The following is a 72,089-nucleotide window of genomic DNA, read 5'->3' on the forward strand; positions in this document are numbered from 1 at the left end:
TTCTTTTTTTCCCTTTCCCTGAGAGATAGTGCATGTGCAGTGCAGTGTGTAATTGCTAATCTGTCTGCCTGACAGACAAACTCTGCGTGGAGGACACACCAGTACTATCCATCCTATCGCTGTGTGTGCCTGGCCACGCTAGATGTCTGTACTCGCAGCGACAATCTACCCCAAATCGAGTTTAAGGAAACGGAAATTACATAGAGAGCCGCAGTTAAGAAAACTAGAAGGAAAAAAAAACAGTACTGTATCACTCCCAATGCACCGTCCCATGAGACACCTGCCAGCCTCCGACCATGTTCCTCGTCCTCATTAGATAACTAGACCCTAGACGCGGGGACTGTTTGGTTCAAATTTTGACACACTTGTCTAAGTTACCTAAAGTTAAACATTTAAATTCTACGCCACAAAAAAATAAATCAGTGACAAAGACAAAAAATATTAATTAATCAACCATCGTGGGGCTCGAACCCATGACCACAAGGTTAAAAGTCTTGCGCTGTACCAACTGAGCTAGACGTGCTTTGTGGTTTTAGAACAGAGCTCGGCGTCATAGATCTTGGCGCCGAGCTCGGTGCCACGTCGGCGCCACGACGTCCGGGTTGTGCCAGCGCAGCACGTACCTCGGCGCCATAGCCTATGGCGCCGAGCTGTGTTACCTCGGCGCCATAGGCTATGTCGCCGAGAAAAGGGTCTAAAAATGACATTAAAATTTTCTAGGGTCTAAACGTGAATTTTTTTTCCGAGGAAGGGTCAAAATGCAAAAAATTCGGCCGCCTGCGCCATAAACGAAGGCAAAGCGCTCCATAATTCTAGCAAGCACACGGGAAACGTCAAAAAAGTCACTCGCGACTCGCGAGTTGGAACTCTGGCGTCCGCCATCGGCCCATCGCCACTCGTCGTCTTCCTCGCTCGCACACCCGTCCCATCCAGTTTTTAAATGGCGACGGCGATGATGACTATGCGACGCGCGGCGGCGCTCGGCGCCCGACACATCCCGCCCGCCGCCGCCTTCTCCCGCCACGTACGCCCCCCTCACCTCATTAACCCACCCTTCTCTTCGCCGCTTCATACTACACCCCTCTGCCCTCGCACTCCGGCGCGTCACTGTGCGGTGCCTTCGTCCGCTTTGTTGGGTGCGGTTTTGATATAATTTGGGTCTGCAGATGAGTGCGGACGCGAGCGCCGCGATGGAGAAGATCCGCGCCGCGGGTCTGCTCAAGACGCAGGGGCTCATCGCCGGACAGTGGGTCGACGCATACGATGGCAAGACCATCGAGGTACCCGTCACTTTCCCGGATTAATCTCGCTTCGCGGGCATGTGCTCTTCCCGTTTCGTTGGAAATCACCTGGAATGCGGTGGGTTGGTTGGCTCCTCTCCTGTGGCGGATTGATGGTTGACTCTGCGATGATTGTGGATCGGTGCTGAGATTTTTAATTCGCATGCAGTTGTTGTTTATGTCGCTTTGCGCGTTGGCTATTGTAACATTGTGTTTAGGAGCTGGGTTTCGGGTGGAGTGTCGAGTTCATCTTCATGAATTCATGACTTGTATGGCCCTAGGTTGTCAACGCAGTGTTTCGATTGTGCCATTGTTGCTATTACTTGTTGATAGCTTAAACATCATTGATTTCCCGTAGGTGCAAAATCCAGCAACTGGTGAGGTCCTTGCAAACGTGTCCTTTATGGGCAGCAGAGAAACATCTGATGCTATTGCTTCTGCTCACAGTACATTCTATTGTAAGTCAAATGTTTCAGTGCATTCGATTTTTATGCCTTAGTACCAGGATTATATTATGTTCCAGAGCAGAACTCTTGCTGTAGTGTTATAAAATTCTAACAGGACAGTTACTTAAACAATGTAAATTAATATGTGGCTATTTCTGGAGATAATGTCCTGGCTTTGTGCTGAACGACATGAATAGTATTATCCTGTCTTTTATTTCAGTTATTGTTTCTACTGTAACTCAGATAAATCTGGTCTTGTAGGAAAATAAAGTGTTTTTGGTGTCGTATGTGGCCCAAGTCTCCATTCTCAACAATGTCCATATCTTGTTTATATCTCGGAAATTCTTAGATGTTCTGTTTCTTTAAAATACCTTAACTAATGGCAGCTTCATACGTCGAACTAGCATATAAACAAACTGCAACTGAATATCTATTGTAAAGTCTTCTTTTGATTCAAACACTTGTTTTATTTTAGAAAAACCACTAAAAACTGGAAGATGGGGACAGGGATGCCCTATATATATATCCCGATTTAAAAAATGCAACTTAAACAAATAGGAAAACTAAAAAGTCCATGCCACAAGTAAAATCTAGTTAAAGTAAGGTTAAAGCTGGGAAACTTTCTCTGTCCTTATCCGGATCACATTTGGTTAGTTTTTATGTACCTTTTAGGAATCATAACCACATTTTCCTATGAAATAATAGGTCTGCATGAGGTCAGTTTTTTGCAATTTTCGTTTCCCTCTATGGATACTCTTATACCAAAGCAAGAGTAATTAAAATGTAAACTTCAGTTCTTTGCAATTGCTATTTCCCTTTGGTTACTCTTATACCAAAGCAAGAGTAATTCATCTCTATATTTGTTTTTTTAATGTAGTTGGTTCTTATTTGTAACTCTCCACTTTGTATGTTCTAATCCTTTCCTTCTCGTAGCTTGGAGTAAACTCACTGCAAGTGAGAGAGGCAAGGCACTAAGAAAATGGTAGTTTCTATGGAAACAAGTGCTATGCGAAGTTCGTTTTTTTATGATTGAGTAAATTGCATCGTGGGTAATAAAATTGGTGTTGTGGGTGCAATCTAGTTACAAAACTTCAAAATGACACAAATTTATCAACGATATCATTTTAATGTGCAACTAGCCAGTTGCCCATGCTTTGCTACGGTTGTTATAAATAGGTATTGAGATATTTATTCAAATATAATTATTGTTTATTTCTAAACACTAAGGTACGTGTGGTCTTGTCAAGGGCCTTAGTAGGGTAGGTGGCCCTCGGCTACAGAGATCATAGCCGCGGTCCGTCGTCTTCTCCGGCGAGGTTATACCCCTCTGCCGTCGGCTTAGTTGAGAGAGAGAGATTAGGATAATGATCTTTTTTAATTCCAACTCAGGTCTGGTTACAGGAATATATATAGGCCCCTAGGCCTAACCGCATGGAGCTAACTGCTCCCTAATTCTAGGCATGCAAACAACCCTTAATTCTAGGCATGCAAACAAACTTATCTAGTTTCTATCCTTAATTCTAGGCATGCAAACAAACTTATCTAGTTTCTATCCTATCCACTAGAGCCGGCGATTGTTGCCTCCTAGGCGCGCTCACACGCACGTCGCACGTCGCATATCCCGGGCGCGCCGTTGCCTGACGTAGGGCCGACCATACATGACATCTCTCCCCTCCTCGAAGGCCAGCTCGTCCTCGAGCTCGAATGCTGGGTGTCGGGGGCGAAAGTCGTCGAAGTCCTCCCAGGTCGCCGACTCGGCCTGCTCGAGGCAGCCTTGGTGTCTCAACAAACTAACTGATAACCTTCCTAGATAATCTCAACTATTCTTGTAAATAATCTCAACTAATCTTCTAATCTTATCTCTAACTATCCTTATCTAATCCCCCTTGGAGGGCCCATGGTTGCTGCTGCCGCAACCCCTACGTGGGCCTCCTTAGGCCCTGACACTACACCCCTCCTGGACAAGCAGCTCGTCCTCGAGCTGCATCATGACGGGTGCTCAAAGATCGAGTCTACTTGACCCAAAACCAGACATCTAAAAGACAATCCTTTTACATCTCGGCTTATCTTATTATTCCGAATTTGAATTTTTTTTGTCCCCATAAGATAAGGCGGACACCCTTCGCGCATTGGACTTGCACGTGTGCAGCCACCTGGATCCCATGGACGTCATCTGGACGAAAGAGGAGCACATGGACGGGCACCTGGAATAGGTCGCAACAATAACCAGCGGATGCGCCCTCGTGGCGGCCGGTAGCGGAATGTGGTGGCGCTAAATAGTGCACCCTTGCCGATGACAAGGGGAGTGCCTTCCCTACCACCGTTGCCGTAGAGTTGAAGTTCGTCGCCCGCGAGACACGTACCATGCTCGCACTTGGAGATAGCGGCCCAGTGCTGCTGCTGATGGCCTTCCGACAGGGCGAGGTCGTGCCCCCGTGTGCCGAGGTCAACCGTCACCAAGGCTGCCTTGAGCATCTGTCGGCGCATCCCCCGCACTCTCCGTCGTGCAAGGAAGCCATGAGAAGCAGCTTGTATGGCCACAACCGCCGACGTCTGGAGCCGTGCGGACAATGCCTGCTGTTGCTGCTCATGTTGGTTGAGCGGCGGTAGGAGGCCGTCCGTGAAGAGCTGGACGCGCTGCACCTTCTCCAATGGACCGGTGCGGGTCAGCAGCGCCTGGAAGCGGTTTTGGTACTCCTCAATAGACCCCGTGCGCCGACATTCGGCGAGCTCGAAGAGTGGCGTGGAGCGGATAGGCGGCTCGAAACGCAGGTGGAGGAGATCTTTGAATCGGCTCCATCGAGGAGTGCACTCGTCCTCCTACAGCTGGATATACCAGAGCTGTGCCACGTCTTCAAGATGGTATGATGCCATCCAGACCTTCTCCTCCTCCATGACACGCTGCTGATGGAAGTAGGATTCGTAGCGATTGACGAAGATCAAGGGATCAGCCTTGCCATCGAAGCGGGGAAAGTCGATCTTCTGAAATTTGGGTGGCCGATCGTGGTGGTGCTGGCCGTCAGGAACGCCGCCCCCGACCGCTGATGATGACTTCTCCTTGTCGCGTTTTAGCACGATGACCTCGGACTGCAGCGTGGCGACGAAACCGGTGAGTTGCTCGTTCATCTTAGCGAGGTCGGCATTGGATGGTTCGGCCATGGGTGAACTAGAGGATGTGGCTGAGGGTGGGGAAGGTGGTGGGCTTTGTGGTGGCGCGGTTGGGTTGAGCGGAGCGGCGGCGGCGGACTCGGCGTCGGCGGAGGTGGATGAGTAGAATTGGCGTGACCGTGATACCAGGTTGTCAAGGGCCTTAGTGTCTAGGGTAGGTGGCCCTCGGCTACAGAGATCATAGCGGCCGTCCGTCGTCTTCTCCGGCGAGGTTATGCCCCTCTGCCGTCGACTTAGTTGAGTGAGAGAGGTTAGGATAATGATCTTTCTTAATTCCAACTCAGGTCTGGTTACAGGAATATATATAGGCCCCTAGGCCTAACCGCATGGAGCTAACTGCTCCCTAATTTTAGGCATGCAAACAACCTTAATTCTAGGCATGCAAACAACCCTTAATTCTAGGCATGCAAACAAACTTATCTAGTTTCTATCCTTAATTCTAGGTATGCAAACAAACTTATCTAGTTTCTATCCTATCCACTAGAGCTGGCGGTTGTTGCCTCCTGGGCGCACTCACGCGCACGCCGCACATCCCGGGCGCGCCGTTGCCTGACGTAGGGCTGACCGTACATGACAGGTCTGGTGGTTAGCCACAAATTTTTGGAGCAGGGGGTGTGGGATCGAGTGCACGTTCTGCACTATTTTTGCGTGGTGTGGTGGGCGGGCCCAGAGTGTCAGCGTGGAGGGTGAAGCCGTGGTAGCACCAGCTGGCCACATTAGGTTCTTAATAGAGTAGTATAGATTAGGTCATTAGATGCCATATAGGACATTGTAATCCATATGACATTCACAGGGCTAAAAGTATGTCAATAGATGGCCTAGGGTTCATTTACCCAACTGTGGTCTGCACATTTTAAGGAAAAGGGCAAATAAAATGTGCACCAATTAATTTTCAAAAAAGTGCACCAATTACACCACCTAAACTATTGATCTTGGTGTTGTATTTTTGCTTGTCTGATGGTATGTCTAGACGAGGACAAGTAGGTGGGGATGCATGCACATGTCTAGGAATGGCTGCATGGCTTGGTCCATGCCAGTAGGGTGGCACCTCAGCATTTGCTGTCTGATGGCAATGAAGCGGTGCAGCAATACAAGCCTGTGGATGATCAATGGCCACCTTAAACGCTTTCGAGTTAGCTGTGCATGTGTTTCCACACCATGTTGGTGTTCAGATATGTATATGGCCTTACTTGCCACAGGTTATGCAATCGTAAGCCAATTGAACCTTTAAAACAAGATTGCTGACTAGATTTTTTAATTTTCAAATCCTATGACTAGATTACACCCACCACACAAGTTTTGGTACCTATAACGTGCCTTAGTCTTTATGATTTGTATCAATTATTTCTGTATTATTGCTTGAATGTTTATTCTCACTAAGTATATTCATCAAGGTACGATCTAATTATTTCACACAAGGAAGAGCTTGCACTTCTCATGACACTGGAGCAGGGGAAACCTATGAAAGAAGCCCTTGGTGAGGTACTTGATTTATATCATCCACTGATGTTAGTTGATGGTTGTGATTTTGAGGTTCTTTTGGGGCCTGATTGGTTTGTACTTCTCTGTTCAGGTCAATTATGGTGCAAGTTTCATAGAATATTTTGCAGAGGAAGCAAAGCGCATATATGGTGATATAATTCCTCCAACTTTATCTGATCGTAGATTGTTGGTTCTGAAGCAGGCAATATGCTGATACCTTTTCCTTACTTTGTTGCTGATGACTCACTCTATTTCCGTTCATTTTATTAGCTTGATGTATATTTTGTTTATGATATTTCATCATCAGTTTATATTGAATTCTGGTTTGATGTACAGTTTAACTTGTGTACTCTACTAGTTTGGCTAGCTGATACATTGGTTTGACAGAGTGATCATCATAATCAGCACAAGAATAGAATAACATATTAATAAAAAATAATATTGATGGAATACAGTAGTTCTTTTTTATTGTACTCTGCTCTCCTGTATCAATTTATTGAATGTGCTCCTGCCAGTTCTTTTTATCTTTTTTTTTTAAATATAAAAAAGGATTTGCCACGGAGCCACATACTCGGTCTGGAGTTTGTGATGTCATATTCTAGAAGATAATATGCCCTTTTATGAAGGATATGTAGACATATCATCTCTTCCCAACTGGACTCGAAATGTTCTTTTGGTTAACTGCTTGCAACAGGGAAAAATAGTTTCACTTCAATACGATGTATTGGTAACTATGGATGTTGTTGAAAAATACATGGCTTTAGGATTTGCCCTTCTTAGTTTAGTAGGTCCATATGTGGAAAGAGTTAATTGTGAATGCAATTGCCACTTCCAAAGTAATATAGTTTGATTATTGTAGACATCTTTAGTGAACTGTGACTCCAAATTAGCAGTTCATTTTCTTGACCTTGTGTGCGGATTTCTGTACATTTGTTCTTTTTTATCTTTATTTTGAGTATTTATCACCATGTGCCATGTGAAGATTTATACATCGTGTAGCTCAATGTTTCTCTCTTTTTTTTTCGCACTGCAGCCTGTTGGGGTAGTTGGAGCTATTACACCATGGAATTTTCCATTAGCAATGATAACCCGAAAGGTCTCAATGCAGTACACTTCTCCATTGGTAAAGTTAAAAGAATTAAGTTGATAACTAAGGCAGTACATTTCGCATATATTTGGTTTTGGCCAGGTTGGACCAGCTTTGGCCTGTGGCTGCACTGTTGTTGTCAAGCCATCAGAGTTCACACCTCTGACATCATTAGCTGCAGCAGATCTTGCTCTTCAAGCTGGAATACCAGCGGTAATCATCTCGAGTTCTCTATCATTCCTGTCTAATTTTAGTATTTATTTTGTCAAAAGTTACTAATTATGAAGTACCCCTTATAATTTGGAATAGCAGAGACCAAATAAATTGGTGACATATCATGTAAAGTATGTAATTACACTGTGGGAAACCCTAACCCTAACTCAGGGTTGGGTGTTTGTATTAATAGACCAAGTTAGATGGGCCTGACCCATTACACAGGGGTGATACTGTAATTACAAGGGGTTAACCCCAGAACCCTAACGGGTACTCTAACACCCCCGCAGTCTCAACTCTATCCTATACATATGTTGAGACTGTGTCGAAAATCGGTGAATAACTCGACGGTAGCCCATTGGTGAAATGTCGGCGAACTGTAGCGTGGTGGGGACGCTAAGAACCCAAACGTCACTGGCAGCGACACGCTCGCGGACGAAGTGCAGGTTGATCTTCACGTGCTTCGTGCGCTGATGCTGCACGAGATTAGTAGAGAGGTATACCGCCCTGACGTTGTCGCACTAGACGGGGGTCGCGCGCTGAAGGGGGCTATGGAGCTCCTGGAGTAGCTAGCAAAGCCAGGATGCCTCTGCCATGCCGTTGGCTACAGCGTGGTACTCGACCTCTGTGCTGGAGCGGGAGACGACGGGCTGCCGCTTGGCGGCCCAGGAGATGAGGTTGGCGCCCAGGAACACGACATAACCGCAAGTGGGTCGGCACGTGTCGGGACAGCCAGCCTAGTCAGCGGCGGTGTAGATTACGAGCTCCGACGTCGGGGAGGGTCGGAGTAGAAGGCCATAGTCGAGGGAGCCGTAGAGATAACGCAGGATCCAATTGAGAGTGGTGAGATAGGGCTCCCGTGGGGTGTGCATATGCATGCACACCTGTTGGACGGTGTAGGCCATGACGGGTCTGGAGAAGGTCAGGTACGGGAGCGTGTCGATTAGGCTTCGGTAGGACTGGTGGTCCGTCGTTCTCAGAGAGCTTCGCCTGATTGTCGACAGGCGTGGAGCAGGGCTTGCAGTCGGACATGCCAGCCCGCTCCAGGATGTCGATGGCGTACTGGCGCATGTGGAGGAAGAGACCCTGAGGCCGACGCTCAGCAATGATGCCGAGTAAGTGGTGAAGAGGTCCTTCATCGCAGACTCCCGCTGAAGGGTGGCTATCGTGCGTTGTAGGTCAGCGGTGGATGTCGTGAGCACAATGTCGTTGACGTAGAGCAGGAGGTAGACGGTGTCGTCGCCGCGTCGGTAGATGAACAGGGACATGCCCGACTTGGCCTCGACGAAGTTGATGGAGGCCAAGTAGGAGGCGAAGCGACTGTACCATGCCCGCGGCGCCTGCTTGAGACCGTACATGGAGCGATTCAGCCGGTAGACCAGGTCTGGACGAGCGGCGTCGACGAAGCCGGTGGGTTGGCTGCAGTAGACAGTCTCTGTTAGACTGCCATGGAGGAAGGCATTCTTGACATTAATTTGATGGATCGCCCAGTCCCGGGAGAGGTCGAGGGAGAGGACGGCTCAAACGGTGGCGAACTTGATGACGCGGATGAAGGTCTCGTCATAGTCCACTTCGGGGCATTGGGTGAGAGGGCTCCGGAGAGAGGTTCGAGGCCGGCGATGAAGGGGGGGTATCCTCGGCGAGCGTGTCAGTGCGCCGGGGCGCTGTGCTCGCACCGGGGGTGAGCCAGAGAGCGTTGGAGGATTGGAGACCGAGCAGGGCGGCTTGGGAGGTGGCGCCGGCGACCTGGCGGCCTGCCTGCGTGGGGGCTAGCCAGGGGGCCGCTAGGCTCGCGTTGGGGGTGGTGGCGGCGGCAAGCTGGCCAGAGAGGGAGAGCTCGACCATGGAAGGGCCGGGGCAGGAGGAGCGCCGGGGCTGGGGACGAACCGACGGCTGGGGGGCGCCGCTGCTGGGGGCTGGGGAAGATCCGACGACTGGGAGCTGGCGGCTGTGGGGAAGGGAAGGGGAAAAGAAAAAAGAAACCTAACTCTATACCATGTGGAAAACCCTAACCTTAACTCAGGTTAGGTGTTTGTATTAATAGACCAAGTTAGATGGGTCTGTCCCATTACACAGAGTGAGACTGTAATTACAAGGGGCTAACGGGTACTCTAACATACATATTGAATCTAAATGCGCTACCATTGTTTTGAGGAGAAACTTATCACACCAAGTCGCCAAACTTGATGCAATTAATTATAGTTGCAATCTTATAAAATGTAGGGGGCAGGAATCGTATTTTGCAATGTGTTGATACTTGATACAAATCTTTACTTGAAAATGCAAAAATTGTTGTCCTCTATTAATTATCTGAAAGATTTTGTTCTGTGGGTGTTTCTTTGTCATCAATTTAACCTGTCTTGAACTTATTATATAATTCAGGGTGCACTAAATGTTGTGATGGGCAATGCTCCTGAGATAGGTGATGCATTACTGCAGAGTACACAGGTCTGTTTCCTCCCATCTTGTCTTGCATCTGTACTTTTCTTTGTCTTTATAATATGTCAAGTAGGAATACTAGTGGTTGACACTATAATATAACTTTTGATTAGGTCAGAAAGATTACGTTCACTGGATCAACAGCTGTTGGCAAAAAACTGATGGCTGAATCTGCAAATACTGTGAAAAAGGTGTAGTGAAGAGTTCCTTAACGAAAGTTTCTTATGCAATGTTTATAGCTCTCTTCCTGTAAAAAACATGATTATCACACATTGTGTAACTTTTATTCATGAAATCATACTATGACTATCCTTGTGTTTAATTAACCTGTAAGAAATCTGTGCAGAGAGTTTATACAAACAGTGATAATCATCCAATTACCACCAGGTTTTTTTCCAGACTAGCCCTGGTTACCCTTTCTTTTTTTGGGGTTGTTTTAGGTCCTGTATCCCGTTGAGTGTCTGCTTACTGTTTAATGTACTTGTACCAATCATCAAATCTTGAAAAAAGGGATAAATCCACTTTTAATCATAAGTCAACCGAGAAACACCAGCTTTCCCGAAGCCTTTTGGTGCCTGGTGGTGGTTTTGGGCCAGCTGGTGCTCAAATCATTCTTTCAGTTAACATACTAGATTCCTAATACTAATAGTGTTATGAAACAGAGTTCTAATTTCTTAATAAGAAAATTGCTATTTGACAGCTATTGCTATTGTTGCATACCAATAATGTGTTACTCTGATGTATTCTTCTTTTTGCACTATAGTTCATAACATATTAGGGCCTGTTTGGACAGGGAGGATCGCTCCAGGGCATGGTTTTTGAGGCGTCGCCTAGCCATCGTCTAGGCATTGAGACGTACCCCTGGAACCGCAGGACGCGACAGGTTTTAGTTATGCCATATCGCCTAGGTATCACCTAGAAAAGTCACACATCCAGGCTTAGCCCCAGGTCCACAGGACGCCGCAGGGCTGCAACGCCTCAAAAATCATGTTCTAGGAAACTATAATTTTTATTTTAAACTTGAACTTTTTTCTTGAAAAGCGCAGGAGAACTGTGCCCCATTTATATATTAGGAGGAAAGAAAAAAGGTCTAAGAAGACCCAAAATACAAGACACTCCTTACGGAGGCCAGAAGCAACCATACAGGTAGGGATTCATAACACACAAAAAACTAAAACAACCTAGCCGAAGCCCCTAAGAAGCAGAAGGGGCAGCCAGAAAGGAAAGACCTTTGACACCAGCAATCTGCCATTTTAGCATTTCCTCAACTACAAACTCAAGGAGAAGAGTGAGGTTGGGAGATATTCCATCGAAAACCACTCTATTCCGATGTTTCTAGATCATCGAGGCCCCAAGAGTGATGAGGGAGTTCAGTCCTCTCTTAGCCATTCCAGTAACAACAGCAGATGTCCTTTCCCACCAATCCAAGAAGGAAATAGCAGCCGACTGTGGGGCTAAGGAGTGCAGGCCCAACTTCCTTAGGGCTTGTTCGGTTATTCTCAATACACATGGATTGGATGAGATTGGAAAAAATTGAGAAGAAGTTTGACTTGTTTGGGATTAAAACCCATCCAATCCCACTCAATCCACATGGATTGAGAGCTAACCGAACAAGCCCTTAGAAGGTTATACCAGAAAACTCTTGTGAAGACACAAGACACCAACAGGTGGTTGATAGATTCAGGTTCCTGATCACATAGAGGACATCTGGTAGGATGATTCAATTCTCCTTATGCCAACCTGTCTGCAGGCCAACACCTACTCTGGGCCACTAGCCACATGAAGGATGCAATTCTCATTCCCTCTGTCCCAAAATGATGCAATTCTCATATTTTGAGGACAAATTATATGACAAAAAAATGATGCATGTACCCTTACACTTTTCATTATTCCGATGTGTTGGTTGGACCAAGGCAAATATGGCATCCATACTTTATTGCCATAATGTATCTACATATTATTATTTTTTGGGATAACATTTGAATGCTAGAATTGCATCCTTTTTTTTTGGATGGAGTATACCTAAATTTTTCACTCACTGGATAGTTTCATTTTTTTGAACATAGTCTTGTTTTGAAGGTTTGTATGCTCTGTCATTTCAGTCTGAGACCTTTTAATGATGATGCTCACAAAAAATAATTATTTTTTAGGTCTCTTTGGAACTTGGTGGGAATGCACCTTGCATTGTTTTTGATGATGCAGACATTGATGTTGCTGTTAAAGGCAGTGTAAGACTCACTTTTACATTTATCTTCTTTGTTTCTTTACTAGCATACAATTATATAAAATCATCTCAAGTTCCCTTGGTGAATGAGGGTGACATTATCTACCTGAGAATCTGTAAATAATCTCTTAAATAAATTGCCAAGATCTATTAGTTTCATTTCTTTGTGGTTTTAGTGTGCAAAATAGAAAAAATGCCACGATCTCTAAGTTGTCCAATTTAGGTCAATGAATGCATTAAGAATCTTTGGATTTCGAATTTGTTGTTTTCTGAGCAGCAAGTGAGATAAAAAAGGCACCCTTACTCCCTTAGTCTCGTGGGTCGTGTCCCAAGTCCTAATTTTTTTATTTTTTTTTGCAAAAAAATCAGTGAAATACGTATTCACGTCTCGTTAAGGGTCAATATCTACATGACACAGCTTTCTGCCTTGTATATTGCTTACTGCGTATGGTAGACGCTGTTTTATTTTTATCAATCGCTGCCTGCTCCAGGCAGAAAATTTTCCCATGGTATGTGTAGTGTTTATGTTCAGAGTAGACAGAATTGGTCAGCAGTAATTGTTAACCACTTGGAGGAGCGGATGACCTACCGATCTAAATGCTGAATATAAATAGAGCTTATAATAACTAGTATTTTCCCGAACACTAAATGGTAACAGTTAGCCACCTACTGTTTAGCCATTATTCGGGCTAAAGTCATTTAAATGGGCGAAACAGGTGTTTAAACGTAAATGGGATAAATGACTGATGAAATGGAGACAATGTACCACCACATAGCGTTTAAACCGACTAAACGGCCGTTTGGGCAACAAGTGTCTATACCTCATTAGTAAATAGTTACTACAACTTCCTCCGATTACATGTAAGTCCATCAGGTCTATTGTAACTCAACATTTTTAAATTTGAGCATAAATATCTAAAATTTATATAGATTGATCATTGATAACACAAGATCGAAAGTATTAGTTTCATTTTGAAAAATGTAATATATAACTCCTTTTATGTGAGATTATATACTTTTATACATATTTTTGGTCAAACTTTTAAAAAAGGCTTGACTTTAGGACAAACCTAGATGGACATTATATTTGTGATTAGAGGAATTACAATTCTTTAGCCCTGTTTACACTTGCATGAAAAGGGATGTGCATGTTTCGGAGAAAATTCCTTGCTTGCCATTGGCATAAACCTATATTCCCCATGCCAGCTAGAAAACATGATTCCTATAAATGCCATTGGCATAAATTTGTAATCCTTTCCATGCCAATGCCATGGTCATTGCATTAGTTTTGGAACATTCCAGATGCCGGTATTGCCCGTCAGCCATTCCCAAATCGTAGAGGTGGTCAACGACGAGCGAATCGGTGAATTGGCGCGGAAGGAAGTGGAGGAGATGGATCTCTCATCTGGGAAGTGGTGGTATGGGTTGTAGGCGTGTTGCCTATGTAGGCTGTTTGGTGCGTGGGCAGTCTGGGCTGCGTGGTCGCTGGCTGCACTCTGCTACTGCTTGGCTGCGAGTGAGCGTGGCAGCAGTTGTGGAGGGAAAGCATGATGTACACTCACCTTGGTTTCTCATCTAGGTATTGTATGGATGAACTCAATCCCTCCCAATCCGTATGGATTGGACCAGAAAATGACCAGATTTTCCACCTCAATCCCTTACAATACATATGGATTAAAGGGGTTTGCTATGTTTCCAAACAAGCTCCTAATGTGCACACATGGGTTCAGTTGTTTATGAAGGTAGATTAGAGAAAGTAGATTAAAGAGGTCACTATGGTTCATTGGTTTGTGATGCTAATCCAGATGTTGGATTATTGGATTACCTGGTCTAGGGCATAAAAGGGATCTTGTGCCCTACTAAGAGGAAGGACAAACATGTCATTTTGACATGTAAGTTAGCTAAGGCCCTGTTTGGTTCCTTTAATTACTAGACTTAACTTTAATGACTAAAGTTTAGTGACTAAAGTACCCCGTTTAGTTCCAGTGACTAAACCGGACTAAAGAGCATTAATTGCTATGAATAATGACTGTATTACCCCTATTAATTAGTGTGACAGAACCTCCCAAGTCATTAGGCCCACCTACAGTTGTCCTTGTCCAACGGACCTCAGACAACCCTGCAGGTGCACCTGATCACTTGACAAGTTCGGTATCTGAATTCCTTACCTTTCCCAAGAGCGTTTCACCCGTCACGCAGACATTACAATACATCGGAGGTACGAAAATGCGGAAGCAGTTACAATAACTTACTTTATTGAAAAGTAAGACATAGTTATATAGTTACAGACCAGAACAGAATATATGAGTGCAGAGTATTATTATTACATAACCTGGGAGGCAAAACCCCCTCCCGAATAAACAGTAAAAAGTTTTTTTTAACGGAGGACTTTTCCTCCCGCAGCTTTAGTCTTGATTCTGTTCTTTTGGTACCATCAATAATGCTGTTTTAGATCATGATACATGTCGGGGACCATAATTAGGGGTACCCCCAAGACTTCTAAATCTCAGCTGGTAACCTCCATCAGCACAAAGCTTCAAAGGCCTGATGGGCGCGATTCCGGTCAAGGCTCCGTCCACTCAAGAGACACGATCTCGCCACGCCCGAGCCCAGCCTCGGGCAAAGGCAGCCGACCCAGGAGGATTCACGTCTCGCCCGAGGGTCCCCTCAAGCAACGGACGCACCTTCGACTCGCCCGAGGCCCAACTCGGGCAGGCTTCGCGGAGAAGCAACCTTGGCCAGATCGCCACGCCAACCGACCGTATCACAGGAGCATTTAATGCAAGGATCGACTGACACCTTATCCTGACGCGCGCTCCTCAGTCGACAGGGCCGAAGTGACCGCAGTCACTTCGCCGCTCCACTGACCGAACTGACAGGAAAACAGCGTCGCCTGCCCTGCTCCGACTGCTGTGCCACTCGACAGAGTGAGGCTGACAACAGCTAAGTCTAGCCTCGGGCGCCATAGGAAGCTCCGCCTCGCCCGACCCCAGAGCTCGGGCTCAACCTCGACGCCGGACGACGGACTCTGCCTCGCCCGACCCCAGAGCTCGGGCTCAACCTCGACGCTGGACGACGGACTCCGCCTCGCCCGACCCCAGGGCTCGGACTCAGCCTCGACCTCGGAAGACGGACTACGCCTCGCCCGACCCCAGGGCTCGGGCTCAGCCTCGACCTCGGAAGACGGACTCCGCCTCGCCCGACCCTAGGGCTCGGACTCAGCCTCGACCTCGGACGACGGTCTCCGCCTCGCTCGACCCTCGGGCCCAGACTCGGCCTCGACCTCGGAGGAGCCTCCGCCTCTCCCGACCTCGGGCTCGGACCGACCACGTCACAAGGGGGGCCATCATTACCCTACCCCTAGCTAGCTCAGGCTACGGGGAACAAGACCGGCGTCCCATCTGGCTCGCCCCGGTAAACAAGTAATGATGGCACCCCGCGTGCTCCATGACGACGGCAGCTCTCAGCCCCTTACGGAAGCAAGGAGACGTCAGCAAGGATCCGACAGCCCCGACAGCTGTACTTCCACAGGGCTCAAGCACTCCTCCGACGGCCACGACATCACATGAACAGGGTGCCAAAACCTCTCCGACTGCCACGACGGCATGTACTTAGGGCTCTGGCTCCTCTCAGCTAGACACGTTAGCGCGTTGCTACACCCCCCATTGTACACCTGGGCCCTCTCCTTACATCTATAAAAGGAAGGTCCAGGGCTCTCGTACGGGAAGGTTGGCCGCGCGGGAGAACGGGCTGGCGGACAGTCTCTCTCTCTCTCCTTCGCGGACGCTTGTAACCCCCTACTGCAAGCGCACCCGACCTGGGCGCAGGACAACACGGAGGCCGTGGGTTTCCCCTTTGCTGTTTCTCCCCCCTTTGTGTTCCGTCTCGCGCCGACCCATCTGGGCTGGGACATGCGGCGACAATTTACTCGTTGGTCCAGGGACCCCCGGGGTCGAAACGCCGACAGTTGGCGCGCCAGGTAGGGGCCTGCTGCGTGTTGACGAACAGCTTCCCGTCAAGCTCCAGATGGGTAGTCTCCAGCAACCTCTCCAACCCGGGACGATGCTTCGTTTCGAGAGTCTTGAGTTCATGTCCCTCGACGGCAGCTACGACATGATACTCGTTCCTCCGCCGCACGACAACGACAATGACGGCCGTCAGCCCGCCCGCCGGCGGCGGAATCGACGACGTCTTCCCCACGTGACGGAAGAGCAACATCCGGGTCTGTCCCGTCACCTTCCCCGCCGACAGAGGAGGAGGCGGGGCAGGCATGGCCAAGCAGGAGACGACACCTCGTCGGCTGTCGAGCGAGTCGACGGCGCCGGCGCCCCAGCGGGGGACACGTCGGGCGTTGACCTCGCGTCTGAGACGAAGACGAGCGTCGTCTCCCCGCAACACGCCAACCCCAAGCAGACGGACGACGCTAGCACGCTCGCGAAGGACTTGCTGGGCGTCAGCCTCGTACCTGAGACAACGATGCAGTCCGTCCCCGACGCGGCTTCGTCACCGCCCGTCGATCGAGAGGTACCGTCCGTTTCCCATCCCATGCCTTTTAAATTCAGCTGCGACCCACCAAGCGACCCCGCTTCGGTGGACGCTTTCATAAAGGCATGTCCAAACCCTTCGGGGTATCATATGCGGTCACCCTGGGACCGGCTGACGGCCGTCTCGAACTACGGGCCTCTGGGTTCCGAGGAAGATGACGAGCCCGACTCTGGTTGGGATTTCTCCAGGCTCGATAACCCCAGTGCCATGCGGGACATCATGACCGCATGTGACTACTGCCTCTCCGATTGCTCCGATAGCGGCCACAGCCTCGACGACGAGGACTGTGGCCCAAGTCGCGAATGCTTCCACGTCGATCTAGGGGGTCTCGACGAAGGCAACCATCTTGGTATGCCGGAGGACGGCGATCCCCCTAGGCCTGCGCCTCGCGTTGACATCCTTCGGGAGCTAGCTGTGTTCCCAGTCCCTGCGGGGGGTCAGGACGCACAGCTCGAGCAAATCCGCGAGGTACAGGCCAGGCTCGACGAGGAAGCAGGACAACTTGTGCAGCTTCGGCAAAATATCGGGCAGGAGTGGGCAGGCCGAGCACCGGCCGGAGAAGCGCGTCATCTGGCCCAGGACGTCCAGCACCGCATCGCTGACGATGCCAGGGCGAGGCTACCCCCGGCTTCCAGTGGGGTCGGCCAGAACCTGGCTGCAGCAGCGATACTACTCCGAGCGATGCCGGAACCATCCACCACCGAGGGGCGACGTATCCAGGGAGAGCTCAAGAATCTCCTGGAAGATGCCGCGGTCCGATGGGCCGAAAGCTCTGCCTCCCGAAGGCAGGGGTACCCCCCGGAGCATCGCGCCGCGACTTCCCGGTTCATGCGGGAAGCCTTGGTCCACACCGGGCACACGCGGAACACAGCGCCTGTGGCCCCGGGTCGCCTCGGCAACGAGCACCACCGTCGCGACCGTCGAGCCCACCTCGACGAGAAGGTGCGCCGAGGCTACCACCCTAGGCGTGGGGGACGCTACGACAGCGGGGAGGATCCGAGCCCCTCGCCCGAACCACCCGGTGAGAGCACCTAGAGGGGGGGGGGTGAATAGGTGATCCTGTAGAACTTGAACTTAATACTACAAAAACTTGGTTAAGCGTTAGCACAGTATTGCCAAGTGGCTAGAGAAGAGTCTTAGCGAAACACAATAACCACAAGAGAATCAACAAAGGTAGACACAGTGGTTTATCCCGTGGTTCGGCCAAGTACAACACTTGCCTACTTCCACGTTGTGGCGTCCCAACGGACGAGGGTTGCAATCAACCCCTCTCAAGCGGTCCAAAGACCCACTTGAATACCACGGTGTTTGCTTTTCTTTTCTATATCCCGTTCGCGAGGAATCTCCACAACTTGGAGTCTCTCGCCCTTACAAAGATGTTCACAAAGAAGCACGGAGTAAGGGAGGGATTAGCAACTCACACAAGACAAAAAGATCACAGCAAATACGCACACACAAGACCCAGACTTAAGCTCAAAAGACTAGCACACTAGAACGAAGCTCAAATCACTAGAATGTCGAACAAGTGCGCAAGAATGGAGTGTGAGTGATCAAGAGTGCTCAAGGAATGCTTGGTATTCTCCTCCATGCGCCTAGGGGACCCTTTTATAGCCCCAAGGCAGCTAGGAGCCGTTGAGAGCAATCCGGGAAGGCAATTCTTGCCTTCTGTCGCCTGGCGCACCGGACAGTCCGGTGCACCACCGGACACTGTCCGGTGCGGATTTCCTTCCTTATTTGGCGAAGCCGACCGTTGGCAGCCTTGGAGCCGTTGGCGCACCGGACACTGTCCGGTGCACACCGGACAGTCCGGTGCCCCCTCCTGACCGTTGGCTCGGCCACGTGTCTCGCGCAGATCGCGCAGCCGACCGTTGGCCCGGCCGACCGTTGGCTCACCGGACAGTCCGGTGAATTATAGCCGTACGCCGTTAATTCCTTCCCGAGAGCAGCAAGTTCGCCTGAGCCAGCCTGGCACACCGGACACTGTCCGGTGCACCACCGGACAGTCCGGTGCACCACCGGACAGTCCGGTGCACCCAGACAGAGCTGGCTTTGGCTGAAACAAAGCTATCTCTTTCCAATTTGTTTTCTCCTGTTTCCAGCACTTAGACACAATACATTAGTCTCTAAAACAATGTACTAAGTCTGAGAAACATACCTTTATACTTGATTTGTACTTTGTCCACCATTTGACACTTAGGCACTTGTGTTGGACACTAAATCACCAAAACACTTAGAAATGGCCCAAGGGCACATTTCCCTTTCAATCTCCCCCTTTTTGGTGATTTATGCCAACACAACATAAAGCAAGTAGAACAAGTACAAAATCAATTCAAATAAGAACTCAAATTTGTTTTGAATCAAATTTGGCATATATGGATCATTCTTTGCCACCACTTGGTTTGTTTTTGCAAATCGACCTCAATTTCTTAACTCTAAGTCAAACACACTTGTAGAGATATAAAGAGAGTTGTTCCAATAGAAATTAATCACAGTATCAAAAACTCCCCCTATTTCCCATAATCCACCATTCTCCCCACAAGAGACTAACTTTTGATAATAAGAAACTAACTTTTGATAATAAGAAGCAAACAAGAGTATTTTGACAAACAAAAACTCTAACTCTACTTTTTCAAAATTCTCAAGTGGTAGCTGATCCATTTATTGCTTTAGCCTTATTTTCTCCCCCTTTGGCATCAAGCACCAAAACGGGATCAATTTTGGCCCTTTAACCCCATTGCCTCACCAAAATATTCAACTAAGAGTAAAAGGCAATAAGATCATAAAGATGAACTTGGAATAATTTACCCTCTCATCGGAGTGCAGTGGAAGTCTTGCATGGTCCAAGTCCACCTTTTCCCTTTCAATCCTCCTTCGAGACTAAATCAAGCAAACTCAAGCACATGGTTAGTCTCAAAGGGTCAAGTTGTAACGCATCTCCCCTTAAATATGTGCATCACTTTGCAACGGACTTGTGAGGTCCGGGGAGTGCTTGTACAACTTGAGCACCATAAATAAGCAACAAAATGCATAAGGAACATGATCAAAGGCATAAACACAAGTATGCTATAAATCAATCCAAGTTCCGCGAATCTAAGACATTTAGCTCACTACGCAACTTGCAAAAGGTCTGCTCATCTAAAGGCTTGGTAAAGATATCGGCTAGCTGATTCTCGGAGCTAACATGAAACACTTCGATATCTCCCTTTTGCTGGTGGTCTCTCAAAAAGTGATGCCGGATGTCAATGTGCTTTGTGCGGCTGTGTTCAACAGGATTATCCGCCATGCGGATAGCACTCTCATTATCACATAGGAGTGAGACTTTGCTCAAATTGTAGCCAAAGTCCCTGAGGGTTTGCCTCATCCAAAGTAGTTGCGCGCAACACTGTCCTGCGACAACGTACTCGGCCTCAGCGGTGGATAGGGCAACGGAGGTTTGTTTCTTAGAACTCCATGACACCAGGGACCTTCCTAAGAATTGGCACGTCCCCGATGTACTCTTCCTATCGACCTTACATCCAGCATAGTCGGAATCTGAATATCCAATCAAGTCAAAGGTAGACCCCTTTGGATACCAGATCCCGAAACAAGGCGTAGCGACTAAATATCTAAGAATTCGCTTCACAGCCACTGAGTGACACTCCCTTGGATCAGATTGAAATCTAGCACACATGCATACGCTAAGCATGATATCTGGTCTACTATCACATAAATAAAGTAAAGACCCTATCATAGACTGGTATGCTTTTTGATCAACGGACTTACCTCCTTTGTTGAGGTCGGTGTGTCCGTCAGTTTCCATCGGAGTCTTTGCGGGCTTGGCGTCCTTCATCCCAAACCGCTTGATCAAGTCTTGCGTGTACTTGGTTTGAGAGATGAAGGTTCCATCCTTGAGTTGCCTCACTTGGAACCCAAGGAAGTAGCTTAACTCGCCCATCATCGACATCTCGAATTTCTGAGTCATCACCCTGCTAAACTCTTCACAAGACTTTTGGTTAGTAGAACCAAATATTATGTCATCAACATAAATTTGGCACACAAAAAGATCACCATCACAAGTCTTAGTAAAAAGAGTTGGATCGGCTTTCCCAACCTTGAAAGCATTAGCAATTAAAAAGTCTCTAAGGCATTCATACCATTCTCTTGGGCTTGCTTAAGTCCATAGAGCGCCTTAGAGAGCTTACACACGTGGTCGGGGTACCGTTCATCCTCGAAGCCAGGGGTTGCTCCACGTACACCTCCTCCTTGATTGGCCCGTTGAGGAAAGCGCTCTTCACATCCATTTGGAACAACCTGAAGGAATGGTGAGCGGCATATGCTAGCAAGATACGAATGGACTCTAGCCTAGCCACAGGAGCAAAAGTCTCCTCAAAGTCCAAACCTGCGACTTGGGCATAACCTTTTGCCACAAGTCGTGCCTTGTTCCTTGTCACCACCCCGTGCTCGTCTTGTTTGTTGCGGAACACCCACTTGGTTCCCACAACATTTTGCTTGGGACGAGGCACCAGTGTCCAAACTTCATTTCTTTTGAAGTTGTTGAGCTCCTCCTGCATGGCCAACACCCAGTCCGGATCTAGCAATGCCTCTTCTACCCTGAAAGGCTCAATAGAAGAGACAAAGGAGTAATGCTCACAAAAATTAACTAATCGAGATCGAGTAGTTACTCCCTTGCTAATATCACCCAAAATTTGGTCGACGGGATGATCCCTTTGAATCATTGCTCGAACTTGGGTTGGAGGTGCCGGTTGTGCTTCTTCCTCTATTACATGATCATCTTGTGCTCCCCCTTGATCACACGCCTCCTGTTCATCATCTTGAGTTGGGGGTTGCACCGTTGTTGAGGAAGAAGGTTGATCTTGTTCCTGTGGCCGCACATCTCCAATCGCCATGGTGCGTATTGCGGTCGTTGGAACTTCTTCTTCATCTACATCATCAAAATCAACAACTTGCTCTCTTGGAGAGCCATTAGTCTCATCAAATACAATGTCGCTAGAGACTTCAACCAAACCCGATGATTTGTTGAAGACTCTATACGCCTTTGTATTTGAGTCATAACCTAACAAAAACCCTTCTACGGCTTTGGGAGCAAATTTGGAATTCCTACCCTTCTTCACTAGAATGTAGCATTTACTCCCAAAAACTCGAAAATACGAAACATTGGGTTTGTTACCGGTTAGTAGCTCATATGACGTCTTCTTAAGGAGGCGATGAAGGAAGACCCTGTTGATGGCGTGGCAAGCCGTGTTCACGGATTCCGACCAAAAGCGCTCGGGGGTCTTGAACTCTCCAAGCATCGTCCTTGCCATGTCTATAAGCGTCCTGTTCTTCCTCTCTACCACACCATTTTGCTGTGGTGTGTAGGGAGCGGAGAACTCGTGCTTGATCCCTTCCTCCTCAAGGTACTCCTCCACTTGAAGGTTCTTGAACTCGGACCCATTGTCGCTCCTTATCTTTTTCACCTTGAGCTCAAACTCGTTTTGAGCTCTCCTTAGAAAGCGCTTGAGGGTCCCTTGGGTTTCAAATTTATCCTGCAAAAAGAATACCCAAGTGAAGCGGGAAAAGTCATCAACAATAACTAAACCATACTTACTTCCTCCTATGCTTAGATAGGCGACGGGTCCGAAGAGGTCCATATGTAGCAGCTCCAGGGGTCTTGATGTGGTCATCACATTCTTGCTGTGATGCGCTCCTCCCACTTGTTTACCTGCTTGACAAGCTGCACAAGGTCTATCTTTTTCGAAGGTAACATTAGTTAAACCTATCACGTGTTCTCCCTTTAGAAGCTTGTGAAGGTTCTTCATCCCCACATGTGCTAAGCGGCGATGCCACAGCCAGCCCATGCTAGTCTTAGCAATTAAGCATGCATCTAGACCGGCCTACTCTTTTGCAAAATCAACTAAGTAAAGTTTGCCGTCTAATACACCCTTAAAAGCTAGTGAACCATCACTTCTTCTAAAGACAGACACATCTACATTTGTGAATAGACAATTATATCCCATATTGCATAATTGACTAACAGATAACAAATTATATTAGATATAGAGTGCTCGGATGAAATAGCAATTTTACCTAACCCTTTTACCTTGCCTTGATTCCCATCACCGAATATTATTGAGTCTTGGGAATCCTTGTTTTTGACGTAGGAGGTGAACATCTTCTTCTCCCCCGTCATATGGTTTGTGCATCCGCTGTCGATAATCCAGCTTGAACCCCCGGATGCATAAACCTGCAAGGCAAATTTAGGCTTCGGTCTTAGGTACCCAACTCATGTTGGGTCCTACAAGGTTAGCACAAATATCCTTAGGGACCCAAATGCAAGTTTTGTCTCCCTTGCATTTTGCCCCTAATTTTCTAGCAACTATCTTCCTATCCTTTATATAAATAGCAAAGGAAGCATTTAAAGCATGATATATTGTACAAGGTTCATTAACTTTCCTAGGAACATTAACAATATTTCTCCTAGGCATGTGATTAATAGCACTTCTCCTAGCTAAATTTCTACCATGCATATATGAAGAACTAGAAGCAAACATAGCATATGAATCATAAGCATGTGAATCAAAAGCATCATAACTTCTATTTGCATTACTAGAATGTCTCCTATCATGATACATAAAGGCATGATCCTTTTTGGCACTATTAGCCATAGGGGCCTTCTCCTTGGCGGGGATAGGAGCCTTATGACTTGTTAAGTTTTTGGCTTCCCTCTTGAAACCTAGTCCATCCTTAATTGAGGGGTGTCTACCAATCGTGTAGGCATCCCTTGCAAATTTTAACTTATCAAATTCGCTTTTGCTAGTCTTAAGTTGGGCATTAAGACTAGCCACTTCATCATTCAATTTAGAAATTGAAACTAAATGTTCACTACAAGCATCAACATTAAAATCTTTACACCTAGTGCAAACCGCAACATGTTCTACACAAGATGTTGATTTATTAGCTATTTCTAACTTAGCATTCAAGTCATCGTTTATGCTTTTTAAACTAGAGATAGAGTCATGGCATGTAGACAATTCACAAGAAAGCATTTCATTCCTCTTTATTTCTAAAGCAAGGGATTTTTGAGTTTCTACAAACTTATCATGTTCATCATATAAGAGATCCTCTTGCTTTTCTAGCAACCTATCTTTATCATTCAAAGCATCAATCAATTCATTTATTTTATCCACCTTGGTTCTATCTAGACCCTTGAATAAACATGAATAATCTATTTCATCATCATCACTAGACTCATTCTCACTTGAAGAAGCATAAGTACTAGTGTTACGAGCGCTTACCTTCTTTTCCCTTGCCATGAGGCAAGTGTGATGCTCGTTGGGGAAGAGGGATGACTTGTTGAAGGCAGTGGCGGCGAGTCCTTCGTTGTCGGAGTCGGACGACGAACAATCCGAGTCCCACTCCTTGCCAAGATGTGCCTCGCCTTTTGCCTTCTTATAGTTCTTCTTCTCCCTCTTGTTCCCTTGTTCCTGGTCACTATCATTGTCGGGACAGTTAGCAATAAAATGACCAACCTTACCACATTTGAAGCATGAGCGCTTCCCCTTTGTCTTGGTCTTGCTTGGCTGCCCCTTGCGACCCTTTAGCGCCGTCTTGAAGCGTTTGATGATGAGGGCCATCTCTTTATCATTGAGCCCAGCCGCCTCGACTTGCGCCACCTTGCTAGGTAGCGCCTCCTTGCTCCTTGTTGCCTTGAGAGCAATGGGTTGAGGCTCATGGATTGGACCGTTCAACGCGTCGTCGACATATCTCGCCTCCTTGATCATCATTCGCCCGCTTACAAATTTTCCAAGAACTTCTTCGGGCGACATCTTGGTGTACCTAGGATTGTCACGGATATTGTTCACCAAATGTGGATCAAGTACAGTAAAGGACCTTAGCATTAGACGAACGACGTCGTGGTCCGTCCATCGTGTGCTTCCGTAGCTTCTTATCTTGTTGATGAGGGTCTTGAGCCGGTTGTATGTTTGGGTTGGCTCCTCTCCCCTGATCATTGCGAATCTTCCAAGCTCGCCCTCCACCAACTCCATTTTGGTGAGTAAGGTGACGTCGTTCCCCTCATGTGAGATCTTGAGAGTGTCCCAGATCTGCTTGGCATTGTCCAAGCCGCTCACCTTATGATACTCGTCCCTGCACAAAGAGGCTAACAACACAGTAGTAGCTTGTGCATTTCTATGAATCTGTTCATTGATAAACATAGGACTATCCGAGCTATCAAATTTCATTCTACTTTCCACAATCTCCTATATGCTCGGATGGAGAGAGAACAGGTGACTACGCATTTTGTGGCTCCAAAATCCGTAGTCCTCTCCATCAAAGTGAGGAGGTTTGCCAAGTGGAATGGAGAGCAAATGAGCATTTGTACTTTGCGGAATACGAGAGTAGTCAAAACAAAAAGTTCGAATTAACCGGTTTCCTTCTCTCGTAGTCGTTGTCGTCGTTGTCCTTTTGGGAAGAAGTGGACTCGTCGCTGTCGTCGTAGTAGACGATCTCCTTGATGCGCCTTGTCTTCTTCTTCTTCCCATCCTTTCGTTTGTGGCCCGAGCCCGAGTCGGTAGGCTTGTCATCCTTCGGCTCGTTGACGAAGGACTCCTTCTCCTTATCATTGATCACGATTCCCTTCCCCTTAGGATCCATCTCTTCGGGCGGTTAGTCCCTTTCTTGAAGAGAACAGCTCTGATACCAATTGAGAGCACCTAGAGGGGGGGGGGTGAATAGGTGATCCTGTAGAACTTGAACTTAATGCCACAAAAACTTGGTTAAGCGTTAGCACAGTATTGCCAAGTGGCTAGAGAAGAGTCTTAGCGAAACACAATAACCACAAGAGAATCAACACAGGTAGACACAGTGGTTTATCCCGTGGTTCGGCCAAGTACAACACTTGCCTACTTCCACGTTGTGGCGTCCCAACGGACGAGGGTTGTAATCAACCCCTCTCAAGCGGTCCAAAGACCCACTTGAATACCACGGTGTTTGCTTTTCTTTTCTATATCCCGTTCGCGAGGAATCTCCACAACTTGGAGTCTCTCGGCCTTACAAAAATGTTCACAAAGAAGCACGAAGTAAGGGAGGGATTAGCAACTCACACAAGACACAAAGATCACAGCAAATACGCACACACAAGACCCAGACTTAAGCTCAAAAAACTAGCACACTAGAACGGAGCTCAAATCACTAGAATGTCGAACAAGTGCGCAATAATGTCGAACAAGTGCGCAATAATGCCGAACAAGTGCGCAAGAATGGAGTGTGAGTGATCAAGAGTGCTCAAGGAATGCTTGGTATTCTCCTCCATGCGCCTAGGGGACCCTTTTATAGCCCCAAGGCAGCTAGGAGCCGTTGAGAGCAATCCGGGAAGGCAATTCTTGCCTTCTGTCGCCTGGCGCACCGGACAGTCTGGTGCACCACCGGACACTGTCCGGTGCGGATTTCCTTCCTTATTTGGCGAAGCCGACCGTTGGCAGCCTTGGAGCCGTTGGCGCACCGGACACTGTCCGGTGCACACCGGACAGTCCGGTGCCCCCTCCTGACCGTTGGCTCGGCCACGTGTCTCGCGCAGATCGCGCAGCCGACCGTTGGCCCGGCCGACCGTTGGCTCACCGGACAGTCCGGTGAATTATAGCCGTACGCCGTTAATTCCTTCCCGAGAGCAGCAAGTTCGCCTGAGCCAGCCTGGCACACCGGACACTGTCCGGTGCACCACCGGACAGTCCGGTGCACCCAGACAGAGCTGGCTTTGGCTGAAACAAAGCTATCTCTTTCCAATTTGTTTTCTCCTGTTTCCAGCACTTAGACACAATACATTAGTCTCTAAAACAATGTACTAAGTCTGAGAAACATACCTTTATACTTGATTTGTACTTTGTCCACCATTTGACACTTAGGCACTTGTGTTGGACACTAAATCACCAAAACACTTAGAAATGGCCCAAGGGCACATTTCCCTTTCACCCGGTCCGCGAGCTTTCAGCCGGGCCATACGACGGGCGCCGTTCCCGACCCGGTTCCGAACCCCGACTACTATCACCAAGTACTCGGGGGAGTCGAAGCCGGAACTGTGGCTCGCGGACTACCGGCTGGCCTGCCAGCTGGGTGGAACGGACGATGACAACCTCATCATCCGCAACCTTCCCCTGTTCCTCTCCGACGCCGCTCGAGCCTGGCTGGAGCATCTGCCTCCTGCGCAGATCTCCAACTGGGACGACTTGGTCAAAGCCTTCGCCGGCAACTTCCAGGGCACATACGTGCGCCCTGGGAACTCCTGGATCTCCGAAGCTGCCGCCAGCAGCCGGGAGAGTCCCTGAGGGACTACATCCGGCGATTTTCGAAGCAGCGCACCGAACTGCCCAACATCACCGACTCGGATGTCATCGGTGCGTTCCTCGCCGGCACCACTTGCCGTGACCTGGTGAGCAAGCTGGGTCGCAAGACTCCCACCTGGGCGAGCGAGCTGATGGACATCGACACCAAGTTCGCCTCTGGTCAGGAGGCGGTCGAGGCCATCTTCCTGAAGGACAAGCAGCCTCAGGGGCGCCAGCCGGAAGACATCCCCGAGGCGTCCGCTCAGCGCGGCGCGAGGAAGAAGGGCAAGAAGACGTCGCAAGCGAAACGCGACGCCGCCGACGCAGACCTTGTCGCCGCCGCCGAGCACAGGAACCCTCGGAAGCCTCCCGGAGGTGCCAACCTGTTCGACAAGATGCTCAAGGAGTCGTGCCCCTATCATCAGGGTCCCGTCAAGCACACCCTTGATGAGTGCGTCATGCTTCGGCGCTACTTCCATAGGACCGGGCCACCGGCGGAAGGTGGCCGAGCCCACAACAACGACAAGAAGGAGGATCACAAGGCAGAGGAGTTCCTCGAGGTCCACGACTGCTTCATGATCTACGGTGGGCGAGTGGCGAACGCCTCGGCTCGGCACCGCAAGCAAGAGCGCCGGGAGGTCTGCTCGGTAAAGGTGGCGGCTCCAGTCTATCTAGACTGGTCCGACAAGCCCATCACCTTCGACCAGGGCGACCACCCCGACCGCGTGCCGAGCCCAGGGAAGTACCCGCTCGTTGTCGATCTCGTCATCGGCAACATTAGGCTTACCAAGGTCCTCATGGACGGAGGCAGCAACCTCAACATCATCTACGCGCTGAAGCTGACGACGCTCGCGACCGACCAGCCCCGCGTTGTCGGAGTCCGCCCCTTCCGCTAGGCCGGTGAGCGCCCTCTCCCCTGAATGCTGAAGGAGAGGGTGACCCATGAACCCGTGCGGGAGGTAGAGCTTCGGCTCAGCCCTACCTCCGCCCCAGCAAGGATGATGAAGATCCTTGAAGCTGAGGGCGGGACAGAGGTCGCAGCCCGGCTCGCTTCTCCCCACCATCAAACTGGTGGTCACCGTCTTGGGTGACCACCGACGAGGGGATGCAGCCGGGCTGCCTGATGAAAATCCTTGAAACCGAGCGATGGCTGAAAGGTACCAACTTCCGCGAAGTTGCGTTCCTCCAACGACGACAAGACGGAAGAACCGCGAGCGCTCCCCATCCGGGGGCTCGGAAGGTGGAAGGACGCGATGCATGAAGGGAGTGCGAAGACATGGTTGCTATCCAAGGGGGTCACCCTCCTTTTAAAGGCGACTCTCCCCACTTGCGTCCTCAGCCGTCGCGGACTGAGTCTTCACCAACACGCTCCAAGGTCCTCCCCCTACGACACGGGGGCTGGGTCCCACGCGTCATGCAAGCTGGCCTAGGGCAGAAGAAGCCAAACCGCTGCGCGCGGTGCGCGTAACTGCCCAGCGGTTACAAGCACTCCTCCACTTTCGCCCAGACCAGCGGGTGAAAGGGCGGACCGCCATGCAGGCGGCATGCAACCGTACCAAGGGGGCGCACCCTTTCGACTCCGACGCGTCCAGCATGGGGGCCCAGGCCCATACGTCATGTAACCGACGCGCCGGTTACTACGTGCGAGAAGCTGCACCGCCACTTGCGCCAGTACCGCGCCTTCTCGACTGCGGAACCAGTGCCGCGACTCGAGGCGACCCTGCGCATGGCCCAACAGTGCCAACCGAGCACATCGATCACGGGTCAGTCAGCCGCGGGAGAAGGCGCGACGGTCAATATGGCCAAAAGTGGGCCGACAGTAATGGCGGCGGCAGGCGGGCGGAAGCAGCGATCAAGTCGTCTGCAGGCTCACGTCCCCTCCTGGGACAACGAGAGAGCCCTCTCCCACGGCGTGAAGACGACGCGCTCGTGTTCCGTTCCTCGAACGTCCCGCGCACGCACAACGGCTGCCCCGCGAACCACTCGTCCCGTCGCATTAACTCTGCGGCAGGACAGACGACACCTTTGGCAGGCAAAGCAGGCGACGCTTCACCTCCGCCATGATGACCGCGTCAAAAAGGTACGCCACGTCGTTCAAATTCATATCCCTTTTTCTCTTCCCCTTTCTCTCTCTTGCTACAGGGACCGGGAAAGGGGATACTCCGAAAGGGATCCTTCTCTGCGAAGGAAGCGGGCCCCGAGCCCCCCTACTGATCAGAGGTTCGAAGGCTGGCCCCTCGGAAGGGTTCGACAGCTGCCTCAGAGCACTCGGGCCCCGAGCCCTCCTACTGATCAGAGGTTCGAAGGCTGGCCCCTCGGAAGGGTTCGACAGCCGCCTCAGAGCACTCGGGCTCCGCGCCCACCACTGGTCAGAGGTTCGAAGGCTGGCCCCTCGGATGGGTTCGACAGCCGTCTCAGACCACTCGGGCTCCGCGACCACTACTGATCAGGGGTTCGTAGGCTGGCCCCCGAAGGGTTCGACAGCCGCCTCAGAGCACGCAGAGCGAGGGATGACTCTGGGTACGTCCGATACATGGCCGAGGCTCGGGCTACGCTCCTGAGGTACCCTAGGACATTTCCGAGACCAGCAGGAGCGATTCTGTAACGGAATCCCATCAGAGGGAGGCATCGAGCCCTCGGACCCTATCAAACGGGACCGGGTCCGGCAAATCACCTGCAGGTACTTTTGGAGCGCGCCTCTGGGCTACTAGCCGACCCTTATCGAACGGGGCACGAGCGTCCACTCGGATCACCCGCTAGCAACTCACTGGAGACATCATGTTCGGCGCCCTCCGAGGGCAACATGGCGCTTTCCCCCCTCCTTGCGGAAAGGCGACGCAGGGGCGTATGAAAAAAGCCGAGTCTGTCCTTGACCGTCCTCTCGCTCTGTGCGGAGGCTCGGGGGCTGCTCTCGCAAACCCGGCTCCGGCCAAACCGTTGACAGCGTCAACATACCAGCCCGAGAACTTGGAACCTGACTATGCACCCGGGCTACGACCAGTTCGCATGAGGGAACAACCAGACCGGCCGAAGCATCACGAAAGGCATTAAGACCTCGAAGGAGTTAAACACTCCTCCGAGGCCTCGGGGGCTACACCCGGCGGGTGCGCTCGCGCGTACCCACCGGAATGAAATGCAACCGAGAAAGGCCGGTCCCCTTGCAAAAAAGTGCGACAAAAGACTCCAAGCGAGTACTAACACTCCCTTCGAGGCTCAGGGGCTACTGTCGGGGACCATAATTAGGGGTACCCCCAAGACTCCTAAATCTCAGCTGGTAACCCCCATCAGCACAAAGCTGCAAAGGCCTGATGGGCGCGATTTCGGTCAAGGCTCCGTCCACTCAAGAGACACGATCTCGCCATGCCCGAGCCCAGCCTCGGGCAAAGGCAGCCGACCCAGGAGGATTCATGTCTCGCCCGAGGGTCCCCTCAAGCAACGGACACACCTTCGACTCGCCCGAGGCCCAGCTCGGGCAGGCTTCGCGGAGAAGCAACCTTGGCCAGATCGCCACGCCAACCGACCGTATCGCAGGAGCATTTAATGCAAGGATCGACTGACACCTTATCCTGACGCGCGCTCCTCAGTCGACAGGGCCGAAGTGACCGCAGTCACTTCGCCGCTCCACTGACCGAACTGACAGAAAAATAGCGCCGCCTGCCCTGCTCCGACTGCTGTGCCACTCGACAGAGTGAGGCTGACAGCAGCTAAGTCTAGCCTCGGGCGCCATAGGAAGCTCCGCCTCACCCGACCCCAGAGCTCGGGCTCAACCTCGACGCCGGACGACGGACTCCGCCTCGCCCGACCCTAGAGCTCGGGCTCAACCTCGACGCCGGACGACGGACTCCGCCTCGCCCGACCCCAGGGCTCGGGCTCAGCCTCGACCTTGGAAGACGGACTCCGCCTCGCCCGACCCCAGGGCTCGGGCTCAGCCTCGACCTCGGAAGACGGACTCCACCTCGCCCGACCCCAGGGCTCGGACTCAGCCTCGACCTCGGACGACGGTCTCCGCCTCGCCCGACCCTCGGGCCCAGACTCGGCCTCGACCTCGGAGGAGCCTCCGCCTCGCCCGACCTCGGGCTCGGACCGACCACGTCACAAGGGGGGCCATCATTACCCTACCCCTAGCTAGCTCAGGCTACGGGGAACAAGACCGGCGTCCCATCTGGCTCACCCCGGTAAACAAGTAATGATGGCACCCCGCGTGCTCCATGACGACGACGGCTCTCAGCCCCTTACGGAAGTAAGGAGACGTCAGCAAAGATCCGACAGCCCCGACAGCTGTACTTCCACAGGGCTCAAGCACTCCTCCGACGGCCACGACATCACATGAACAGGGCGCCAAAACCTCTCCGACTGCCACGACGGCATGTACTTAGGGCTCTGGCTCCTCTCAGCTAGACACGTTAGCGCATTGCTACACCCCCCATTGTACATCTGGGCCCTCTCCTTACGTCTATAAAAGGAAGGTCCAGGGCTCTCGTACGGGAAGGTTGGCCGCGCGGGAGAACGGGCTGGCGGACAGTCTCTCTCTCTCCCTCGCGGACGCTTGTAACCGCCTACTGCAAGCGCACCCGACCTGGGTGCAGGACAACACGGAGGCCGCGGGTTTCTCCTTTGCTGTTTCTCCCCCCTTTGTGTTCCGTCTCGCGCCGATCCATCTGGGCTGGGACACGCGGCGACAATTTATTCGTCAGTCCAGGGACCCCCCGGGATCGAAACGCCGACAATACATCTTAGTGCTTACAGGATGAATAGAATAGCGACTAAGATGTGCTTCATCTAGAATTTGCTGACGGATTTCATCATTCTTAGGCACAACTATGCGGTTGTTAAACCATACAACACCTCGATCATCTCTTATGAAGCAGTTGGCTTTACCGGCCTCTATTTTCTCATGAATGTGTTTCATTCCCTCATCATTTCTTTGTGCGTCAATTATTCTTTGCAGGATGACCGACTCAAGCTTCAAGTGATTTGAAGTTCCATGCTGAATCATTCCCAGGTTTAGCTTTTCCATTTCTTGGCATAACGTAATGTCAGAAGTCTTCATGGTAAGACAATGATAGAAAGCCTTACGACTTAACGCATCTGCCACTACATTAGCTTTGCCTGGGTGATAGTGAATCTCTAATTCATAATCCTTGATCAGCTCAAGTCATCTCCTCTCATATTAAGCTCTGACTGGGTAAAGATGTACTTCAAACTTTTATGATCTGTATAAATGTGACAGACATTCCCCAGCACTGTACATCAAGTCCGAAGTTTCCTTGGACTGTCTGGTTACTACCGCCGATTCATTCCAGATTTTTCCAAGCTTGTGAAACCAATCACAAGTTTATTGAAGAATGATACCAAATTTAATTGGTCTTCGAAATGTAATGAAGCCTTTGAGCAGCTGAAAGTATTATTGACCACTGCTCCGGTATTGGCTCAACCGGACATTGAAAAACCCTTTGATGTGTATTGTGACGCATCAGGTAGTGGTTTCGGCTGTGTTCTAATGCAAGAAGGCCGAGTGATAGCTTATGCTTTAAGGCAGTTGCGCCGGCATAAAGAACATTATCCAACTCATGACCTGAAGTTAGCTGCTGTGGTTCATGCCCTAAAAGTATGGCGTCATTATCTGCTGGGGAATGTCTGTCACATTTATACAGATCATAAAAGTTTGAAGTACATCTTTACCCAGTCAGAGCTTAATATGAGGCAAAAGAGATGACTTGAGCTGATCAAGGATTATGAATTAGAGATTCACTATCACCCAGGCAAAGCTAATGTAGTGGCAGATGCGTTAAGTCGTAAGGCTTTATGTCATTGTCTTACCATGAAGACTTCTGACATTACGTTATGCCAAGAAATGGAAAAGCTAAACCTGGGAATTATTCAGCATGGAACTTCAAATCACTTGAAGCTTGAGTCAGTCATCCTGCAAAGAATAATTGACGCACAAAGAAATGATGAGGGAATGAAACACATTCATAAGAAAATAGAGGCTGGTAAAGCCAACTGCTTCAGAAGAGATGATCGAGGTGTTGTATGGTTTAAAAACCGCATAATTGTGCCTAAGAATGATGAAATCCGCCAGCAAATTCTAGATGAAGCACATCTTAGTCGCTATTCTATTCATCCTGTAAGCACTAAGATGTATCATGATCTAAAACATCATTATTGGTGGTAACAAAAGAAGAGAATCAAGACTAAAGCTGCGGGAGGAAAAGTCCTCCGTTAAGAAAAACTTTTTACTGTTTATTCGGGAGGAGTTTTTGCCTCCCAGGTTATGTAATAATAATACTCTGCACTCATATATTCTGTTCTGGTCTGTAACTATATAACTCTGTCTTACTTTTCAATAAAGTAAGTTATTGTAACTGCTTCCGCATTTTCGTACCTCCAATGTATTGTAATGTCTGCGTGACGGGTGAAACACTCTTGGGAAAGGTAAGGAATGATACCGAACTTGTCAAGTGATCAGGTGCACCTGCAGGTTTGTCTGAGGTCCGTTGGACAAGGACAACTGTAGGTGGGCCTAATGACTTGGGAGGTTCTGTCACAATTAGTAGATGTTTGCTGCAAAAAGAAAGTGGAGAGGGCAAATAAGGTAAAAAACCTACTTTAGTCCCTTTTAATCACCCCTTGGTGACTAAAGAACTAAAGTTTAGTCACCCCACTTTAGTCACCATGTTTGCTTCTTTAGGGACTAAAAGTGACTAAACTTTAGTCACCTCAAACCAAACGGGGCCTAAGACTATCAACAACAATGGCATGAAAGATATTGAATTTTATGGATAGGGGCATTGACAAGATATGGGTTTTTTACGGGGTAGATCAATGGCATATAGAAAAAAATCCTTTTTTTCTTAAAGAGCAGATAGAACCCAAGCTTCAACCGTCGAATCCAGGAGGACCATGTCAGAGTTCAGATCCATCAGAAAATAGCATGCATGGCCACATAGCTTTTATGAGACAATAATAAAAGCTAAAACAACTACAAGCAATACATGCATTCCACTTTTAGATGATAAAAGTAGGTACCCATAAGACAATAAACATAATCCTTTTTAGCTTGAGAGAGTTTAAATGCAGTTCATTATGTATATAATACTTTGTTTGGCTTTGTTGTTGAAGTATTGCATTGCCATTGTATTTTAATATAATCAATATTCACCAAGTCCATATGTGTGCAGCTTGCTGCCAAGTTCCGTAACAGTGGACAGACATGTGTTTGTGCAAACAGGATATTGGTGCAAGAAGGTATATTGATCATATATGTGATTTGAATGTTACAAAGGCTTCTTTTAATCCATCAAAAGGTTGTATGTTGCATCTATAGGTATCTACGAGAAGTTTGCATCTGCATTCATCAAGGCTGTTCAGAGTTTGAAGGTTGGGAATGGGCTAGAAGAGAGTACATCTCAGGTATAAAATTCTAATAATTACCATTATCACCATGATAAATAACCTAGTACTATTTTCCAACTTTGTATGTCTTGCATTCATTGCATAAACAGTGTTTTGCATTCAATGTTTATGAGCTGTTTAACACCTAATATTAGTATATTACGGACTTATCAACTACCATTCATATTCTTCTGTTGCCATGCACTTTTCCTGATGTGCTGTGCTCTCTATTTTGTTTATACCTAGTAAAATATTTCTTTTGCATCTTGCATCTATATACCCTTGACTTAGGAGTTCCAGTTCCTATCATATGCAGGGTCCTCTGATTAACGAAGCTGCTGTTCAAAAGGTGCATATTTTGGCCACTAATATGTTCCAACTACTTAGTCTCCCGCCCTCCCTCCTCCATCCCTAAAGTGAGCAATTACTCATGCTTTATTTCATTATTTGTTGGCCTATTTCCACCCCCTCTAGGTGGAGAAGTTCATAAATGACGCGACTTCAAAGGTAATCTCAAATCATCTAAGAATGTGCATTTTCCCTTCCACAATGGGAGGGTTCACAAAAGGAAAAAAAGGAACTGGACTGATTTCCTGCTTCTAGGACGTGTTGGTCTATCTGCAGTTCTGCACTCAGGACAGACCAGTTTCTTGAATTTCTTTTGGCTGAGATCAGATCAACCTGAATTGGTTAATATGTGGGTTTAAGTTGGAATATCTGGTTCTCGCTTACTTCATTGAGACCTTAAACATGGTTTTTGGTGTTTTGTTGCCTCTCTTTGTAATGCATGTGAAGTACCCTCTAATCTATTTGTAGGGAGCAAATGTCATGCTAGGTGGTAAAAGACACAGCCTGGGGATGTCATTTTATGAGCCAACTGTAGTAGGGAATGTCAGCAATGATATGCTTCTTTTCAGGTAAACTTTACAGTTGGACCTTAGCAATTTCAATCAAACCTTGATATAGTGCATATATTCTACTTTCATGTGCGAATAAATAGTCTTACATTGAGCAACTGTCTGACACTTCAAAGTTGTTAACATCTTTTTTCATTTCAGAGAAGAAGTTTTTGGTCCAGTTGCACCCCTTATACCATTCAAAACTGAGGAAGAAGCAGTCCATATGGCCAACGATACAAACGCAGGTTCATTGACAATATCTCGTGCAGCAATTGTTTAATAATCCTGAACAAATTAGATGTTAGCATAATTTGCACGTCATGCTTTAGCAAGGAGATGATAATAGAGCTAGGCAGCATCCAATGTAGTAACATGGGTCTGTTTCTTGTCCATAGAAGCTGTAATATGCTATATAGCGTTTTTCTCTTGATGTTAAGACCCAGAATAACTTAAATGTTCTTCACACAGCAATATCTTTGGATGTCTTAAAACTGAATTATGCCGAGAACTGTGTGCATACCTCTAACAATGGAAGATATGGATCATTGTCTACAAAGTAGATTATCTCCATTGTTATGTCTGATCTCAAGCATTTCCCCATTGTGCTGGATATACAGGCTTAGCTGCATACATATTTACCAAGAGCATACCTCGTTCATGGCGTGTATCCGAATCTCTTGAATACGGCTTAGTTGGGGTAAACGAGGGGATTATTTCAACAGAGGTAAGAAACAGCCAATGATACTCCCCCCCCCTCTCTAAAATGCAGGGAGTTATTTAGTTCTGTATTAAGTCTAAACTTCTCTAACTTTTGACCAAATTTATTAGAAAAAGATATTACCATCTACAATACAAAATAGATGTGGTATCAATACATTTCATGATGGATTTAATGAAACTAGTTTGATGTTGCAGATGCCTGTGCATTTTTCTATGCACAAAGTAAAGTTAGAGAAGTTTGATTTTGGGGGAAAAAATAAAATGACATACATTTTTGAATGGTTGTAGTAGTATATAATAGCCTATTTCGTGGCTAGTACATCAATATTAAATCTGGCTTAAAATGTTCAGGTGGCACCATTTGGCGGAGTAAAGCAGTCTGGTCTTGGGAGAGAAGGATCGAAGTACGGCGTCGACGAATACTTGGAGGTTGGTAAACTCACAGGTCTCATTTGTTGTTATTTCTGAAGTGTTGCTGCAACTCTGACATGCCTGCACTCCATGGGCAACTGCAGCTCAAGTACATCTGCATGGGCAACTTGGGTTGAGTCATGAAATCGGCCTCAGGCTAGAAACGCATGGAAGAGATGATGAACCGAGAGACCAAGAAGGCAGGCGTCTAGCTACAAGACCGGAGGAACATGGCTGAAAGGGGCCGGCCACTGGTTGTGGGGGAGCAGTTTTCGAATAAAGCGAATAAGCCGCGGAACATGAACAAAAGAAGCCGAAATGAGTTGTAAATGACGTGAACTATAAAGTATGGCTTCGCCTCCGGACTTTTGTATACGTAATCATGGCACTACTTGTCTATAGTGTCTCCAAAGACGTCCATGTTACAGAATAAAAGCGTATAGGGTGGATGCTACGTTACAGGCTGTCGGTGGTATGTACACCTCGCCTGATTCCTGACGAAATAAAGCTGGATACTGCATTCTTGCGGCTCTTGCCTGCAGGGGTAACATGGTGGTTCTAGTAGCTTCGCCGATCTTTCAATCAGGCTGCTGGTATATTGAATGTTACCATGCATAGTTACCAGATTCATCATCATAGAGTCTGAATCACTGGGGAATTAGATGGGGACAATGTGTTGGAGGTAAGTTTCTATATACTGCTTAACATTGTTACTGCCATGTTACAATCGCCACTAGTGATCATCTGGTGTACATATATCTCAGGGCTCGCATATGTTCTCTGTCAGTTCCTTTTGTATTGACTCTGTTTTGAGTCGCTCTGTTGAACATTCGTAAGAATACTTAGAGGTACTATTTTTTTATCTTAATTCTGAGTATAATCGCTTCATCTCTCTCTTGCTACTGCTGTCCCCAAACTTCAGTAAAAGCAAACAGTGAAACAGCAGCCAGATCTCTCTCCTGCTGCGTCTTTGGCGCTCCCCGAGGAGAGACCGAGACCCTAGACTCCTAGAGAGAGTGAGAGATAGGCAGGGGCTGAGGGGCAGCCCCCTGGGCATGCATGCAGTGTCCTCTGTCTGGGCGGGCCCGTAGGAATGTCAGTGGCAAACCGTATGCTATACGCTGCATGAAAGGTAAAACGAAGCTTCTCCCCGGCGGCTCCAGCTCCAGCTCCGGTCCAAAAGGCTGCCTGTCCCTCTCCCACACCCCCAGAGCCTGAGGACCCACCGGTAGCACAGAATCCAATAAGGCCAGACAGCAGCAGCAGCAGGAGGCAATCAAGGTTGCTTTGATGCGCCCCGAGATGATTTGCCTCGGACACCGTGCTCTGCTATCCGGTTCTGAAGTAGTACTCTATAAATATTAGTGTTGTTTTGTAGTATACTTTTATTTAAATTTACTCTGTCAATATTTTGTATAAAGTTTGATTTTTTATACTGAATATGGTACTATACGCAGATATGACTATATGAGTATATATACTCCGCCGCGTAGCAGTATCCAACACCGTAAGGCTGTGCGCAACGCAGCCCCCTCACCATCCCCCTCCCCTTGCGTAGGGGCTGTAGGGGGCACCCTACGGCCGCAGCGGTGCCCCCTACAGCGCTCCCTACGTGTCAGTCCCCTTCTCTCTCCCCCCAGATCTAGTGTGTCACTGTTCATCACCCTAAACACTGTGCTGTGGGTCCACGAGTAATTGTTAGTAGATAAAAAATTGATAGTTGATATAGAAAATGATATTTTATAGTTGTAGTGGGGTATAGGGGAGTATTTAGGGGGAACCGCTGCGGGAGATGAAAAAATAGGGGGGGAAATAGAGGGAAAAAGTGATATAGGGGGAAAAGTTTAGGGGTAACGGTTGCGGATAGCCTAACACCGATCAGGGCACTACACACGCAACTTTTGGAATTTCCCCCCGGTTTCTGCATGGCACGGTTCCAATGCAGGCAGAAGCTTCCTCGAAATCTCTGCACGTATCTGCCTGACTGTTGTCACGCTACGCCTACTTTCTTCTCATGCACCGATAAAAACTACTACTCCTAAAATATATATCGTCCTCGTTTTTTTTGTAAAAAACAAGTATTTATAACCCTAACTAAATATATATAACATTAATATTTATAAGATATAATTAATATAGTTAGATAGATCTCTAAATATAACTTTCTAATAGATTTATTTATAAATACAAATATTACTGATATCCGATTTAATAAAATTCTAAAAGTTCAACTAGTACAAATATTTCTTAGTTTTCTTTTCATACTTTGTTTTTTCCCACTATACCATGGACGTGGAAAGAGTCACAGCTAGCCAATTCAGAGAGAAATTTCTAGGGCTTGTTTGAGAGCAAGGGGTTTGGAGAGTACTGAGAGGACTAAAATCTCTTACTATTCGAAATTAAATACAAAGGGATTTTAGCCTACTCAATCCCCTTGCTCCCAAACATGCCACTACAGAATGAATTCTCGAAGCAGACGTAGGAACCGATCCTAGAAACTAGCATACCGACTCTTTGGACATAATTAAATGATTTTTGGACAACGTATCAAAATATAGAATCGGTGACCTAATTATGACCAGATGTAGCAATTTAATTTGGTCACAAAATGCCAACAATGATGGGGTTTAAAAGAAAATCTTAATATTACTAATTAAAGTTCTTCAACAGAGCTTCAATGCTAATCTTCATGAAGCACGCTAGAAAGCAAAATAATGAATAAAAACCCCACATTAATTGGAAACATCCAACCTTTGGTTTAAAAAACTATAATCGTCATTGCTAACAATAACGATTGGACATATTCTTTTTCTTTTAAAAAGTTAACCAACTTTGCCATTTAAAAGGAATATAAATTGGCCCTCTTAATTTGTATCTAATTAAATTACCTACGTTTGTCAAACAACCTCCAAGTTTTGCATCTAGATTATCCACATGTTTCATTATGAAAATAATTAAAAAACCCGTCTCTTGAGCACACTGAAATAATGTTTGTGCCAAGACTGGCTTGGTTTGTAAACCTTGAAAACTTGTGAGAGCAACTGGCTCTTAGTTGTTGCCACATATTGATTGACCTTGGATAAAGTGATGAATACCAAGTATGTGTCATGCCCCCTGCAACCATAATGAATGATTTGGATAGTATTGTTGTATTCCCTCCGAAGGAAGCTATGTTTGTTTTGGAGCTCATGATGAATTGCTTTGGATCAGACTGACCATCATAAGTGGAAAGCTGATGTGGCTTATACGAAGTTGGCCATGATGCCACTTACAGATCACTTAAGAGTGTAGATATGTTGTCAATATGAAGCTTGCATGACTTTGTTCCTTTAGGGCGAAGGTGCTTGTGTTAAAGCCTCGTTGTTATTGTATTTGTTCATCTTCTCTTCTCATGTGATGAAGCTCTTTGGAGGCTTCATCAATCTATTGTCAAAGCTAGGAAGCCCGAAGAATCTTTTGCATCTGTATCTCCATTTGCCTCTAAATGACCTCTAGCCCCTCAATCTCTACATCAACATCATCTTGTTCAAGTAGCAACTCTGGAGATTTTCTATTCTCCTGCCTTCAGGTGCTAGTTTCAATATGGTGGACACCTTCAGTGCGTTCTTGCTCTTCGAAGTTGTTAGGACAGTCAGTTATTCTAACAATTTGTTCTCTTCGTGGAATCATTATTTTGGTCATGAGATTCACCAGAGGTGGATGCCAAATATTGGGTACCTATCGGGAATCTGCAAAGAACCGCAATAGGACAACATAATTTAGGTAAAATCCCTCTTTCCCCCTTTTGAAAGAGTCGAAGGGAAGAAAGGGGCGCATTACATGATTCCATGATCCAAAGGTCACATAAGTTTTGAGATATGAAACACAAATATGAATGCCACAAGACAAAGATAGCAATATGTAATTTTGACAAAAAAATAACAAGTACACATGAAGTAACCTCTGTACTTACGAACCATTGTAGACTCTCCTTGAAGAAGTAGCCACAAAAGGTAGAAGGAAGATTACAAAAATGCACATCCCTGTAGCAATGGTATTGTTCACCTATTTATAGGATCTAGATGTTGTACATCTTTGTTCGAAATTATATATATATCCCTCCTATCACATATCAACACTTTATAATAGAGGGCGTATTGTTTAGTAATTTTACACCTCTAACGTGCCATATACAACTCCTTCTCTCAAGGGTCTTCGACATCATTGGACAATGAATGTTTGAGGACTGTTGAAGCTCCATCTTTCTCCCATGATGTATACAAAGCTTCTTTTCTCCCCTTCCCTCTAAGTCCTTCGGCATTGAGGCTGCCTCTGAAGCTTCAACCTCTCGAGCTTTTTTCGTGAGTCAATACCCTGAAAGAGCACTCTAACAGTAAACTTCATTAACATGGACCTTTGACTAGGAACCTTCTCCTCAACAACAATGTTTTAACAGAATCTGCAAGATTTTCGTCCATGGAATTTTAACCACTCGACTCAGCACAAATGCGCTGCATATGTTGACTTAGCCTCTACCCTACAACAATTAACTCGGACTCTATAGTATCAACTCAAACATAGTCAAAATCGGCTCATACTCCCATGACATCAACTAAGATATAGTCAAAATTAACCTGGATTGGCCATTTATGTTTCTAGGCTTTCATTTCAGATAGGGTATAATTTGCACACATGGGGGCTACACCTCAATGATGACTACTGTTGGGGTCCTTTATTACCTAAGGTCCTCAAAGCGTTGTGCCCTTAACTACTCTTAAGCATGTTTTAGGTGTTTTGACCTTAGTTTGAAGCGGTGCATTAGCAGAAGGCGAAGCTAGGAAGCTTCGGCTCCATGGGAATTGATGCATGGACAGGGGCAAAAGGGGAGAGCTTCGGTTCCACGACATCGATGCATAATCGAAAGTGAGCGAGAAAGATATAGAAGCTTGACCAACACGTCTATGAAGGAAAAGGACGATGTTGTCCCTATAAGATTTAGAGATCGTGTTTATAAGAATTAAGGGTATGATTGTAACTTTATACAAAAATATACTCCACCACTACAAATATATGCACAATGTCATGTATAAAGGTGAACCTTTTTGGTAGAAGGACAATATATTTGCTCCATCTTTGAAGTTATACTTCTTCTCTGCCTTCATGCTATCTCCTATAAAGCCGAAGGTATTGTTGTAATAATTATAACAATAAAATAGGAGGAAGGATAAAATGTTCAAGACGAGTTAATTATCATGCATTTATGTTTTAATGTCTCTTACCATCGTTTATCTTTATAACATTCTCCCTTTAAGTAACTCCCTAAGAAGAGTTAATTAAAGGGAAAAGGGGGATCAATTTACTTGTGTTGCCTTGTTTGTAATTCCTTTAAGGGGTTGAAAACGAGTGACCAACAACTACAATTGTCTATCAACTTTCTAGATACTAATACCCTATAAAATAAGTTTTTTTGAATAATAATATACTTGTTAATGTTTACAATATATGTAAAGATGTTCCTTTAACATGACCACTAATACACCTGCAAGTTATGTAGTCTTTCTTCCAAGCTATACTCTTAAAAGAAGGTATACAATAAGATAAAAAGAAACCATAAGAAGGCTACTTGGATAGTTACTTCTACACAATACTCGACATGATTAACTAACACTTCATTGTGCTATCGCTTAAATCATACTTGACCATGTTAGCCATATCAGTCTACAAAACACATTTAAGTGTTGCAGAGTAGCAACACTGGCCTCGAAGAAATTGCATGAAAGTCTATCATAGAGGTTAATCGGGGGTGGGCATTGCGTCCTCTTCAGAAAAATGGGCACAATAGAGTGAGTAGAACTCCATTTAGGTGCAGGATTAGAAAAGCTTCTAGAGGCTGAAGACAAAAATACCACCTTTGATGGCCTATCAAGGTATATTATAATCCCGTTGACGACCACCCAATCTCCAATACTAGGACAACCTAGGTAGTGTGATTAGAGTAGCCTCGATGAATAAGTATGTTCGACTATACAAGCATATTCACCTCTTAGAAGAGTTTTCTTAGCTACAGATGATCACTATCCAAGTTTGGGCTGAATCGTATTAGAAAAAGTTTCCTACCTACAAAGCCGCTTTAAGTACTTCAATTCACTTGGACACTATCACTTTCATCATGGAAGACTAAAGCATGTGTCAAATAACAATTGAATATATAACAGATGGATGTTTCAAAACCTCCGAGGAGTATTTATAGCCTAGAATTGCTGCAAGCAAACAACACTAGTAATCTCATGACAAGTTGTTACATTTATTCACCAACAACTTTTTTTGACCTGCATTATTTCGATAGATACATCACTTTTACTATGGACATAGATAAGAACTAGGTTTGGTGCTCCCATGATTGTGCAAAATGAAAAAGTACCTCGATGATGGGTGGTACTTTAATATCCTCAGATAAATAGAAAATATTGCATCCGATATAGATATCCTTTCTCATGACATAAGATATATCTTACAACTCGGTAATGACATGCACTATTATAATTCACTCAGATTACCTTTCAAGGACAAAGAAAAACATGCACAATCTTGAAGATGATTTTTTTTTCTGAAATACACCTCCAAGCTTGGAGGCTACAGGAGTAACACATGAACAAATTTTTTTAGATTATGCTGAAGATCTTCATGTCGATTACTGCTAAATACAACTCAAAGCTCTGAGGCTGCATGTGGTGCGTGTCTAGCAACACATCCCATATTTTTCTAACTCATCAAGACCATTAAGATAATTCTATGAATTCTCATAAGACTCAATAAGTGTTTCTATATGTATGCCATGGTTGAGCATTTTTAGTTTTAAGCATAGGGATATGACCGAAGGGGTGATGGTGATATAGCAACATGAATATGTCACATGAAGTGGACATGGAACATTGCATTACTTTCTCCTATTAGAAAAAAAGGTGAGTAAAAGATGGGGATACCCTATGTCTCATTCAAGCAACGAGAGGATAGTATGGGTGCTCGATGTCTCTCTCGTGGTGTCCGTTGAACCTATTTTTATATGTGTGGCTCTCATATATCCGTCTATCAATTTTTCATGCCATTGTTGATCTTATTCTTCCTTTTCTACCTTTTCCTTTTGGCACATATTTTTTTTGTTATGTTATATGTATACAAGAGCAAGAAGAAGCACTAATCTAATATAATGTTACTCTTCGTCGTTAGCGGCTATTTCTCTTAGAAAGGAAATATATATATATATATATATATATATATATATATATATATATATATATATATATATATATATATATATATATATATATATATATATATATATATATATATAGTTCCTTTCTAAGAGAAACAGCCGCTAACGACGAAGAGTAACATTATATTAGATTATATATATATATATATATATATATATACCCCATTTTCTTAAAGGAATTAGCTAAGTCTTTCATGATTTTAGGGTTGATGTATATTGCATTGTTATGTAACAGCTAGCAATATATGCATGCATCACAAGTAATTGATATGAGCTTATCTCTTTTCACTTATGCATACATATTCCTCTCATCAGTAAAAAGTGAGTATCATGCATAGTGATCGAAGCTTATTAACAAACGACCATATGCATGAACATTCAACATAACAGTATGCTGCATGCATGACTACATGTAAAAGAAAATGTAGGGGCCAACACCCAGCAAGCTAGTGTCTACGTAATACTGTCACGACATGGTACACATGTTTATATGCAGTGCTACCCACTTGCGCTACAGCTAAACTCGATGTATCATTTCAAGTTCCGAACAGGGATGCGCAGACTCAAATTTCTGGAGAATTGTGCACACATATAGTTTAGCATATACTCCTTTCATTTTTATTCGTTGTCCGTTAGCTGAACTATGCAGCGATAAATAAATAAAAATAGGGGCAGTACTAACTTCCACTACAGGAAACGCCTAAATTTTCGTGGGCCAAAAACCCACGAAAATAAGCCTAAACCGATTCGTCGGCAGGCCGACGAAAATAGCCGCCGAAAATAAGTTCGACGAAAATAGGCACCTATTTTCGTCGGTACCGACGAAAAATAACAATTTTCGTCGGCTTTCCCAAGGCCGACGAAAATATCTGGTCGACTGACTATTTTCGTCGGCCCGGTGGTGGCCGACGAAAATACGTGCCCAGGCTATTTTCGTCGGCCTCGGTAGTGGCCGACGAAAATATCCTGGGAACATATTTTCGTCGGCCACCACCGAGGCCGACGAAAATTGATGCCCCCCCCAAAACAGATTTTTATGCACCTATTAATAATTCACAGCAAAATACACAATATCACAATTCACAAGCAAAATACATAATTCACAAAACAAATTCACATATACATAAATAGTCCATAGTCCATTCAAATAAGTCTAGAGTCGATAAGTCCATTGTCCATTCAAATACACAATTCACAAAACACACTCACTACTCACTACTCACTCCTCACTCCGGCGGGCTGTGGGAGTTTTGGCCACTCCCTCCTCCGCCACCAGGAAGGTGGCCACTCCCTCCAGCACCATGGACGAGGAAGTCTTGGACGTTGACACCACCCTCCGATCCATGAGCATGTGACGCTGAACCCTGCAATTCATCAATCATTCAAATAAGGTTGTATTTTGCTATCCCTATATCTATACATTGCTGTGTTTGGTCAATATTTGCATAAAACTAAACATGGAACGTCACCTGTGATCCATGGTGAGGAGGAGGCTGTGCATGCATCCACGGGTACTGTTGTGCTGGCCACCCCAGAGGTGGTGGCACCCACCCCGTCGGTGGCGGTGCCATCCACGCTTGAAATGGCTGAGAGCCCGCCGGTGGTGGCACCCATCCCGGGACTGGCTGCGATCCTTGGGGTGGTGGAGGCGTCCAAGTGCCTGGAGGTGCTTGCGTCCACCCAACACCGGTCCACTGTGGCTGCGACGCTGGAGCTTGTCCTGGCCACTGTCCCCATCCTTGTGCCTGCGAGCCATTTTTTATAATAAAAAAAGAGTTGCTATGGAATTGAAGTGTTCAGATAGTGTTACCTGGGAGGGCGAAAAGCGGGCAAGTTCATATCAGGGCCGAGTCGAGTAGTCATTTCCTGCAAATGGATGCAACGTTAGAATCACAACATTATACTTTGAATTCAATGACGACACGTGATGAGATAGACGGATTACCTGAAAATAAGAAGCCATATATTGCGTCAGCTGTCCAACCTGCTCCTGCGCTGCTCGAGCCTGCTCCTGTGCTGCTCGAGCCTGCTCCTGTGCTGCCCGAGTCTCCTCCTCCAGCTGAGCCTCTCGAGCAGACCTGAAGGAGCGAGAACTCCCTCCCGAAGACGATGCCTTCCCTTGACCTATTGTCCTGTTATACTCCACAACGCCGGTGCCAAAGGCAAACCTGCATGATACACATAGTTGAGCCATTAAGTGGACACATTCTTGTTAATGAAATCGTCGAATCAAACACAAACACCTCACCTGCCATGCTTTCTACCCCCACCACTGTGGTACAACGCCGAGGCATCTAAGTCTGAATGCATCCAGTCGAAGTCAGGCCCATGGCGTTGAGTCATTTCCTCCCCATATGCATTCTGCAAAGAAAGTTAGAGTTGGAGTTAGACACAAAACATGCAATTTAATTCGTAAATACAAACTTGTTTATCATTTTCTCCCTTGCCGCCTCGCTGCATAGCACATCAGGGTTCGCCGGATCAGGGCCACGGTGACCACGGACGTAAACCTCCATAAAACTTGGAGCAACTCCACTTTCAGCTTCCTGCATGAAAAAGAAGAGTTAAACCATATAATTTTCATAGATGTAACATACAAGTTTGATTTATATACTTACTATGCGGCGTGCGGTACCAAGGTGTCCATCGGCGCCGTACCTGTGCCCCGGTCCTTCAGTGCCACGATTGGCACGGTGCTTGTTGGACTCTGCAATCCACTCAGGCGACACCCATCTCTTAGCCAACCACCTCCAGGCTTCCATGTCCTTCGCCAGCCAATCCACAACGCTCTCCAGGTACTGCTCCTCTGTGAGGTAGATCTCATTGGCCCCTAATGCTTTGCTCATTTTCTGCCCTTTTATCTTCTTGTAGTAGTAGTTGACGGCCGCGATGCGAGCATTGTACATGGCATCCTTGATTACCTTATCAGCGCACTTCCGAAAGTGCCTCTTCACACGTGTCCACTGAGCCTGATCCTCCTCGATGTCATCCGGCAATTGGAACCTCCCCTACATATCAATGGAGAAGCTAAGTTAAAGTAAGATTATGAGAAGCAATAATTCAGTGAATTGCTTATATACGAAAGTAAACTCACCCAGAACTCGTCCCACACGGCCACCTGACAAGTCCTTCGTTTTTTTTCCGAACTTCCCCCTCCGCTACTGCTTTCCCCTGACTCCCCTGGCTGGACATAGTCCTTTAGACCCCAGTCAGCCCACTGCATAGCCGCGAACCTCTCGCCATTGAGCTCCACCATGCCAGGGTAGTAGAAGCGACAGAGGCTACCCAACACCGCGTTCATCTTGGGACGTCTGCCTGTACCGTCCCAAGTCAAGTCTTCCTATGACCTACAAACATTAATAAAACAAGTAAACCAGTGCAATCACGTTCACATTAAAATATTAACACAACAGAAATAAGCCCCACCATTCTCCATGCGACCGGATGAGCCTCCTCTCGGCAGGTCTCGGACCAAGCGCATTGCTCTTCTTATACCTAAGTATACAAGTAAATTCAATATGATGAAATGATTAAAAACTAATATCAATTAAACTAATATGCATAATAATACCTGAAGGACGTAGAACCATTTGTTGGGACACACGTCGATATTCTCATATGTCATCCCAAGACCAGCCAACATCTTCTTTGTGAAGTACATATTTTTTGGCAACTTATGATTCTCTGGGAGAACCTCGCCCATCAGTTGGACGATGTCGTTGTAAGCACTGTTTGAAATGTTGTGCTTCGACTTTATCGCCATTAGTCTTGTGAGAGTTCCAAGAACTGACATCTGAGTGTGCTCATGCAGTCTCTCTTCTCCCGCGGCGAGTAGCCGGAAGAATTCCTGAGCATCGCGTGGAAGCTGCCCCGGCTCCTCAGCGTTCATTTCAACATCCCTACCAAGATCATGCAACATGTCGTCCATCCTATCATGATCGTCATCAAGTTCCACCTCCGCGTCAACGTGTCTAATAGATTCTCCATGTCGGTACCATACAAGGTAGTTCGACATAAACCCACTTTTGCAAAGGTGTTTCTCCATTTCTTCCTTCTTCTGAGGCCACTTGTTCTCGCAGCGATTGCAAGGACACTTCACTAGACGACCAGTTGCATCTTTGAAAGCGTGCTCAAGAAAAGCCTTTGTTACACCCATCCATTCATTCGAATGTGCCCCATCCTTTCTCCACCTGTCATACATCATCCTCCGATCACCGTCCATTTCAAAGGCTAAACAAAAGACAAAGAACATCAACGATCGTCCATGGCTTAGGTGAACAACATATTAGGTAAAGGCCCTAAACCCACCCAAGAGTGTACGCCGATGCTTGTGATTTGTGTCGTGTAGCCTACGATTGCCGCGAAATTTCGGCAGCATAACCCCGCTGCTCTCCAAGCACACGCCTGAACATGGTGTGTTGGAGAACAACTGGGTTACACAACCGAAATTCCGCGTCAATCGTAAGGCACATGTCACAAATCACAAGCATCGACCTACACTCTTAGGCTGTCCAAAATACATGGACAATTCCGGAACGGCGAACCTCACAAGCCAATGTGACGTTCGCCGTTCCCGAACGGGTGACGCATACGGTTCGCTACGGTTAACTCAGAGACAAATATGAATTAAAAAATAAACATTAAAAAATAACGGTTCGCTACGGTCCAGATACGCGTGTGCCGAAGCGGTCCGACCCCGACCGGCCGGCCGGACTCGTCGTCAGTCCCGTGTGTGCGCTGACGGGTCCGCGACGCTGGTCCTCGGCTAGCTGGCGGCAGCCCTCTCCTCCCCGTCACGGCCCGCTAGCTAGCTAGCGCCAAGTCTCTCACTGCCAACCTCTTCGCCACTCATGGCAAGCTCAATCACGACAACACTATTGTTCTCACCAAACTCCAACGAGTGGCATGAGACAAACATATGTGGTAGCACACTTCGGCAAGCAAGGAAATGATGTAGTTGGGTGTGGATTGGAGTCCAAGAACCATCGGTCCTCGGCTGGCTGGCGGCAGCCCTCTCCTCCCCGTCGCGCCCCGCTAGCTAGCTAGCGCCAAGTCGCAGGCCGCAGCCACGTCCCTCCCCCAGCCACTTGGCACAGGCCGGACGGACGAATACCAAAGCAGCGAGCGCCGAAGACGAATTCGTTGTACAAGACAGAGGGGGAAGAAGGGAGACGGGGAGGCTCACCGCGGGGAACGAGGGCGTCGTGGACGGACGGCGGGCGCGCGCGACGGAGCTCGGCGTGGACGGACGGGCGCTCGCGACGGACGACGAGGGCAGGCGAGGCACGACGGCGAGGGCAGGCGGGCGCACGCGACGGCGAGGGGAGGCGAGGGAAGGAGAGTGCGGCGGCGAGGGCAGGCGAGTGCAGGAGCGTGCGGCGGCGAGCGCGCGAGGGCGGCGAGCGCGCGAGGGTAGTAGAGTGCGGCGGCGAGCGCGCGAGGGCAGGAGAGCTCGGGCAGTGCGGCGACGAGGGCAGGCGAGGGCAGGAGAGTGCGGCGGCGAGCGCGCGACGCACGGCGAGGTCAGGCGAGGGCGCGCGCGACCGGGACGATTTAGGGCGTCTATTTTCGTCGGCCGCATTGAGGCCGACGAAAATAAATGTCGTATTTTCGTCGACCCCCCTGAGGTCGACGAAAATAGATGGCGTATTGTCGTCGGCACAACCCCGGCCCACGTAAATAACAACTATTTTCGTCGGTTACTAGGCCGACGAAAATAGCGTCCTTATTTTCGTGGGCCTGCCGACGAACATATGCCCGGGCCCACGGAAATACCCTTTATTTTCGTCGGTGCGAGGCCGACGAAAATACCCGGGCCTACGAAATTTTGTGCATTTCCTGTAGTGTTCATATACTAGCACTGCTTTGATTCTTTTGAAGATGGAACAGACCTATATACTGACCTGTGTTCTTTGTAGTGTATCTCAGGGCGGTGAAGGTTTAATTCCTGTGTACATATTTTATAACACAAAATTTGTCCCCTTTTATGTTTATTTTGCTAGTTTTTTTTTTCTGATTCCGCCTTCATTCATGGATGCCCTCAAGACATTAACACATGATGTGGTTATTAGTTAAAATCCTTCTCAAGATCAAAGCGAAGTTATCAGCAAAAATCATTTGATGTTTCCCAAGTAGATTATATATATATATATAAATATATATATATATATATATAGTTTATATATTAAGAGCCCTGGGCTTCCAATAATAGAGGAAGCCCAGGCTAGTCAATATGTGCATTTTGGTTGAACCACACTGGGTCAACAGGTCCCAGTCACGGCGTCGTTACACCGTTTCCTCCGTCAGCCAGCCACCTCTCCCACGTTTCCTGTTTCTAAAACCGTATTCGCGCAATCAACGGAGGCAAACCAGCGCCGATAGGAAGAAAATCCCAGCCGCGCAGTCTTTCCTTTCGTCGGAGGCGACTCGCCAGACGATTTCCGCGCCTCCAATCCAGCGCAGCGCCAATCCACCGCCGCTCCAATCCAGCGCCGTTCCATTCCAGCTTACATCCTTCAATCTCCCAGCATTGGAGCCCGATTCAAGAAGTTCCAGGTAATCCAACATTGAAATACACCGAGTTGAAGCATTTCGGTCGATTGAAGTGGATTTGATTGTAACCCTTATTCTCCAGCTAAATGTGTGATTTGTATCCGTTTAGACATCTCTCTAATCGGGTCATTGCATCGCGCATTGCATCTCTTTTTTGTTCAGGAGCCCCGATATTAGAGCATATGTATTTATTCTAGATCCCCACTATCGCCCGACATTCATAGATCTAGACAAAGGATGTGGATTAGGTATTTACTGATGAGTTAGCAGAGAGTACTCTTACACAACCCAAGTAACACATATATGCTTTTTGTATTTAATATATATGCATATCTTCAGTACTGTTTATGCACATTCACTTGAGTCATTTGTTTACACATTTATTTTATTATATATGCATATAGTCAGTACTCTTTATGCACATTTACTTTAATGATTTGTTTTCACATCTATTTTATTATCAAATATGCTTATTTGTATTTGATATATATGCATATCCTCAGTACTGTTTATGCACATTCACTTGAGTCATTTGTTTACACATTTGTTTTATTATATATGCATATAGTCAGTATTCTTTATGCACATTTACTCTAATAATTTGTTTTCACATCTATTTTATTATCTAATATGCTTATTGTATTTCATATATATGCATATCCTCAGTACTTTTTATGCCCATTCACCTAAATCATTTGTGTACACATCTGTTTTATTATATATAAAATATACTCATTGGATTTGATATATATGCATATTGGCAGTAATGTGTATGCTCATTCATACACAAGTTTATAAACATTTCGCAATATAATAAGCATATTTGCATTGTTCTATTTACTTGAATAATTAGTTTACACTCCTGTTCATTATATATAAATACATACAGATACTGTTATTTAAGCAAAAGTTATTTAAATATTCATGTTTGAATATGAGCTAAATGTTTTTATTACTATGAACCAGTTATTAAAATATGTTGTATAGTTAGTTGATGCAAAAAGGCTCTTATTTTATCATGATCCATTTACAATTATATGAAATATTAAATCAATCTTTATGTTTGTATATAACCATTGTTCATTAAATGCTCTCGCATAAATGTAAAAGGTAGTTTAAGTTATGTAATTCCATTTAGCATTATATAGTATGCATTTCAGATAGTTATAGTAAAAATTAGTTCTTTTTTTGGCATATATTCATGCATAAATCAATGTATTTAAAAACAACTTCTTTTTCTATAGATTTATTCAGTATTTAATCATGAAGTCTGTTGATCGCCGCCCAGTAATCCAAAAAGATTAACCATTGAATCCAGTCAGGAGGTTTTTTCAATTGACATTTCCAAACGTACAAGATCCAGCAGCTCAGCTCACCAAGATGATATTCCACAAAATCAGGAGCAGAATGAGCCACAGCCAGCCCCAATCCATCGTTTTCGCAGAAAGGCTTTAGCTTGTCGTTTAAAAAGAAAACCTCCTGCTCCATCCACACTGTCCGACGACGATTTCATGGATGCTCCATCGTTGAAGCGCCAATTCAGATCTGCCTCACCTTCTCCTTCAGAACAAATCAGTGCAAAGAAGATAAAAGTACCTTCTCCTCAAGTTTCGAGCGTGAAAAGAAGTCCAAAGTCTAATATCATTACAAAAAAAAAACTCTCCTAAACAGAAGACTCCTAGAAAATCACAGGTAATATGTATATATTTATGTTTATTCATGTGTTAATTTTGGTGCCCAATCAATTTTGTATTTTCCCCCACTTTAAATTTATGTATATTATTATCAAAAAATATGGTGTTTACTTTTTTTAGTGTTGTAGACTAGTTATTTACAAGCCTGTAATAAATATCCCTTGTATGTAAATATAGTATCATTAGTTCTAACTATATATATACTTTATGTATTAATGCATATTCATTTATGCTTCCAGAAATTGAATATCCGCTGCATTCCCTATGATGTTATTGTATCATCTTGGATAATGAGCGATCGGCAGCGCGATGCTGTCACTAGGTTGGGATTTTATAGTATATTTGATTTGCGAACTGATGCCTTGGAGAGCAGATCACTCATCAGGTGGTTGATGGATAAATTGGATCCACATGACATGACCATACGCCCAGGGGCTGGCAAGGAACTGAAGATAACAAAAGATACGGTTCATCTGATTTTGGGTTTGCCATGTGCTGGGGGAGGCAGGGAGTTTACTGATTGGTACGGTGAAGTGGATGCTGCTGCAAAACTGAGACGTGATCTCAATGTTGGTAAAGAAGAATTTGATGTTGTCAAGCTTCAAGACAAGATAGTGCTTGGCAATGATGATGAGCTATCAATTAGATGCTTTTTTCTGATTCTATTCAATCGACTTCTTTTTCCTTCTGCTTCTTGGGGCATTACAAACAATGAGGTACTCATGACTTCAAACATGGCCCGAATGGCTGATATTGACTGGTGTCAACTAGTTTACACGGATTTGTGTGATGCTGCCGCACGTTGGCATAAAAGGAACAAAACAAACATCACAACAACAATATATGGATGCTCACTCATTGTTCTAGTAAGTAATTTTTTTGTTTACTGTGCATATATATGATATGCAAATATTTTTTATGTACTAATTTTATATATTTGTGCATTCCTTTTTTCAGATTTACTATCTTGATCACCTACATCACCCTGCATCTCCTGATAACAAATATGGTACTCCTCGCATTAAGTTTTTTGATAATGAGACCATAAGAGAGTTGGCTAGGGGTGACAGACGCCCCCCCGTAAAACTGGTGAACCATTCAGATATGCAGATGTTAGACATAAACAATTTTTGTCATGTTATGCAGATGTTAAAATATTATTACTGCTAACTGTTCTATCTGACTTTATACAGTTTCGTAGCCGTTCAGAAACGTGTTACGTCATTGCTCCAGAATGGCCTATTTCTGCCGTTTTCAACATATATGTGCCACGTATCAAGCATTTGATTGGCAACAAGTTGCAATGTTTGCCCTCCCAGCATCGGCCAATGTTTCAATCAATGTTTGATGCTCATGACAAAGAGGTGGATAAGTACTGTGATTCCCTTCAGCTGAGCCATCAGATGATTGTTTCAAAGCAGATTGAACTCTCTGAAACATTTGGTGAACTGATCGATGAAGTACTGAGAGCTGCAACGCAGCGCGATTCACAGCAAGAAGGTTTTAGTATTTATGTTTATTTTTTAAAACTGATCAAGTTCACGAATTATTGCCTGGAAAATTATATATAGTTATACGATCTCAAATAATTTATTATATGCAGTTTTGTATATACAACTTATGCATTAATTTATACTCATACAAGCAGCAACATATTTTTCAGTTGATTTCATTTTTGAAAACTGTATTTTATTTATGCATCCTGATAGTATATTGATGTAGTTTGCAAATGTGTATGTTTAACCATTTTTTTATAACGATACATTTATATTGCAGTTATATTTCAGTAACAACTACTATATTATTATATGTTCCAAATGTAGATAACCCCCCACTACCTCAATGCCTCCAACAAATGCTCCAGTATCCTCACCACCTGTTCCAACACCTGATAAACAACAACATGATCAGGAAATCCATGTTCCTACTGATCATATCAAAGTATCAGATGATGTAAGTTTTCTCATACAAACTATATATACAATGCATATATTATATTTTGCATACAAGTTACTGTTTACTCAAATCTCAGTTGTTTCCATTACAGATTGTCAGTGGGAACATCTGCAAAAAAGATGAAGTTATGGATGCCCCTATATTTGACAAGACTCCAAAATCAAATGTTTGACTTCCTTATATCACAATTATTATTATTTCATTTACAATGTATGCAAGTAACATTAATATATATGCATGCTTTATTTTTTTAATTCACCAGGCTCCCACAACAGACAAGCCTGCTGCTCCTGAGTTAACACCAGATATAAATAGTGTAAGTATTTACACCTTCAGCATATTATGCTAATATTAATTATAACCTATGTTTCATTACATTTATATTAATAATTTTATTGGTTACAGGAAGGACAAAAATCTGTTACACATGATACTCCTGTATCTGGTGCACCTCAATTCGATAAAACCCCACTGACAGATGTAAGACATGTTGTTTTATATTCTCATATTTTTCCTATATATACACTAAGACATACATATTTATGCAATTGTTTACTAACATATATTCATATATTAGGCAACTATTGACCTTGTTGCAAAGGATAGTTCCTCTAAAGCTGCAGTCGCTGAACCTCCCCACGTGTCACATGAAGACTGTGCTCGCAACCTACTTAAGTTCATTTTGTCAGGAAAACTAGATCCGAGCATGTATGTATTAGTTATTCAAATTCCAATTAAGTATAATTAGATGAATTGTAAATAAAGTTTTATTTTTTCCCAGGTCTATCATTAATTTTGGAGGATTTGGAGGTTCTGTCCTCGATGTTGTCCAGTCGTTTGGTCCTAATAAATGTCTTGAGAATACTTTCATGCAGGGATTTATCGACTGTATTCGTGAGGATGATGTATTATACAATCCAGATTCTGTAATCAACACTCTAATACTGAATGTCAATGTTGGGGTAATTTTTTCTCCACAACTTTGTATCTTATTGCAACACTTACTGTATAAATATATAATACTAATCAATTTATTTTTTTTGTCCAGACCGTTTTGAATATCGAGGAGTTCGAACAGCACAGTTCAAATCCACAGCCCTTCTCAACATCACTTCTTAAAGAACAACTTGAACCGACGCTTCCTTCAGATGAAGTTCTGAACCAAATTAAATTGGTGAGCCCCAATCAGTTTCATTTGTAATAATGTTATAATGTTCTTTTGGTCATTAGTTTTATGTTGTATTAGCTTTAATTTTTCATATGCATAGTATTAATCATTCATAAACTTACATATATATTTAACAGATCCTGGTTCCTATGCTACGCCGTAGCCACTGGACCCTTTATGCAATCAACTTTGAACGTCGTCGAATAGACATCTTAGATTCAAATCCTTATGGTACATTGCTTGGAGGCACTACCTGGAAACAAATCCATAATGATCAAATGATGATAAATGGAACGAAGATACCTTGCTCTAGATTAATAATGGGAAGACTTAGTATTGCCTTACATGAAGCTCGACCTGAGTCAACTGTACCAAAGTTTGGCAACTACAAGATTGGGCTTCTTCCCAATTGTCCAACCATGACACCAGGGTCAAATGATTGTGGTTTTTTGTCGCAAACTTCCTCCGCTACTACGATTTTGATGATGGCGACTTATCAGAATTTTATACTCCGGTATGTTACTAAATTAGTGTTCTGATCTTGCATATATTACTCCTTCAGATTTAATCCTAGCATTAATTTGATATTATGACTATTTCAGGATGAACCATTGGACCAACGTGCCTTTGTTCTGCATTACCTGACCTTTCATCGCAACAACAGGGTTGCCCCCCTTCCTGCAGAACTGCTGCCTTTCAAGTATGCTCCAAGGAGACGCCGCTGTTTGAAAGCCAAGACTTAGATATCATAGCTGAACATGATTCCCTATGGGATCCACAAAACTGTTTATGTTACTTGTTAAGTCACTTATGTCAGGCCTCTGATCATGTGTTTGATACTCCATGTGCCACTTATGTTCGATGTGTCCAATGTCTATGCTACTTCGCATCAGTTTTTATTTGAAGTGTGTCAAACATAAGTGTTACCAGAATGTCTACTTATGTTATCTGTTAAGAAATTCTATGTTGTTTCATCTCCAGATTGTGAGATGGTTAATCGTTTTGCTTCCAATGTTTGGCGTATTTGTATTATCATATTGTTTTAATATTCAAGTTTTATGCATAATATATACTTCCTTATTTTATATACACTAGGTTCATCTTTTATACATTTTCCATGCTAATTATGCTAATTGTAACCACTGGTTATGCTATATCCTGTTTGGTGTATCTGAAGTGCGAAACCGAAGTATGTACTCCCATTTGATTAGTATTGTTAAGTGTATACAATTTTATATACCATTTATGTCCAGACCTTCCGATTGCTAAACGTTCAATGCCAATTTGTTGTACATATTCAGTTACATAATTTGTGTAATTGTCTATATTTATGCAACATTTTATAGTTTTATATCAACGAATTATATAACCCTGTCATGCAAACTATTTAATTTCCAACAAACTAAAGCATAAGTCATTGTGCTATTACAAGTTTCTACTAAATCGACCACTCTTTAGTCACACTTCAAATTATTCGCCCAAATCCATATGCTCATCGGCTTCTTCATTTTCCACTTCTTCATCAATACGATGTTTTTAGCTGTCGATGTTTCATTCCACTGTGGAGCAGTTGTTTTATTGTTTAGTCTTGATCCGGCTGGTCGTCCTCTCTTTCGATTAGCCAGTTTTGCTAGCCTTGCCCTGTTCTCTTCCATAGATAGACATGTTCTGCTGTTATGCCCATCTGCTATACCACACAATTGGCATCTCCTATTCTTCTTTTTCTCTCCTTTCGCACCTAGTCTCATAATCCTATCTTCTGAATTTTTGATTGTCCGTCCTTTTGGTCTTGCACGATCCGGCATACTCAGATTTATAACATCCACATTAAAATTCAACCTCTGCATAATAATAGAAGTTAATATTTAGTATACGCATATTTACATATATTTATACCAATCAGTAAAATCATTTATCAATGCTCACCTTTTTAGCTTCTGAGGATGCATCAATATGTTCCATTTGTTCATGTGCTACGTGACACGGAGAACTTGTATCACCAACCTCATGTGGAATTCTTATGTTGTCCTCCTTTAGAGCCCAACCCAAATACATCAACATTTACATGCAGCATAAATATATATTTTCATTTTAGACAAATGAACAATATTATTTTTATATGTACCTGGTTATCAGTTGTTATTATTGTTAACACATGTTCACATCCAGTCATGGTGTTATGCTCATCCTACAAAATAAAATTTGCTTATTACATTGATTTTATATATTCATTATGTACAATACTTCATGCAAGCTTATATATTTATCTTTTACATACCTTGTTATGACATGTAATTGTATTGTCATCTTCCATCCCATCGCCAGCATTATTTTTATTCAACTCTTCTTCCTGGTACAAATAACATGTTACTATGCATAATTTATGTTACATATAATATAACACTAAAAACATCTGGAATATTATTACCTTGTCTTCCTCATCATCACTAACATCTGTTGACTCATTACATCCAATATCTGGCTCTAATCGGCTTAGAACGACATCGAGCTCATCCAACACATCCATCGCCTTATCGTACCCTGCTTTTGACATACACGCCTGGCGAACTACTTTCATTGTTTTCGTTAACAACATTTTCTGTCTATATGATTTAGTAACTCCATCCTTCCCCCTGAAGCTCTTATCAATTATTTCAAACGGAACATCTTTTCTTGATGAGACAGTGTACCTTTGCAATATATATTTTGAAGGTATCTTTTCAACTTGAAGATGCATGAAGGCTCTTAAAAGATGAACACACAATAGACCTGAAAACATGAAAACGAACCATTTTTTTCAAAGATATACATTAATTTGTACCACAATCATCAAATTTTTTAGTATGCAAATTTATTCTGCTAATCAACATAATACGTACAAACCTGTATATTCCCACTGTTTGCACTCGCATGTATACTCCCCAGCTTCTATGTCCGCTGTTATCTTGAATTGATGTTGTCCCCACACAATTTTATTAGACCTTTTTGTATGCTGTACGATCCATTCATTATCACATCCGTCTGGGTCCTTTAATATTTTGTATGCAGTGGCGTATTTCATTGATTCCTCAAATCTATTCATAACCGCTCTGGTGTATGCTCTAGAGACTCTCACTTTGAACCTATACAATGTATCTGTTGTCCTTGGTCCCTATAACACATTATTATCATAATTAAACACATTATTTACATAAATGTATGCCAAACGTTATTGATAACAAGCACGACATACCTTGCTCACCAATGCCTCCTTTGATTCTTTCATTTTCCTACTGTGCAACATTTTCATCATTTGTTTAGCGAACTCATGCAGTGGGGTGTTCGCATCTACATGTGATTGCTTCACTAATCTGTTCATGCTCTCACTTCGTTGTGTAGATACCATTACCCCACAGAAGTCATTTTTAAAAAATGCAGGTATCCATTCTTTTCTTATTTCATATAATTTGCGTAGAGTCATATCTTCATGAAGATTGAACTCCTCTAGCATCATTTCCCAGGCACATTCAAACTCATGAGGAGTTAATGGATGATGTATAATAGACTGGAATGTTGTTTTAAAATCCTTAACAGCAAACCTTGCATATATCTCATTTAGGAATGGCATAAATCTGTTCTGTACATGCCATAAACACAGTCTGTGAACTGTTTTTGGAAATACAGTTCTTAGAGCAATTGGCATTGCAGGATCTTGATCTGCAATTGCTCACAAATTATTCAGTTATTTTCACAATAAATTAATTCACTGTTTTGCATAACAAATTGATATATCACATACCTGTAAGCATAACTCTTGGACCCTTGCATCCCATACATGTTTTGAATGAATTGAAAGCCCATTCAAAAGTCTGTACTGTTTCATCTCCCAACAAAACAAATCCAAACACTATACACTGCAGATGGCTGTTAGCTCCAACAAACATGCCCAGTGGTTTATCATATATATTTGTCTTGTGTGTTGTATCAAATGTCACAGCATCACCATAATCTGTGTATTCCCCCTGCATACTTGCGTGTGACCAAAAAATACTCACTATTTTCCCATCATTGTCTAGCTGGAAATCACAAAAAAATTGTGGATTCTGTTTCTTGCATTCTCTAAAGAAAGCCAAAAGTTTGGCTACATCATTTGCGCAGTTTTCTCTTCTCCTGGCTGCCCTCCTACATTTGTTTGCACAAAAAATTATTACACACACATTTACTATAGTAATATTTATGGCTCTTGATATATACACATGTAACAAAAAATTATTGCTTACATGTTTTTCAGATCTTGAGCAGTTACCGGTACGTTCTCCAGCCCATCATGCATTTCTGATATAAAATCAACTATGCAATGCTGCGGCACTCGGCTATCATGCATTGCATCCACAAAATTTATGAACTCAGCATCCCTAATTTTGTTGCAACGTAAATGTTGTTTCTCTGCTTCATCAGTTATGAACTCATGCTTATGCTCCAAGTTTACCAGTTCAATTTTTGCAGCTACAACCATTTTTTTTCATCATCATATATTTTTTAAATTTTATTCCAGCTTTACATTGCGTACGCCCCGATGACCTATTCCTCGTCCTAGGTGTATCATTTGATTTTGGTGCACTTTTACCTTCACGTGAACAATTTATCCACTTACTGAATGTCTTCTCTCTGTATTTCTTCAGTGGAAATCCAACTTCATATGCATACCTTTTATAGAATTTATATGCATCATCAACATCCTTGAAAGTCATACCTACCGTTGGCACTATAGTTGGATCAATGTTTTTTGCCTGCTATTTCATTGTCATTGTTGTTTGTACCATGGAATATGTTCACAACAATATATTCAATCAATAATCAAATACAGCGATTGGACTTACATGTGAATGCAGTATTTGTGGCGTATCCATCTCCCTGGAGCTAATATTGGACATAGGAGGTCGAACCCTTTGTTCTCATTCTTCCCCTATGCTCATCTCGGCGATCTCAGGACCCAGTAAAGCAGGAGGTGGTGTCACCAGTGAGTTACCGCCAACTCCTCCCTCTGTCTCTGGATCAAGACGAACGCCATCTCCTTCCATCGCCGGCGACTCTCCAGAGCCGGCCATCTCCAACTCCGATTACTTATGCAGGCTTAGTGGTCTTTTTTTCGAATGAAAGTTAATCTCGGATACTATAAAAGTAACCGCATCCACGTTTACAGGGTCTCCCCATTATTTCCGAAACCGTCCCGATATTATGGCGGTGTCAATGTCAAACTAAAATCCATAATAAAATATTTACGCACAATGACTCAACGTTTTACGCCAAACGGTATATACTATTTATGCAACTATTATGCCGTTTCGGTTTTATGCCATAGCTTTCACCATCTTATGCTACATTTTTTTACCTTCCACCATTACTTCCCATGCAAGATCCATAAATTACGCGCCCACGTATCATAGTAATCACGTTTGCATGTGGAAACTATTCCCTTTAATTCCGCGCCATTCCCTTATGTTTACCGCCTTGCCATTCAAACAACCGCGCAACGGCGCCGTCTGTCCTGCATGCCGCCTCTCAGCCCTACGTTAAGCACAGGCGCGCCTGTCCCAGCGACCAGACCTCGGAACCGACCTGGGCTTCCTTTAATATCCGAAGCCCAGGGCTCCCGTTATACCTGCCCTATATATATATATTGTATTTATATATTACACCTGGGTGCATTCAATATAGAGAATGCACCCAGGTCGAACCTACGCGCCAGGAGCACCTGGTCCGAGCCAACCGCCCCACCCAGACCGAACAGACGCTTCGTCTTCGTCCCTCCCGCACGCTCCCGACAGAATGCTACAATTTTCGAACCAGACCAGCAGTTGCATCTAGTTATATAGAAGTTGCAATCACACCAGACCAGCAGTTGCAATTACACCAGACCAGCAGTTGCAATCATATTTTTTAACAAAATTTCCCAGAGTTATTCAATACTTGCAATCACATCAGAGCAACTCAGCAATTGCATCCACACCACACCAGTAGTTGCAATTACAACACACCAGCAGTTGCAATCATTTTGTTTATATTTTTTAACAGATATTTGGGTAGAATTATACAGCAGTTGCAATCACACCTAATGCGGGGTTGCAATCACACCACACCAGCAGTTGCAATTACACCTATTTGTCCTGACACTAAAACCAGCCAACTTTGCATAGTCAAGGTAAAAGAGGTAGGCTTCTTCCCTTTGTATCAAATGTTTGCCGCACCCTGGGGACAAACACATCAAGTATGTTTGCATCCTGCGGAACAACACACAATCATGAGTTTGCAATTAGCGGATACCCATAGTTGCAATCAACAAGCAACAAACGTTGTAACTGGAGTAACAACACAACATGCAATGGTAATCAAGGAGTAAAAATAGAGACTCAAGTTTGCAATTAGAGGATACTCGCGGCGGGGGGCAGGGAGGCGCGCGTACAGGAGGGCCGAGGGCGTGCTCTTATAGGGAGGCGTGCTTGGGGTGTTATTGCACCCTGGGTGCATTCAATATAGAGAATCACTACCGGAATTCGGCTCTTTGCCGAGTGCCGGCCGCTTTGCTGAATGCTTTTTATCGGGCACTCGGCAAAGCCTAGTTTGCCGAGAGCCGCACTCGCCAAATTCCTGCGCTCGGTAAATAGCTTATTTACCGAGTGCAGGACACTCGGCACAGCCAAGCACTCGGCAAAGACTGCTTTGCCGAGCGTCAAGTACTCGGCAAATACGGCTCTCGGCAAAGGGCCGTTAGAAACGTCTACAACTGACGGCCGTCAGTCTTTGCCGAGTGTCAGATATCTAGCACTCGGCAAAGAGAGTCTTTGCCGAGTGTCCTATGTAGACACTCGACAAAGCATATTTTTATTTTTTTTATTTTTGTCACCAAACTTTTTGTGGTATGTTCCTACACTATGTAGACCTACATGTACCATTTTGGGACAATTATAACTGTGTTTTCTATAGCTAGTACATTTAGTTTGTTTATTTGAATTTCTTCGGAAAATTTAGATTTGAACTGCAGGTCACTCGAAACTTCAAAAACCGTGCATGCAAAAATGATATTCATACTACTTAGCACAAGTAACGACCGATTTCAGGAGCGGACCGGAAACTTCGAGCACCATGCTCACTCAACATGACCGTAAACTTGCCATCCAGGTGTTTAAAAAATTGTATAAAACATAAACAAAGTCAGAAAATCATAAAACCTGTCCACGTGTCATGATATCAAATGTAGAGACTGTGATAAAAATTTGAAAAAGTTTCGAGAAAGCTGTAACACACTATGTGTACAAATCTAAGAGATCCACATTGAAACTCTATGATTTCATGTGTGGTTCTCTTAGGTTTCTACACATAATGTCTCACAACTTTCTCCAAACATTCTAAATTTTTTATCACAGACTCTACATATGATATCATGACATGTGGACAAGTTTCATGATTTTCTAAGTTTGTTTGTGTTTTATAATTTTTTTAAACAACTGTGTGGCAAGTTCACGGCCATGTTGAGTTAGCATGGTGCTCGAAGTTTCCGGTCCGATCCTGAAATTGGTCGTAACTTGTGCTAAGTAGAATGGATATTATTTTTGCATGCACAGTTTTCCAAGTTTCGAGAGACCTGCAGTTCAAATGTGAGTTTTTCGAAGAAATTCAAATAAAAAACTAAATGTATTAGCTATAGAAAACACTGTTCTAATTATCTCAAAATGGTACATGTAGGTCTATATAGTGTAGTAACATACCACAAAAAATTTGGTAGGGAAAATAAAAAAAATAAAAAAGTAATTTGCCGAGTGTCCAAAGATGGCACTCGGCAAAGCATGCTTTGCCGAGTGCCAGCGTGGCGACACTCGGCAAAGGATTGTAAAAGATTCTTTGCCGAGTGGCATCCAGCTGGCACTCGACAAAGAACACTTTGCCGAGTGCCGGCGATCTGGCACTCGGCAAAGAATATTTTAATATTTTTAAAAAATCTTTGCCGAGTGCCAGATCGCGGACACTCGGCAAAGAATGTGTAAATAGCGCCTGGTAACTTCTTCCTTTCTCACTCTCTCTCTCACTTCGTGTCCAACGCCACCGCGTCCGAGGACGTCGCCGCTGCCCTCTCCACGCCGCCACCGCTGCCCTCTCCACGCCGCCGCGTCCGAAGACGTCGCGGCCAACGCCGCCGCGCCCCTGCCGCCGCAGCCCTGCCCTCACGCCGCCGGCATCCTCGGCCGCCGTGCCCGCGCACGCCGCCCCACGCCGCCGCGCACGCCTCCCCACGCCGCCGCGCCCCCACGCCGCCGCGGCCCGGACGCCGCCGCGACCCACGGCCGCCCTCGACCTCGGCCCCGACGCCGCCGCGTCCCACGGCCGCCCTCGCCCTCGGTCTCGACGCCGCCGCGCCTCCACGGTATAAACATATGTTTTTTAATAGTCCTAGATAAGTATTATACAAATTTATGAGCCAATTTCTCTTAGCATGTCAATTCAAGGTCCAATAAAAGACAAACTCACATATAATAATAAAATATATATGTTAAAATGCTTTATGTGATGGATTCTAGAAACCCTAGGTGAAGCTTCACCCAACGATTGATACTGAATTATCTTCAACCCTTACCGTGAAATGACCGAGCAAAAACATATGTTTTTTCGTTAGTATATATGTTCTTGTATTATCAAAGCTTTTATGTGCTCAAAACATATGCCCATAAATGCTTTGTCGCCTTCAACGGTATTATCAAAGCTTTTATGTGCTCCTGGTATACGTGTGAATGTCAGCCATCGTGCTGTTACTTTTATTTGCAGGTTTTGGAAACCTCCCCGTGCAGGGGAGGTGCTGCCGATTTTTTTTTGTTGACAGACTTGTTTATTTTTTTTGCAGAGGTCTTCCTAGCCGCTGCGGGTCTGCCTCGCGTCGCCACTGCACCGACCCGCCACAGCCCCACTAGCCTGACTCCACCGCCACCCTAGGTATAACCTCTACATCCGCATCATGGCCGTAGATCACGTAACCCTGTTAGGCGTCTCCCGTTCGAAAGAGATACGGTGTAGATATGCAGATCTTTGCATATCTACAAATGTATCAGTTTCGAATTGTCCACGTTTTTTGGACAGCCTGCGGTTGCGTAGATGGTGTTAGTTTCATGCTCTACTCCGGTCCGAGATAGAGTTTCGACGTCACCTCCCTGTTGTTCTCTGGACAGTACACTCTCCCTGCTAGGACGTGTATCCGGAGAACAGCGAGGAGGTGCTGCCGAAATTCTATCTCGGATCGGAGTAGAGCATGGAAACTAACTCCATCTACGCAACCGCGGGTGGGATTAGGACCTATCATCACCTATTAGAAGGTAGGAACGTAGTGTACATGCATTACATGTCTATATTAAACTATACTCGGTTATATATGTTAGAGGATGGAGGAGGATGTACACGGGCCGCGTTCGACGTAATGATGTCACCCCAGAATGGATTAGGAAGACCGATGCTTTCGTGGAACGGGCATATGGCAAAGCTGCTAAAGGAACTAGCCTAGTCCCTTGTCCGTGCAGCAAATGTGACAACCGGAAAAGAAAACCAAAGAAGGCCATGGTAGAACATATTTGGAAGAATGGATTTACGCCGGACTATACTTTGGGCAACAATTATGGAGATTCCTGATAAGTCAAAGGATAACGTAAAGGCAAGAGTGGATCTGGCAGAGTTATGTGATAGACCAAACCAAGAGATGAAGCCGCCTAGTGGTGGTAAGACATGGAGAAGGCCTAAGGCCGATTTCGTCCTGAGCAGTGCCCAGAGGAAGGAAGTACTACAGTGGATCAAGATGTTAATGTTCCCTGATGGGTATGCAGCTAACCTTAGTACGAGGGTGAACTTATCTACTCTGCGAGTCTTAGGGATGAAGAGTCATGACTTCCACATATGGATTGAATGAATTCTTCCAGCGATGGTTCGAGGCTATGTCCCTGAGCATGTCTGGCTAGCGCTTGCAGAGTTGAGCTATTTCTTCCACCAGCTTTGTGCAAAAGAGTTAGCTCGGACCATGATTGCAGACTTGGAAAGGATGGCACCCGTGTTACTGTGTAAGCTGGAGAAGATCTTTCCACCCGGCTTCTTCAATCCGATGCAGCATTTGATTCTTCATCTCCCGTATGAAGCACGAATGGGGGGGCCCGTGCAGGGACGTTGGTGCTATCCAATCGAGAGATGTCTAAAGACTATCCGAAAGAAATGTAGAAATAAATGCAAAATCGAGGCTTCCATTGCAGAGGCATACATACTGGAGGAGGTGTCAAACTTCACAACAACTTACTATGGTGACAAACTACCGAACGTGCATAATCCACCCCCTCGTTACAATGATGGCGACAATGAATCGAACCTCAGCATTTTTCGAGGGTAACTCGGAAGCGCAAGTGGTTCGACCACCAAGACCCTGAGACATGAAGAGTGGCGCCATATCATGCTATATGTATTGACCAACCTTGAAGAGGTGACGCCATACATGGAGCAATTTCTTCATGAATTCTGGCGTCGATCAAGGGACCCAACTCCACAGGAATATGATACCCTTCTTGGAAAGGGTGCGGGAAATGGATTGCCCGATTTCATTTCCTGGTTCAAACGTAAGGTACGTGCTTAGTTTGTCATTTGAAGTTGCTCTTACGTGCGAATAATATAACAATCTAGCGTGTTTGAACTTGCAGGGCCAAAGAGAGCCGTCTATGAGTGCCGAGTTGAGACAAGTAGCCAATGGCTTTGCCTATAGGGTCAGGAAATTTTCTGGGTATGACGTCAATGGATACCGTTTTCGCACAACAAGCTATGACCAAAGTCGGCCCAATCGAAAAACCACGTGTTCTGGAGTCTTTACGCCCGGGCTTGACGAGGTCGAGTATTATGGAAGAATTGAAGAAATATATGAACTCAATTTTTATGGTTCCAAACCTCTTACTCCAGTGATATTCAAATGTCATTGGTTTGACCCTGAAGTTACGAGACGGACAAATTCTAATCTTGGGCTAGTCGAAATTCGACAAGATTCCACCTTACCAGGAGACGATGTCTATATTGTGGCCCAACAGGCCACACAAGTGTATTATCTTCCATATGCGTGCCAAACGAAACAACATCTTAAGGGTTGGGATGTTCTGTATAAGGTATCACCGCACGCTAAATTACCTGTTCCAAACGATGAAGATTATAACTTAGACCCGGACACATATGACGGAGAGTTCTTCCAAGAAGATGGGCTCGAAGGGCGATTTGAGATAGACTTAACCGAAGCGATCGGAATGGAAGTAGATATTGAAATGGTTGTTGATGAAATGGTTGTTGATGAGGAGGATGAGGTGCAAAATGAGAATGACTTAGAAATGCTTGAAGGCAATGTCAATGACGAAATTGCGCCTTCAGATGGTGTTGACTATGAAATGGTTGATAGTGATGATGACACTTATGATCCGGCTAACCCGGACACATATGAAGATTATTTTTAATCGATGTAATGCTATATTTCATTTATTTTGCATATGTTTCTAAATACATATTTTTTTATCTGTGCTTAATTGTTTACTCTTAATTGCAGGTTGTTGGACAAAGATGGTGGGCGGTGGGACGAGGACGAGGAGGGGGAGGGGGAGGAGGAGCACCCGTAGGACGGAGGAGGAGGCGCAGCAGGACGACGCCGTACAGCAGCAGGTGGAGCAGCAAGCCGCTGTCGATGCGGCACAGCAGGACGACGACGATGCGGCGCAGCAGGACGACGACGACGCCGCCGCTCAGCAGGACGTCTCAGGTTCTGGCTCCTCAGGTTCGAGGAGTATCTACCTGCGAGGTCCCGCAAGCCTCCCTAAGCGACCCATACTTCGTGACAGACGTCCGCTGATATGACCCGATGGAGAGAGGTAGGTAACTTTAGATGTTGTTGCTGCTTTTTCATATTATATGTTCAAATTAATAATAGAAACTAATACTTCATCTTAATCACTTGGACAGGTCTTGGATGGTTTTGGAGACTGCAAGGGGTCACGGCCGCAACCCCAATGGCATCCTCGGCCTTCTATGCCGGGAACACTCCTGGACTTGTCGAGTATGCCGGAGTGACGAGCCCAGCATACACCTTCGACCACTACGCCGTCGCCCCCAATGCAGTAGATCGGGACGGCAGACAATTCAACAACAAGGCGGAGCGGGTGAAGCAAGAGCTGTGGGTAAGTCTTCCTCGCACTATATTGTTTAATAAGTCGCATTTGTTGCATATTCTTGAAATAATGTATGGATACATCGTCTTTGTATGTAGGATTTCTTCAGGTGCGATGCTGGATACGAGGCCAGGGCGGATGTGGTGTCTACGACGTGCTGTAAGAAGCTTGTCGTGGACATGCACTACGAGGCGCGCATCCAGGCCATCGTCACTTACCACGGCTCCGTCCTTGGGGAGAAGGTGAACAAGAAGGACGCCCGAACCATGTCGTTGACTCCGGACCAGTACTTGCAGGTAAATACAAAACTTTATTATTGGTACTAAATATGCTTATTTTTATCTTCTGATATGCGGTGTACTTATATTTTTTTAGATGATTCCTCATTGGTGCGCCGCGCATCCTGAGTGCTGGGAGCAGATGGTGCAGAGGTGGTGCTCGGCTGAGTGGGACGAGGCGCACAACGCTAGCCGGGAACGGCGTTTGCTGATGCAAGGTCCCTCCCACCATCAAGGCAGCCGCAGCCTGGGCAAATACGCGGAAGCATGGGTACGCGCTCTTTTTTATTTAGGTATATAACTTTCGATTAGACATGATTTCTAACCATCTCGTTGGTTTTCTCGCAGTCGGCGGCACATGGTGGCGCGCCTTGCTCCACGTTCTCGGCATATGCCATGGCCCACAAGGGGAAGGCGACGTCCGACGTCACCTACAACCCGGATGACGGGCTCGAGGCGTACACCAACCCCGCCATCCACAGCCGACTCAGTGAGTACACCGCCATGGCCAAGGAGGTCCATGGGCCAGATTACGATCCGAGGACTGAGGACATCGACGGAGATGTCCTCATGAGGGTCAGAGGAGGCAAGAGGCATGGGCGGTACTGGATTGTCGACGGGGCAATCGACTCGTCCTCCACTCCCACTCTCTCTCAAGTGCGAGCAAGGAGCACGAGCGCGAGCCCAGCCATACGACCTCGGCAGGACAGCTCACAGCATCGTATCCAGCAACTCCAGGTTATTCCTTATCTATTCATCGTTCATTGATTTTTATATATCTTCTCTTTGCATTATCGTAACATTAGGGCGAAATATTACAGACTCAGCTAGATGATGAGAGGAGGCAATGTGAGGAGCTGGAGAAGAGGATGGCGGAGATGTTCGCGTACATGCAGAGCCTTGGCGCCGCACAGGGTCATGCTCCACCACCTCCGTTGTTCCCTGCAGCTGACCCTACAGAGTTCACTACTCCTGTGAGTATCAAAATTTTAGTACTGCATGATATATATTCATATGTTCTCACACATACAATCTCTTCTCTGTGCAGCGTCAATCGGCGGCGTCGAACAACCCTCATGCTTCGTCCAGCCCTTCGCCGAACCAGTCCAGATGCCCACCTCGTTGATGATCTATTTTGTGATGATCCAGACTTACCTTTATGAGTGTTGGTGATGTTAGTTAGACTTTATCTTGTGAGATACTTGGTGATGTTAGTGATGATGCAAACTTATATCTGTTTTGTGATGATCCTGACTTATATTTGTGAGACTTTAGTGAGACTTTGTGATATATATGGTGTTGATGATAAATGTGTTCATTTTGTGATGTGATTGATATATAATGTGATGTGAATGATATTTATCTTTTGTTTGTTTGGATGGAACAACAAAAGCAAATAAAAAAGGGACATCCTGGTCACTTTGCCGAGTGTAACACTCGGCAAAGGGTCGCTTTGCCGAGTGCTATGACCATGGCACTCGGCAAAGAGGGAAACCTGGGAACCGGTAAAGCCATCTTTGCCGAGTGCTGACCATGGCACTCGGCAAAGAAGGAAACCTGGGAATCGGCAAAGCCATCTTTGCCGAGTGCTGTTGCCAAGACACTCGGCAAAGGGACTGGCAAAGGGGCCCACTGGAGGACTCTTTGCCGAGTGCCAGTCCACCAGACACTCGGCAAAGTAGCCTCCTTTGCCGAGTGCCTACGAGCGCTCTCGGCACAGGGACTGGCTGTGGGGCCCACTGGACCCGTCTTTGCCGAGGGCCGCTAGAGCAGACACTCGGCAAAATTATCCTCTTTGCCGAGTGCCAAGGAAGACACTCGGCAAAGGATCCGTCACCGTCACTTGGCGCCGTGACGGTGACTTTTCTTTGCCGAGTGTCAAACGGCACTCGGCAAAATCTTTGCCGAGTGCCCGACAAAAAGTACTCGGCAAAGAGGCTGTTGCCGATATACAGTTCGCCGAGCGTTCTTTGCCGAGTGTAAAATAGTCTTTGCCGAGTGTCTGCGACACTCGGCAAAGAAGCTGAGTCCGGTAGTGAATGCACCCAGGTGCATTTTAGTGCCGCCGTATATATATATATATATATATATATATATATATGTATATATATATATGTATATATATATATATGAAAGAGAGAGAACGAGACTGAGTCATGCTAAAATTTGCACAATGTTCAATCTGGGGTCCAACAACGGATTCTTGATCACAGGGACCCAACACTAAATGTTCTTTATGGCGACCATGCATGAAAGTTTTCAACACCGTACTACCTCTTTGATAAAAAGGATATGACCATATCTCTATCTCCTTTGTCTATATGAATAGATTTCATTTATACCATGTACAACATATAACATAATAAATCTATTTTTCATGATTTTTTCTTTCGTATTGAGAGAATTTTTTCACGTTAAACTATGTGTCTCCTTTTTTTTCTTATCTACGATACTGTATGTAAAGTTAGGGTTAGACACAACATCAACCGCCTGCTGCATGCAGCCAGTGGCTTGTCCCAACAATCTTTATCGCTGTGGAAGTCACGCCACCCAGCAGTTCATCTGGCACCACACCGTTCAGATCCACGTTCTTCGACTCTTTTTTCTACAGTTTCATTGGTCAGCGCGTTCTCCATTCCCGTGATTTTTACTGTGGCGTGAGCGCTCGTCGGTCAATTGGAAGTCAGGCATTCACCAATCTGAAGTCGGACACAAACACACGCGAAGTGCTGGGATCATTGCATTGGTGCTTGTGCTCAAATTCCCACGCTAGGAAGGACACGTGGATTATTGGTGCTTGTGCATAAATCTCACATTATTTTCTCTATTCCTTATCAGATTGCACACAGATTTTTTATTTCACTTGAGATTTTTATTTCGAAATATAATGTGTACTAAACTTGATATTCCGAATTTTGATGGTAAAATCAATTTTGTTATTTGGCAGATTCAGATAAAGGCTGTTCTTCCTCAGTTATGCATGCGAAAGTTATTGCAACCAGGACCTACTGATATGGTTGATGATAAATGAGAAGATCTTGATGAAAAAACTTTGTCTGCCTTGCAGCTCAGTTTATTCCTAATGTTCTGTGCGAAATAATAAATGCAAAATCTGCGGCAGAATTATGGAAGAAATTGGAGGAGCTATATATGACTAAGACTCTTGCTAATAAGCTCCGTCTTAAAGAACATCTTTATATTATTCGCATGGCGGAAAGTACATCTATTCAATCCTATCTTAATGAATTTAGTTCTATTTGTATCGACTAGATGTGAAGATAGATGGTGAAGATAAGACAATTTTATTGGTAGTCTGGTTGCCCCCACTTTTAAGCATTTTAAAGAAATTATGCTTTATGGAAATCATACTTCACTCACATTTAAGAATGTTAAGTCAAATTTGTTGTCCAAGGAAAAATTTGATGATTCTTGTTCTGAGTCTAAGGGTGAATGCTTTATTGTTTGAGGAAGAACTCAACAGCGGACACTTCTAATAAACCAAAATCAAGGTCTAAGTTAAGGGATTGTAAATCCAACAATTTTTCTTGTTATTGCTAAGCTGATAATCATGTGATCTCCCAGTGTCCTAAATTGAAAAATAAGGAAGAATGGCAAAAGAAAAAGGAATCTGATAAATCATCTGTTGAGGCCAGTATCGTTGAAAATAGTGATGGTGGAGAAACTCTTATGATCACTTCTAATGATGAAAAGCGTATGACTTGAGTTCTTGATTCAGCTTGCTCTTTTCACATTTGCCCACATCGAGAGTGGTTTTCTGATTATTCTCATGTTCATAATGATGATGTTATTATTGGTGATGAATATCCATTGAAAATTTCTAGAATTGGTTCTACTCAAATTAAAGTCCATGATGTCACATTTAAGACCCTTACTAATGTTCGTTATGTTCCTAAGATAAAGAGGAATCTTATTTCTTTGGGCATCTTAGAAGCAATGAGATTCAAATTTTTTTACTGATAATAGTGTTGTTAAGGTTTCTCAAGGCAATCATATTGTTATAAAGGTTCCACAGTTACAGGTACTACAGCTGTTTCTATTGCATCCAATACTTCAAATACCAAGCTTTGGCATATACGCTTGGGACATATGAGTGAAAAAGATATACATCTCTTGCACAGGAGAGGTTATTTAAATGATATTGGGAAATTTAAATTTTGTGAACATTATGTATTTGGACAATAGAAGAGAGTCAATTTCTCTTTATCTACTCACTACATTAAAGGTATATATTCATTTTCATCTTTGGGGTCGTGCTTCTCATTCTTCTATTGAATGTTGTGATTATATGATCACTTTGATTGATGATTTCTCTCGCAAAGGATGGGTTTATTTTCTGAAGCATAAAAATGATGCTCTTACTGTATTCAAGCAAT

The 72,089-nt window shown here is 45.2% G+C and overlaps 1 protein-coding gene across 3 annotated transcripts; it reads left to right on the plus strand.

The window, feature by feature from the left end:
- The first annotated feature begins 786 nt into the window (after nt 1-786).
- Nucleotides 787-37,165, plus strand: LOC100280779 (succinate semialdehyde dehydrogenase). 3 transcript variants are annotated; one of them, XM_008645356.3, is made up of 20 exons: nt 787-1,024; nt 1,167-1,280; nt 1,639-1,738; nt 2,660-2,708; nt 6,289-6,376; nt 6,468-6,578; nt 7,410-7,472; nt 7,566-7,676; nt 10,059-10,124; nt 10,229-10,306; nt 12,266-12,343; nt 34,361-34,427; nt 34,507-34,592; nt 34,891-34,923; nt 35,049-35,081; nt 35,391-35,491; nt 35,633-35,718; nt 36,091-36,197; nt 36,545-36,622; nt 36,709-37,165. In XM_008645356.3, the coding sequence occupies exons 1-20, from the start codon at nt 941-943 to the stop codon at nt 36,739-36,741; spliced, it is 1,566 nt and encodes a 521-aa protein (XP_008643578.1). In that variant the 5' UTR covers nt 787-940; the 3' UTR covers nt 36,742-37,165. The 3 variants fall into 3 exon arrangements, with proteins under 3 accessions (XP_008643578.1, XP_008643579.1, NP_001147173.1); XM_008645357.3 differs by lacking the exon at nt 36,091-36,197; NM_001153701.1 differs by lacking the exon at nt 787-1,024 and having other exon boundaries at nt 1,076-1,280; nt 36,709-36,979.
- The last annotated feature ends 34,924 nt before the right edge of the window (nt 37,166-72,089 follow it).

Source organism: Zea mays, chromosome 5, assembly GCF_902167145.1.
Source record: "Zea mays cultivar B73 chromosome 5, Zm-B73-REFERENCE-NAM-5.0, whole genome shotgun sequence".
NCBI lineage: Eukaryota > Viridiplantae > Streptophyta > Magnoliopsida > Poales > Poaceae > Zea > Zea mays.

Coding starts and splice junctions, on each gene's coding strand:
- LOC100280779 (XM_008645356.3), top strand. CDS start 941: ATGGCGACGGCGATGATGACTATGCGACGCGCGGCGGCGCTCGGCGCC. Junction 2,709..6,288: donor GGCAAGGCACTAAGAAAATG/GTAGTTTCTATG, acceptor ATATTCATCAAG/GTACGATCTAATTATTTCAC. Junction 35,719..36,090: donor GGCCAACGATACAAACGCAG/GTTCATTGACAA, acceptor CTGGATATACAG/GCTTAGCTGCATACATATTT.